General features: G+C 39.3%; 4 protein-coding genes and 2 pseudogenes across 4 annotated transcripts; 3 read left to right on the top strand and 3 right to left on the bottom strand.

Annotated features, from left to right (window-relative positions):
* LOC18785656 (TMV resistance protein N) lies at positions 1113–8583 on the top strand. The gene is made up of 5 exons (XM_020556559.1): positions 1113–2401; positions 4479–5574; positions 5717–5995; positions 6147–7975; positions 8179–8583. The coding sequence occupies exons 1-4, from the start codon at positions 1842–1844 to the stop codon at positions 7713–7715; spliced, it is 3504 nt and encodes a 1167-aa protein (XP_020412148.1). The 5' UTR covers positions 1113–1841; the 3' UTR covers positions 7716–7975; positions 8179–8583.
* LOC18786433 lies at positions 10012–12025 on the bottom strand (annotated as a pseudogene).
* LOC109947260 lies at positions 22309–24097 on the bottom strand (annotated as a pseudogene).
* On the top strand, positions 35857–36579 carry LOC109947259. Its single transcript, XM_020557189.1, has one exon. It carries the CDS (start codon positions 35857–35859, stop codon positions 36577–36579), a length of 723 nt encoding a protein of 240 aa, XP_020412778.1.
* LOC109947022 (protein FAR1-RELATED SEQUENCE 5-like) lies at positions 41975–44006 on the bottom strand. The gene is made up of 2 exons (XM_020556321.1): positions 42379–44006; positions 41975–42295 (listed from the first exon to the last, which is right to left on the bottom strand). Exons 1-2 carry the CDS (start codon positions 43995–43997, stop codon positions 42202–42204), a joined length of 1713 nt encoding a protein of 570 aa, XP_020411910.1. The 5' UTR covers positions 43998–44006; the 3' UTR covers positions 41975–42201.
* LOC109947258 lies at positions 56245–56967 on the top strand. The gene has a single exon (XM_020557188.1). It carries the CDS (start codon positions 56245–56247, stop codon positions 56965–56967), a length of 723 nt encoding a protein of 240 aa, XP_020412777.1.

Genomic DNA, 72089 nt, shown 5'->3' with positions numbered 1-72089 from the left:
GTAAGTACCAAAAAAAATAATCATTAAATTTTAAGCTAATAACTTTAGCTAGCCCACCCGTTGAAAAATTCCTGATTCCACCCTTGACGTCCATATGAAACTTTTTGAGAACAAGAGTTCAATCATAAAACCAAAAGGCATACAAAGACATTTGAAACTTATTTATTGAAGATATATGTGTAGACTTGATTTTCATCTCTGTTCGTTAAATGATTTACAAAAGGAGACAAACCATCAACGTTTGTGGAAAAAAAATGAGTGTTTTTTTTTTCAAATTAAGTCCACAAAATGTGATCAACTAGGTTTCAAGTGTTCCTCTCCTTTAGGCGTACGTCTTCAGTTCAACGATGTCCACAGAAATTCTTATCTCTCCCTCTCTTCCCCCACCACCCACTCTATCCTCAAGGGTCTATAAACTGGTTGAGGCGAAGCCACATTAAGTTCACTCAACAATCTTGTCTTCATCTAAATTGTGTTGTTAAGAAAAACATGGCATCATCCTCCAAGACTTTTCTTCTTCTTGGCTTTATGTTTGCTCTTGTGATCCTCATCTCCTCTGAGGTCTCAGCTCGTGAGCTAGTGGAAACTGCTAGTCAAGTTGCTAGTGAGTTTCTAATCTTTTAACTGATCACATGATTTTTAGCCTAAATCATTTTTAGCCATCACTTTTATATATTGATTTAGTGAAAATAGAAATTTCATATTACTCAGAATAAGTTATGATGCATTGACATATGGCCTATGAAGTATTATAAGAAGTTATGATGCGATTGTGGCTGCCATCTCTTTTCTTTTCTTCTCTTGCAAGGAGTTTAATACCCAAAAGAATCATTACATTTTCCTCTACTATTAGCTCAACCAGAGGAGAAGTTGCCTTGAAGGTTCCTTACCCTTCACTTCAACACGTTGTAGGTACCGTCGCATTACAAAGAAACTGCTTTGGCTGACTAGTCTACAACTACTTGCACTGAAAGACCATCATTTCAAAGAAAGCGGGTTCCTTACCCTTCACTTCAACTCGTTGTAGGTACCGTCGCATTACAAAGAAATTGCTTCGGCTGACTAGTCTACAACTACTTGCATTGAAAGACCATCAACACATTGTAGGTATTGTCGCATTACAAAGAAACTGCTTCGGCTGGCTAGACTACAACTACTTGCACTGAAAGATCATCATTTCAAAGAAAGCGGGTTCCTTACCCTTCACTTCAACACGTTGTAGGTACCGTCACATTACAAAGAAACTGCTTCGGCTCACTAGTCTACAACTACTTGCGCTGAAAGACCATCATTTCAAAGAAAACGGGTTCCTTACCCTTCACTTTAACACGTGGTAGGTACCGTCGCATTATAAAGAAACTGCTTCGGCTAACTAGTCTACAACTACTTGCACTAAAAGACCATCATTTCAAAGAAAACGGGTTCCTTACCCTTCACTTCAACACGTTGTCGGTACCGTCGCATTACAAAGAAACTACTTCGGCTGACTAGTCTTCAACTACTTGCACTAAAAGACCATCTCAACACGTTTTAGGTACCGTCGCATTACAAAGAAACTGCTTCGGCTGACTAGTCTACAACTACTTGCACTGAAAGACCTCATAAATCTAACTAGGGCTCCACTACCATACCCAATTTTTGAGCTTATGTTTAGTTTATCCTGATGAATGCACAAGTTAGTTGAGTTAGGCACATGGAGAGCACGTGATTTTGTTGAGTTTGTTTAAGCCTTAAGCTATTTGTCATGCATATAAGCTTAGTTCTTACTGTATCGTTTTATTAAGAAAGAAAATCAATACAAAATCAGATAAGATTCTCTCTGCTTCTTCTTCAATTCTTCGATGTTCTTCAAATCCTTATTCAGGTGTATAGGGAGTTGGGCTACTCAACCTCAACTTCCTTCAGATCTGCCCCCTATGACCACTCAACCAGTCTCTTCTTCTTCTTCTTTTTCATACGATGTGTTTTTGAGTTTCAGAGGTGGGGATACACGCTTCAATTTTACAGATCATTTGCACAAGGCTTTAGTCCGTAAGGGAATCTGGACCTTCATTGATCGAGAGCTTGTAAGAGGAGAAGAAATATCCCCAGCCCTTGTCAAAGCAATTGAAGAATCAAGAATTTCTCTCATTGTATTCTCTGAAAAGTATGCATCTTCGAGGTGGTGCTTGGATGAACTTGTCAAGATCCTTCAATGTAAACAATCAAAGCAACAAGTAGTTTTGCCCATTTTTTACAAGGTGGATCCATCTCATGTGCGAAACCAAAAAAGTAAATTTGGTGACGCATTTGAAGAACTTATTAAAAGGAAATTCAAGAATGACAAGGAGAAAGTGCTCATATGGAGGGAAGCTCTTACAGAAGCAGCAAATTTGTCCGGACATACTTTCAAGGATGGAGAGTACGTATATTTTCTATCTTTATCATTTTTATGTTTAATTTTTTTTCTCTCTTCTTTCTCATTACTATTTGTTACACATTTAATTGTTACTCATTATTAAATTGCAGGGAGAAGATCTTTATTTTAATTTTAATTTTTTTTTTATAAATATTTTCGATGTCATATTTTGAGGCGAAACTTATATTTTAATAAGCATATAAAATACACTAATAATATATAATTGAAAAAAAATTAGAAAAAGTAAAAAGACATCAAGTCTTATGTGCTGCCACACGTGGGTGGGTACAGGATAGCCACAGCAACTGCAGAATATTGGAAATAGAGAGTATTGTATGAGTCATCACATGATTCGCTAAACTTTAGTTGGTACAATACCGTACCGTGTCAAATCAGTAACGGTACGATATCGATACTAAAATGACAAAACTAAAAAATGCAAGACGGAATGAATGAGACAATAAAAATAGTTATTAAATTTCATAATTCATTCATATGATATGCCTTGAGAATCCAAAGCTTCAGACTGAAGCTTGAAGACAAAACACAACTTTTTTCATCATAATGTTGGCTACCCATATTAAATTACAACATTTTCTTATATGTGCAAGACATTAATTATGGGGGAAAAAACCCAACTCAATTGCAAAAATGGGGAAAACAAAAATTGAGGATGAAATTTACATTAATTAAGCCATGAAAATGAACTTATAGATATGATTATCCGAGAAAATTTGACAGAAGATGCAAAAAGAAAATTACAATTCATAGACATTGATCAAAGAAAGTAAACAACAGCTACCCAAATCCCCAGCAGCCTCAAGAATTCTTCTTTTTTATATGTACAAATTTGCAAAACGGGACTTTGGAAAATCTGCTTCCTACCTTCACAGTTCATCACAACAAATATATGTTTCTATTTGAACATGTTTATATTTCGGTATGGTACGGTATTGACCGGTACCAAATACTTGATACCGCTATCATACCATACTCTATTGATACGGTACCGATTATCTCCCCATCCCAAATGAAACGGTATGAAATCAGTATGGTACAGTATGGTTAGTGTACGATTTCGGTATTTCGATTTTAGATGCCCACCCCTAAGTTAAAGTAACATTTCCAGAAATATTACTTAAATTTAGTTTTGATGAAGATGCCCTCCACTTTTCTCAATAGAGTAATGTAATTATGTAACTCATAATATTGGAAATTGAATAAATATAAAATTACGAGTACTTTTGCATTGGAATTTCCTTTTAATTTTTCCAGCTCAAATTATAGACACAATTGGAATTGATCATTGGAACTTGATCTAGCGAGGATATGTTTGTACTGTGTTATACGATTTTGTTAATCCAACTCTTATGCCAATGGTGACGAAAATCTACCAAATTCATTTGCGAGTTATTCTGTCACTTATTGGGTACACCTTCTACGTACTTCTTTATATAATCATTTTTAATAATTTTAAGTGATTATGGAGAGAAACACTTCCCATGTACTTCTCCATAAAAGTGATTATTGACCTATCCGGAATCACTCACAAACGAGCCATCATAAAACTTCATCATTTGAAGTAGAACAAGGTAAGCCAAAGTCAACTCAGCTAGCGAACAAATAATTTCTCTGTAAGAAATCATTTTGCATATCGACTTTGAAAACCGATGATATCTACTTTTTAATGTTTGCTTTAGATTGCTTTGTAGGATTTTATGTTGCTTGCTAAGTATTATATGATAATTTCGTCTTGACAAAAAAACGTGAAACCGAATAGCGGCAAGTTGAGTAACTATTACGCAGTGAGAAGTATTCTGTTATAAAAATATACAACTGTAGTGAGAAGATTTATTTTCTTGGGTACTTTTGTATTTTTGATAGCTGTAAGTAGAAAGTTCAAAATCCATATATTAATCTCTTCAAAAGGCATACAAGTATAAATGATACATAACATAGGTTTGTGGTTAAACAACTATTACATCTTTTTTTCTTTTTTGGTCAGAACAACTATTACGTACTTGAGTATGTTGTGTTCTTTTGCGTGGTTGGATTTGTTTAAATTTGGTTCAACTGGCAGATATGAAACTACATTTATCAACAACATCGTTGATGGAATCTTAAGCCAAGTACTGAGCCGTACATATTGGAATGTGGCCAAGCACCCAGTTGGAATTCATTCTCGTGTCCAAGATGTGAAAAAGCTTTTAGATGTTGGTGGGAATGGTCGTCGCATGGTTGGGATATGGGGGACATCTGGAATAGGCAAGACAACAATTGCAAAAGCTATATGGAATGCCATTGCACATAAATTTGAAGGAAGCTGTTTCTTGTCAAATGTGAGAGAAAATTCAATGTCAGATGGAGACTTAATCAAGCTACAGGAGATTCTTCTTCATAAAATTCTTGGCGGGGAATGGAAAATTCATAGTGTTGATGAAGGAATTGGTGTCATAAAAGAACGATTGAGCCATAAAAAAATTCTCTTAATTCTTGATGATGTAAATCAATTGAAGCAATTAGACAATTTGGCTGGTGTTGGTTGGTTTGGTGAGGGAAGTAGAGTCATTACAACTACACAAGATAGCGGATTGCTAAAATGTCATGGAATTGATTTGATATACGAGGTCCAAAAGTTATATCGCAACCAAGCTCTTGAGCTTTTTAGTTTCTGTGCCTTCGGAACCAACAAACCTCCAAAGGATTATTTGGAACTCGCACAACGTGCACTAGAGTATGCTCAAGGCGTTCCACTAGCTCTAACAATTTTAGGTTCTCATCTTCGTAATAAAGACAAAGATCGTTGGCAAGATATATTAAATAGTTATGAAGGAGAACCATATACAGGTATTCAAAAAATACTTCAAAAAAGTTATGATGCCTTGGAAAATTCCATGCAACAATTTTTTCTAGACATCGCATGTTTCTTCAAGGGTAAAAAGAAGGACTATGTTCTACAAATAGTAAGCAATTCTAAGAACAAGGTCTCCCGAGATTGTATTGAAGTACTCATTCAGAAGGCAATGATAACTATTGACTATGGTACGATTCAGATGCATGACTTACTAGAAAAACTGGGCAAGGATATAGTTCACAAAGAATCCCCCAATGATCCCGGCAAGCGTAGTAGATTGTGGTTTTACGAGGATGTTGAACAAGTTCTAACGGAAAGTACAGTAAGTATCACATATGTTATTATATTCAATTTGACAAGAAAGAATACCTTATGTAACCTATATAATTTTCTTAACAAAATGTGGTTGCATTTTGGTTTGTAAAATGACTCCGTTTTTTGATCTTAATGCTTTTCTATCTTAGGGAACAAGAAATATTAAAGGCATCATTGTGAAGCTTCCAGAACCAGCAGAGATAACCTTGAATCCAGAATGCTTCTGTAATATGGTAAATCTTGAAATTTTCATAAACCGTAATGCATCTCTATGTGGGCACATTAACTATCTGCCCAACGCGTTAAGATTGATTGATTGGGATAGATGTCAGTTACAATCTTTGCCACCCAATTTTCAAGGAAATCGTCTTGTTGAGTTCAATATGCCACGCAGTCATATCAGACAATTGGATGGATTTAACTTTAAGGTATGCATTTGAAATTATTTTCATCCATTATATATAATTTCAAATACTGTTGTTAATTTCAGAAGGAAAAAAATGAAAAATTGTTTTCTAAGTTTTTGTCTTTTGAAGCGTGTGATTAATTATTTCCTGTTTTTGTGTTCTTGTCTCACAGCATTTGTCAAAGTTGACATCTATGAATTTGAGGGGTTGTCAATTCTTAGAAAAAATCCCTGATTTATCTGGAATCCCAAATATAAAGTACTTGAATCTACGCGAGTGCACACTTTTGTTTGAGGTCGATGGTTCTGTTGGATTCCTTGATAAACTTGTTGAATTGGATCTTGGTGGATGCTTCAATCTTACAAGGTTTGGAACAAGACTTAGATTGAAATCTCTTAAAAAACTTTATCTTAATAATTGCAAAAGGCTTGAGAGTTTCCCAGAAATAGAAGTCGAGATGGAATCACTACAGATATTGGATATGCAAGAAAGTGGCATAAGAGAATTGCCTCCATCAATTGCATATCTTACTGGCCTTCAAAAATTGAATCTTGGTGGATGCTTCAATCTTACAAGGTTTGCAACACTTGGATTGAAATCTCTTGAACTACTTGATCTTTGTGGTTGCAAAAGGCTTGAAAGTTTCCCAGAAATAGAAGTCGAGATGGAATCACTAAGGATTTTGTACATATCAGGAAGTGGCGTAAGAGAATTGCCTTCATCAATTGCATATCTTACTGGGCTTTCTCACTTGTTCGCTGCATATTGTGAGAACCTTACAATTACGTTCAACTCTCAAGTTTCATCCAGCAACTCCGAATTACAGCTGCTTCCCAACCTATTTCAATTTAGTCTCACAGGATGCAATCTATCAAAAATTGATTTACTCCTGCACCTTGATTGCTGGTCCACATTAACAGAACTTGATCTATCGGGAAACAATTTTGTCAATCTTCCGAGATGCTTTAGCAAATTTGTCAACTTGCGGACTCTTGACTTGAGTTATTGCAAGAGTCTTCTGGAAATTCCAGAACAAGTGCTTCCACCAGGAATAGAATCCGTATCGCTGTATAACTGCACATCATTGGAAAAAATTCCAAAACTGGCTTGGGTATTGCTAGATAACTGCACATCATTGGAGAAAATTCCAGAACTCCCACGGAAGGATGACAATATGTATCTGAGTTTGATCAATTGCGTTAGACTACGCGGCTACGACATCACAGAAAATATTTTTCTGAATCAGGTTTCTGTTTCTTCTTCGCGTTCTCATTTTGACATTCGTCTTCCAGGCGATGAAGTTCCAAAGTGGTTCAGCTGTCGTAAAGGTGCATCAATAGTTAGACCTTATTTGGTTACAGGTCCTGGAACAAAGAAATACAATTCTGGATGTGAAGTTATTTTTGAAATTCCTCCAAATTTAAAATGGGAGACGTTAAGATTGGTTCTATGTGTTGTTACTCAAGCTGATGTCAAGATTCTTCTCAATGGAAAACTCGTCAATGAGAAACATATTGCATCATGGGAAAGTCATGTGCAACTCACGTCTATTCCATTATTGGATAAGTACGCGTACGAGTTTGAAGAACCACTGACGAAGCAGGGTAATACGTGTCAAGTTATATTTGACTTGTTTGTCAAAGTGCCCACACCCGTCAAAATTCCCTGCGGGGTCCACCTACTAGGCCACCAGGTTGCTGATGTCAGTGAGACTGCTGTTGTTGATCATGGGCCAACGTAGTTGTTGTTACCTGATGCGATGGCAGTCGACGATGATATTGATGATGATCAACACCAAGACTGCGAATTGCTTTCCTTGTCTTTAGCATCAAAGACTAGTCTTGGCAAGAGGCCTCGCCAATCAGATTACATGGCACTTCACGATGATCATCGTGCTAACGTCGTCGACATTGGTGATCATGAAGCTCGATGGCTTACCTTGTTTACTGGACCAGCGGATCACCAAAAGAGGAGGTACACTGATCCTAATAAGGAGCCAAAGTATGTAAATCCATCAAATTTTGAATGATATCTTTGCATTTTCTGGTCATATATCTGCTTTTTGTGTTCAATTCAAATTTAGCAATATTTTGCTGTGCATCTCTAGGTATATGTTGTAGTTTTCAGGGTGTGAGTTTTTTTTTCATTTTGTTTTGGGTTAAATCCTTTTTCTTAGCGCTATATATTCGATATTAAATTTTCAGGCAATGAAGTTCCAAAGTGGTTTTATGCGAGCCCCATGTTTAGCTGTCGAAACGAACCCAATTTCCGGCAATGGTCTAGTAATCAAGAGGTGTGTTGAGGCGCCACCAATTTCTGAGATTCCATTTTAAGTTGCATAAGGCAATACCTTTCTTCTCAATTGATGCATCCAGCATTTATCCGTGGATGAACAATGCCGGATTTATCTAATACTTTCATTCCACACATATATTTTGTCTATGATTCTTCTATCTCATTAACTGGAATTGATGTGTGTTGGGGACAAAATGTAACAGATTTATCTATTTCATAATTTCCAATCAAGGTTTATTGAAAATCAGACATTAATTGTAAACAGGCATCCAAATATGTCCAACATCTTTCTGTTGAAAGATTATGTCTCATTATACTAGTGATGTTGCTGGTATTGGCAAGGTACAAGAATCCCAGCATGTCTAAATGATGTGAAGTTGTTGCAACTCAGCTGCAGGATTTTTGATAACGAAATGGGATTTGGAACAATTGAAACTGCAAGATGAAAAGTTTGACGGGCAATGATAGTGTCATCCATATTTTGTAGTTTTCAAACTCCTGTCTAGATTGCGAATTGATTTTGGTTCTTTGAATACCAGTTGCTGTTTGAACAGCCCTGGTAGAGCTAACATCTCCAATGGCTCCATTTACCCAAAAAGAAATTGGCTTTAGAAACTAGGAAAAAAAGGGCAGGAATTACAACTTTATTCTTTGTTCACGAAAGTGCATTATTATTGTCATTGCATGACCGAATAGCTACTACAGATGTCTAATGTTCAATTTTATGCACAAAAAAATTACAACGGGCTTCTCATAGTAAAAAAGATAACTAGAACTTACAACGTGAACTGACACCAAGTAAAGCTTTTGACAGGAATAAATGTCCCTACAACAAAAACAAAAATTCACTTCAGACAGAATTATTATAACAAGGGAACGGTACACAGCAGTGTAAATGCAGACAAACATGCCCAGCATCCATAGAGCGCTCCAAACTGCCCGCATTGCCGCAAATAAAAAGCTCCCCATTGAATTGGCTCAAAACAACATGTTCAAGCATCACTAACTTGGTTATATTCCTACATAAGCCACACTGTGCAACAAATACAAGCCTATACCTCATTTTTCAGCAGGAAGCTAAAAGAAAATAAAACCACCCGTAGAAAAACAACAGATTCAATTATGCAAAAATTAGGTCATACTGAACACACATGGAGCAATTTTTTATCACCCTAGACCAAAGTGAGGGTGAAACAGTAACTTCCATGACTTTACCAACCCCTATAGTAGCAAAGTTCTAGAAGATGGCACCTTGATAGCCAACTAGTGCAGCAAACTTCCATGTTCATTATATGCACCTTAGGTAGGATATCCACTTCTCTGAGCTGAAATTTCAAAGGCATATAATTTCAAAAGAAGAACAGGCGCACTTCAATTTGAACAAGTAAGATACAAATCTACACACAAATACAAATGGTGCTTTTTTTATGAATAGATAACCGAAAATAAAAAATGAGAGAAGAAAAGTTCAAACCGATGAAATACTCTTAAAATACGGAATATATGGTTGTTTGCTTCTTCTTTTTTTTTCTTCTTTTTTTTTCCAAAAGAAAGGCTGACTTTATTAGGAATAATTTTGCCATGAAACCGATGAAATACTCTTAAAATACGGAATTTGTTAAATAAACCGAACAATTCAAAAAATTACACAAGAAATCAGCTAAGAAGACAATTTCTTCTGGGAACAATTGATTTCTCTTGGAAGTGAATAGTTAAAAGCTTCGCCTTTTGAGGCCAAGTTTACAGAAGAAACATTTTGTAATTACAAAGATGAAATTTTCCCATTAGCACTGAGGTAGATAAATAAGAAGCATGCAGCCCTCTCTGATGCATAAACAGCAGATGGCAGCCCAAGGACAACATTGAATTATTTATATTAGTTCACCATCATATGATCAAACCCTCCTCCGGCCTGAAGTGCAGGAACCCGACTAACCGAAACATTGTGAAGCAACTGCTGCAGCCATCTCCTTGTAGTTGGATCTTCACGAAGGCAACCACTAAAGGTAGCATCTCTTAATGCCTCTGGAAGACAACTTCTTAAAGCATCACAAGCCCTTGCGTTATCTGACAATCGAAGATAACATCGGATAATATGTTTTAATAAGCGCGATCCGCAAGTGATGCTACCATAATTCCCAAGACTCGACCTACTGCAAAAAACCGCTCAGCTGTAGTACAAATATAATCCAAGCCCACATCATCTAACAAAATCTTTTGAACAATAAATGTGGCCACTGTTTTTGCGAGTTCACTACCCATTTCCATAGTGCGCAGGCACAGTGGAATTATTTCTGTTGACAGAAGAAAACTAATCACTTCTGTATCATCGACCTTCACTAAGGCACCAATGACACCTAAGCTAGTGAGCCTCAAGTACTCGAAAGGCCTTGACTGGCTTGTTGTATTAAGGAAAGGGTACAAATATAAAGGTATATGAGCATTGAGGAATAACATTCTTGTGTCTGGGTGAGAAGCCACACACTGAAGAAGAGCTAGAGCATTGCAAACTCGATTTGATTGAGCAGGAGTTAAATTTGGTGGTGACAGAACAGGGTAAATTGAAACTATCTCCTGTAGCAGAGCAGCAATAGTACCAAAAGAATTTCACAACAATGGAAACAAATCTTGAAATAATTCTCTCTTCTTCAAAAGTTCAAGGAGGGCATTTTTGTTGGCGAGTCCTTACTTAGTTAGGATTTTGGTTCCTTATTTCATTAGAATTTTCGTTACTTTCCAATTATTATTTAGTCCTATTGTAATAGAGATTTACTTCCTATTGTAATTTAGATATATTTCCTATTTTATTTAGGGTTAACACATCTTTGTATTTGTATAAATACCTCCATATTGGAGAAGAATAACAATATGAGCATATACTGAGCATAACTAAATATTTTTACCCTACTTTGTTTGACATGGTATCAGAGCCTGGTTGCTAACCTGTGATATCCTCTAACAAATTGAGAGTCGTTGGCGTTCCTTATTCCTAACCCATCATGGGTCTTCACCTTGCTGTAAATCCCCGTTTCTCCTTTCCTTAATAATCAACATATATTTCTTCTGCCTTAGCCATAACCGCATTTTTTTGCAATTTTACTCTTGTCTCTGTCCATGTCGTGTTTATGTTGAGTCATTACCTTTCTTTTTCTCTACCTATGCCTGCAGCTGCCTTTTTTTCTCTTACTTTTCATCTCTCTATGTGCTTGCTATATGTTAAAATCAGATTGAGCCCATGTTAGTTTTAGTCTCTTGCGCTCACCGCCGAGCCTCTCTTTTAAATGTGTACCATATGGGCAACACGCCCCTTGGCCATTGATGGCCTGATCTCTTTCATCCGTGAGCATCGTTACCGCTCATCGAGCCATCTCAAACCTCTGGAAGCCTCGTCACCGCTCGCCGAGCCTTCTCCTAGGTGGCCTTTGTCTCTCTGTTTATTTGGGTGTTACTTTCTCCAAATCTCGACTCTCATGCATTGTCGAATTTGAGAGGGAGTGACACTGCTGCTCATCTATTCCATTGCAATTCACATATCTATCTATCATGGCTGATTGTCCGTGCCTGTTTCTCAAGTATGGCTCTATCGACCCCGTCTCTTCAGGGGGAGAGGGAGAGTGCATAGAAGTTGTCTCTGTTGTTGCTGCTACCACAGTTGTTTGCCCTACCTTGTCTTACTGGTGCCAGTACCTTGTATTGCTGTTGTTTGGTACCAGTATTGTTGCTCCTGCCTACTATGGTGCCAGTATTGTTGTTCATGCCTTTGCTGGTGTGTTTCTGTTGTGGTCGATGTTGCCTTTGCTTGCTTCGCTTTCCGTTGATGTGGTCATTGTTGTTGTTGTTGTGGCCTTGCCCTTTGCCTGTGTTCTGCCTTACCTATTGTCGTGCTCACAGGGCTTCTGTGTTCTGCCTTATCTACTGTCGTGCTCATGGGTTTCTGTGTTCTGCCTTACCTACTGTCGTGCTCACAGGGTTTCTATGTTCTGCCTTATCTACTGCCGTGCTCACAGGGTTTCTGTGTTTTGCCTTACCTATTGCAGTGCTAGCAGGATTTCTGTGTTCTGCCTTATCTACAGCCGTGCTCACAGGGTTTCTGTGTTCTGCCTTATCTACAGCCGTGCTCACAAGGTTTTTGTATTCTGCTAAGTGCCCTATTTTTTAGGGTTTGCTCTTGTGTTTCCGCTGCGAACTTTACTTTAGTTTGTCACTTGTTTCACTCGTGGTTGACGAAAAGACCTTCTCTACAATTGGTGCTTCTCAGTAAAGTGTTCTGTGACTCGCTTGTCAAATTGGGCGTGCAAAATATCTTTGCCCAACTTGAGGGGGAGTGTTGGCGAGTCCTTACTTAGTTAGGATTTTGGTTCGTTATTTCATTAGAATTTTGTTTACTTACCAATTATTATTTAGTCCTATTGTAATAGAGATTTACTTCATATTGTAATTTAGATATATTTCCTATTTTATTTAGGGTTAACACATCTTTGTACTTGTATAAATACCTCCATATTGGAGAAGAACAACAATATGAGCATCTATTGAGCATAACTAAATATTTTTATGACAGGACCCGCCCCGGAATTTCCCCAAGACCGAGGCCGACCCCGTCTTGATCCCGACATCATCCCGATGCCGGGCCCACCTACTAAATAATTGAGACTTTCTACCAAAAATTTGGCAGAGTCTCCCCTGCAATTTAAGCAATCCCAACAAAATTTATTCAACCTGCAACACACAGTAATACTAATCCCAACCAGCAGCATGCTTTCATACATACATAATTCATACTAGAGTGCCCTCCGGCCTCACAAGTAAAATCTACCATGGCAATACAGAGCATCTACTGAATTTAGATTACAAGTACAATTGAGTAGAAGAATTTACACAGTTCCTAATTAGAAAGATGCACCGATTCCGCTTCGTACACCACTTGCACTTCCAAGAGCAACTACTGGCTGGGGGGGGGGGGCGCAAAACAGAAAACATGTGAGTGGACAAAAACCAGGTTTGCAGTTAAAAACAACATAATAACCCCACCATGTAAAAATAATGCTCGAGTCATGCAGGTTCACAATTCAATAAGAAATTTCTCAAAACATGCTTCAGTAAAACTCATCTAAAAACATCAGTTATCTCCTTTAAAAAGAACCACATTCTCTCAAACTCACCACTCCTGTCAACTATTAAACACACTCCAATTCCTTTCACCCTCAACTATACCTATTCAATAAATATACATAAAAATATATATATATATAATTAACTATAAATAACTATACGATATACTCGTCACACCACCTAGGTACCGGGGAAAACAATCCAACTGGGGGATCGTTTGACTAGTCCGCAGGATTTCCAGGTGCTATCCTGCGTCTAGGGATGAGCGGTCCAACCGGGGGACGAAACTCCAAAGCTCCCACACCGGAACATCCAACGCCATGTGTAGCTCTCAAACTATGTCCTACGCGCGCAGACTGGATCATCACACACCGGAACATCCAACGCCGCGGTGATGACCCTAAACTCTATACACAGTCTTTCCATACGCCGGAACATCCAACGCCGCATACGGAAAGTGTCTCACCCGCCGGAACATCCAACGCCGCGAGTGAGACTAGTAACTGGGGAAGGTACTTACGTAGTGTAATCCCACAACTCCTCTCTAAACACACTCTTCCATAACACCCTCCAACAACCCAAATATCTCATCTAAAAAGAATGTATCAAAATATACCTCCCCACAATCCACATATAAAATACACTCACAAAACCCAAAAATGCCAATCTCACAATATATTGCCAATTGCTATACACCCATCAGAATTTATCCATGCATAAAATATATAAAAATCCAGAAGCCATTAAAACATTATGCAAAATCTTTCATTAATTAAAACCAGGCATATGATTAAAACAAAGTCCACTCACAAGTATTCCCTCGCTGCCTGACCACGTGAAGGTCCTGCTTGCTGCGTGCGTGCAGTCGAAATACCTATTTCGAAATACGAACCGTTAATTAATATAAAAACCACGTCTAAGCGGAAATTACAAATTAAATGCTTAACTCCCTAAATTCCCATACGTGCACGTCGAAGATGGTACCATAAGGTCCGATTACAGGTTTAGAAAGCGTTCACGATTTTACGGTTATCGCTAACCCGCAAACTTTGCATTTTTGAATCGGAACATCCGGGGCTCCGATTCAGAATTCGTGAAGTCCCATACGGTCCTAGGAATACCTAGAACAACATATTTTAAATTGGGAAAGATCTAACGGTCGGAACCTATCGAACCCGGATAACGCATAATATGCGAAAATCCGTTCGATAGCCAAACGACATCCGAATAGGAATGCGCTCGTGACAACCTAAGGATCTCATCGGGTCAGTTTACATCCTCACCAGACTCGCCCACGCTCCACCACATGGGCCGGCAGCGCGTGGGTGTGTAGAGTAACTCCGGTGACGGAAAAACTCCACACCCGAGCTCACCCTTCCTACCCTAGCTTCTACTCGAGGTCAGGATCACTTCATTCAACTACGAGAAGCTCCAATTCGGCCGGCAACTGGCCGGAATTTCATGTTGAAATTCGGCCCAAAACCTAGATTTCTAATCGATTTTCTAAACTCGAAATCAATCAAAACCTATACCAACATCAGCTAGAACTCGGAAAATGGGAGAGAAACCATACCTCAATCACCGGGTTTGGGCGGCGGAGGCGGCGGCGCGACGGCTGGAATGCTTCGGTTTAAAACCGTCGAGCTCGCGATCGGAATCCCTGGTTTCCGACGGGGAAAATGGGCAGAGCTTGACCGGGGCGACGAGACAAGTCGAACGGGACCGATCTCGGGTCCTGCCGTGGCCGGAACTGAGCAAGCTGAGGAGAGAGAGAGTGAACGTCGGGGAGAGAGAGAGAGACTGAGGAGAGAGAGAGTGTCGCGCGCGAAGAGAGAGAGAGCTGAGGTGAAAATCTGATTTTTACCAAACTTTTTGAAATATTTACAAGTTTGCCACTGACACTATTTTGCCCGTAACTTTTTCGTTACAACCTCGATTCAAGCCTACCGCGTGTCTATGAATTTGTCTCAGTACCCTCTTCTCAGAAATGCCACTCGTGGTCCCAAAATCCTTCCGAAGAAGAAAGTGACCAATTTACCCCTATCCCAAGGGTAAATTCGTAATTTTATAAAAATTGATTAAAATAATCATTTAATTTGGAGTCGGGGTGTTACATTTTACCCTACTTTGTTTGACATGAAGGACTAGATAAATGGGTAAAGCAGAACACAGAAACCCTGTGAGCATGGCAGTAGATAAGGCAGAACACAGAAGCCCTGTGAGCACGGCAATAGGTAACGCAGAACACAGGGTTTGGGAGTAGATAAGGCAGAACACAGAAACCCTGTGAGCACAGCAATAGGTAAGGCAGAACACAGAAACCTTGTGAGCACAGCAGTAAATAAGGCAGAACACAAAAATCCTGTGAGCATGGCAATAGGTAAGGTAGAACACAGGCAAAAGGCAAGGCCACAACAACAACAACAATGACCACATCAACGGAAAGCGAAGGTAGACGGTGCACTAGAATTAGAAGCGATCGGGTCTCCAAACAGTGCGCTCATGTAAAGAAACCAGCGTAGATTCGGCATTTCATAGCAGAAGACTTTCAAAGCTTGAAAGTTTTACCATCAGTTTCTCAGAGTTTCCAATTTTCTACGAGTTTCCGTTGAGGGAGAGAAGGAGTGCGAGAGAGTGTGTAGAGAGAGAGTTTGCTTCTTAAGCAAATGGAAAAAACAAAATATTGTGCCCAACCCTCTCATATTTCTATAACTACACCACGACTGATTCCAATCGAGCAAAATTTGTACTTAAAATTATCTTTTAATCCCAATTCTTAAGAAACGAATTTTTAGAATTATGATTTGCGCTGAGCTAATATGCCCCTGTGCGGGGCTTCCTTCGGGGCCCACATGCATATGGGTCACATCTGGACGAATCCCTGGTTTCCGACGGGAAAAACGGGCAGAGCCTGACCGGGGCGACGAGACGAGTTGAACGGGACCGATCTCAGGTCCTGCCGTGGCCGGAACTGAGCAAGCCGAGGAGAGAGAGAGTGAACGTCAGGGAGAGAGAGAGACTGAGGAGAGAGAGAGTGTCGCGCGCGAAGAGAGAGAGAGAGCTGAGGTGAAAATCTGATTTTTACCAAACTTTTTGAAATATTTACAAGTTTGCCACTGACACTATTTTGCCCGTAACTTTTTCGTTACAACCCCGATTCAAGCCTACCGCGTGTCTATGAATTCGTCTCAGTACCATCTTCTCAGAAATGCCACTCGTGGTCCCAAAATCCTTCCGAAGAAGAAAGTGACCAATTTACCCCTATCCCAAGGGTAAATTCATAATTTTATAAAAATTGATTAAAATAATCATTTAATTTGGAGTCGGGGTGTTACAATCTACCCTCCTTAAAGAAAATTTCGTCCCCGAAATTTACGTACCTGTCAATGGAAAAGATGAGGGTACTTGACCCTCATTTGTGCCTCAGGCTCCCATGTAGCTTCTTCCACAGTTTGGCTTCTCCACAGAACCTTCACTACTGGAATGGATCTAGAGCGCAACTGTTGTTCTTTCCTATCTAGAATTTGCACAGGTTGCTCCTCAAATGATAAATCTTCTTCCAACTCCAAAGGTGGATATTCTAAAACGTGAGAAGGGTCTGGCATATACTTCCGAAGCATAGATACATGGAACACATCATGCACTCGAGATAGTTCTGCAGGTAATGCAAGTCTATAAGCAACCGGTCTGATGCGTTCAGTAATCTCATAGGGTCCAATATAACGAGGGCTTAATTTCCCACGTTTCCCGAATCTCATCACACCCTTCCAAGGAGATAACTTCAGGAACACCCAATCCCCAACTGCAAATTCGAGATCTTTGGACCTATTATCTGCATAACTCTTCTGTCGGTCTTGTGCGATCTTCAGCTTTTCTTTAATCATCTTCACTTTTTCGGTTGTTGCTCGGATACTTTCCACTTTTTCTAATTTCTTATCTCCCACTTCGTTCCAACAAATAGGAGTCCTACACTGTCTCCCATACAACGCCTCATAAGGAGCCATCTTTATACTCGCATGATAACTGTTATTGTATGCAAATTCCACCAAGGCAAGGTGAGTATCCCATGAATCTTTCATCTGCAGTACACAAGACCTCAACATATCCTCCAAAGTCTGAATAGTTCTTTCTGATTGTCCATCAGTCTGGGGGTGAAAAGCTGTGCTGAACCGCAACCTAGTACCCATAGCTTCCTGCAAACACTTCCAGAATCGAGAAGTAAATCGGGTATCTCTGTCCGATACAATGGACACAGGTGCTCTATGTAACCTCACAATCTCGTCCACAAAAAGTTTTGCCAACTTTGTCAAAGAATAAGTTTCCTTAACAGGTAGGAAATGGGCGGACTTGGTGAGTCTATCCACTATCACCCAAATTCCATCATGTCCCTTGGGAGTACGTGGAAGCTTGAAAACGAAATCCATGGTAATGTGCTCCCACTTCCATTCAGGAATTGGAAGCGGTTGCATAAGTCCGGAAGGTTTCTGTCGCTCCGCTTTCACTTGTTGACAAATCAAGCATCTACTCACATACTTGGCAATGTCTCCCTTCATATGCGGCCATGAGTAATACTCCCGTAGGGTTCGATACATCTTGGTGCTTCCTGGATGCATAGTGTAAGTGGAACAGTGAGCTTCCTCTAGGATTTCTCTTTTCAGGTAATCATTCTTAGGTACACAGAGGCGAGTTCCTGTTACCAACGCCCCATCTCCCCTTACTGCATAATCTTTCCGTGAACCACTTTCTACTTCTCCCCTTATTCTACAAAGTGTTGGGTCTCCCAACTGGGCTTCAATTATCCGTTCCACCAAAATGGGTCTCACATGCAAACTAGCAAGTAATCCTCCCTGTTGCGCCATTTCCAGTCCCACACCATCTTTCCGTAGTTCCACTAACAACGGAAGATATGCCGTTCTGAGATGAGCCAAACTTCCCGTAGTCTTCCTACTCAGTGCATCTGCTACCACATTAGCTCGGCCCGGATGATACTCAATCGTGCAGTCATAATCCTTTATCAATTCCAACCAACGCCGTTGTCTCATATTAAGCTCCTTTTGAGTGAAAAAGTACTTGAGACTTTTATGATCAGTGAAAATCTGACACGTCTCACCATACAAATAATGCCGCCAGATCTTAAGAGCGAACACTACAGCGGCAAGTTCCAGATCATGAACTGGATAATTCTGCTCATGCTTCTTGAGTTGGCTCGAGGCATAAGAAATCACCCGATCATGTTGCATCAGAACACATCCCAAGCCTCGCAAAGATGCATCACTGTAGATCACAAAATTTCCTGCATTATCCGGAAGAGCCAAAACAGGTGCAGTAGTTAATCGCTTCTTTAATTCTTTAAAACTTTGTTCACATTCTTCCGTCCACTCATATGCAACATCTTTCCTTGTCAACCGTGTGAGAGGCGCTGCTATCGAAGAAAACCCTTCCACAAATCGACGATAGTAGCCTGCCAATCCCAGAAAACTCCGTATTTCTGTCACACTGGTGGGTTGTACCCAGTTCACAATAGCTTCAACTTTCTGTGGATCCACATAAATCCCTTCAGCTGAAATTACATGTCCCAGAAATACCACTCTGTCCAGCCAGAACTGACATTTACTAAATTTAGCATAAAGCTGCTTCCTTCTCAAGGTTCTCAATACCAACCTCAAATGCTTCTTATGCCCTTCCAAAGTCTGGGAGTACACCAAGATATCGTCTATGAATACAATCACAAAGTGATCCAAGTATGGTCGGAACACTCTGTTCATGAGGTCCATAAACGCTGCTGGAGCATTCGTCAGTCCAAACGGCATCACCAGAAATTCATAATGTCCATACCGTGTTCTGAACGCGGTCTTAGGAATATCCTCTTCCCTGATCCTCAACTGGTGGTATCCTGATCTCAAATCGATCTTAGAAAAATACTTAGCACCCTTCAACTGATCAAACAGATCATCAATCCGAGGCAAAGGATAACGGTTACGTACCGTCACCTTATTCAGCTGCCTGGTAATCAATACATAACCTCATGGTTCCATCTTTCTTCCTCACAAACAACACAGGTGCACCCCACGGTGAAACACTGGGTCTGATGAACCCAAGATCTACTAACTCCTGTAATTGAATCTTCAACTCCCGAAGTTCAGCTGGTGCCATCCTATAGGGGGTTAGATAAATAGGGTTGGTGCCCGGAAGAAGTTCAATAGTGAACTCGATTTCCCTTTCAGGGGGTAAACCAGGGAGATTATCTGGAAAGACATCAGGAAAATCACAAACAACAGGAATATCTTCCCTCTCAAATCCCTTGTACCTACACACAATTTGAAATTCAAATTTGAAATTCAAAAAAAAAAACGAGGGGAACTTGAAATGACCTTGCCGAACGGCAAAGCCCGTGCAGAAACAAATGGAGGCCTCCAAAAAATTTCACCTCAACAAAGACCCAGCTACACTTCCCACATGAAAAGGCACAACCAAAGGCTTCTGAATCCACCTTCAAAGCCCAGCTCTTCCCAAAGGTCTGATGTCCCAGCCCGTGTGCAAGGTTGAACCCGACTCTAAGACCTGCCGAAGTTTAAACAACCACCACACAAAAACAAAGTCAGCATCATACGAATGAACAAGCTGGCCTTGTCAAACGGCAAGGCTTATGGAGGAAATTTTTTAGGCCACTTGGTTAAGCCCAATACACAGACCAGAAGGTGGAGGAAATCGAAGACCCACAACACTTTGCCTAAGGGGCTCACGAGACTACCTACTAGAACCTTGCTGAACGTTCAAGAACCCAGCTCCAAGTTACACCAATGCATCACTCGCCCAGCCTCCTTGCCAACTGTCAAGCGAAAATCGTCAGCAAGGCCTATGCAAAATCTTGCCCTAACCAAAGGTACCTTTTCAATTAGCCTACCGGGTCTCACAAAGAGTCCTTGGCACTGCAGCCTCCTTAAAGGCAGATCACGTCTAGTCCAACTCCAACCGAAGAAACCCAGCTCCTAAATTACTACTGAAACCTCAAGGCCTCCTTATGAAGCCCAAATGAGCTGGACCTGAATGGCAAGAGCCATGCCCGGGTCCAATCTTGTGCTCAAATCATGACCAAGTCAAGAGCTTCTGCTACATTCACCCTTGCAGAATGGCAAGGGCCATGCCCGAGTCCAATCTCGTGCTCAAATCATGACCAAGTCAAAGCAAAAGACACCTACCAAAGCTACGGATAAGCTCATGCTAAAGAAGCAACCCGCTACACCAATAATCCAAACTACATGTAGGAACAATTCAAGGACCCAAAAATATGATCAAGACACCTTTGCCGAATAGCAAGGGTTGAGCAAGAAGAAAATGGGTCCTTGCAAAAAAGCTCACTTCATTATCCCAGCTCACTTCGAATCCTTAGAAGCCAACCCCTTTGGTCTTCTCTTTCCAAGCACCTGCCGAAGGTAATCACTCGCCAAGTCCTCGAGCCTAGACCACTGCTGTGCTGCCCGGCCCAAAATCTCAAACAAAAACACGCGCATAACCCCCAGTTGCCCTTGCTGAACGGCAAGGGCTATGCAAAATGTTTAAGAGGCGCCTCCACAAGTCTTCTTGCCGAAGGCCCACCTACAAAGACTAAATCGTAGCCACACGAATAGTTCACACCTTTGGCTCACGACACCTTCAACAAAACTTAAGCCAACCCTGGCGTTCGGCAGGGACTACTGTGACATAGCTGCGGGAGTGCTAGTAGATCTTGCTGCGCAAGTCCTTGATCCCTTCTCCCCGAAGAGACTGGGTTGCCGAACGGTAGACTGGTGCTCAATCTAGGGGTCTCCTTCCCACCACGGTATCGAAAGGATATATGAGGACTCAGAGAGAGAATCTTTGAATGGTACCAATCGGCAACTAAGCTATAGAAAGAGATCTCCCAGCACGCCAGCCCTACCGCAGCTATCGAAAAAGAGGTTGGCTCTGTTGCCGAACGGCAAGAGCTACAAGGGGTTGTTTATACTTTCCTCACAAATCCTAACCCTAGCGCCTCATACCTGCTGAAGCCCACAAGCACAAGGCCCGGCCTTTTTGACCTTAGGTTTTTGCCAAGAGCCTAAAAACACCCCAAGGGCCCAGCCCCAATGGCCCACCTGATTGCCTTTCGAAATTTTTCTCCCAAAACACACCCTTGCCGAACGGCAAGGGCTATGTAACGGCTATGGGGTGCTCGCTCCTTTTCCAACCAACACCAGTCCAAATGGACAAAGCCTTGCCGAAGTCCATCTAGGGCCCAACCCTTGCTCCTTGCTAGCCCAAGCCCATATTGGTCCCTTGCCGAACAGTAAGGACCATGCCGACACAAGCCAGGACCCAAGCTGTTCAAGAAGAACCACAAGGTTCCCAAAAAATAAAAAACAAAAAAAGATAAAAAGAAAAAAGGAAAGGGTCCGTGCCGAACGGCAAGGGCCATGTGGAATGTACAACGGGCCTCACAGACAAGCCTGGCTCCCCTTGCCGAAGCTTAGACTCCACAAGGACAAGCCCGGCTCCCCTTACCGGAACAACAATGACTTTGCACAGCCTTCTTCACAAAGCAACATTGACCCTTGCCGAACGGATCCTGATGAAACCCAGCTTCAATTCAATGAGCCCACCACGGCACCCCTCCGTGCCACGAGCTAGGCTCTAATCAAAGGCCCAGCACCGAATACCCAAAAGGCCCAGCCCTTAACCCGTTCCTTGCTGAGTGCCCAGGTACCCACCTACCAATAGTTCTAGAGGCTCACACAGCTTCTACTATACCTCCCAAGTATTGACGCAACTTCTAGCTTGCCAACTTGGGGGACTATGGAATGCCCTACGACTCCCATTGAATCTGGAATGCTTGGTCATGATTACACAAAAATCTAACAAGTTCCCAACCTAGAAGTTACTTCTTGACCGCGAACTTGGGGGACTACTATTTACACCATAATCAACCGAGCATATCCAGCCTCAAAGCGACTAGCACCAAAGGCAAACACGCCTTCTTCCCCGTTGAAGGAATACATTCTTCCGAGGTGCCAAGCACCTGCTAAAGCTCCTGACTGTCGAAGGTCCCAATTGCTGAACCTAATCCCTAGGACACGTGTCACCACCACAGCAACTTGCACAAAGTCCCACATCGAAACTTTGTGCAAACCTCCTATTTTCACTCCCCTATAAATAGGGAGCAGTACCCAAGTAAAAAAGATAACTACTTTCTCACTTTTACTGTTACTCTGTCAAAGTTACTACTCTTAGCTAACTTAAGCATCGGAGAGCCTTTGGCCAACACCACACCGATGTCCGAAGCTTAACGATTGCTTATCCTACTTTGTCTTCTCCAGGCTCTTCTCTTACTGAATATCCCCACCTTCTCCACTGCTGAAGACAATCCACTTCTCTCTAAGTTGACCTCCCAAAAAGAGCATCAACACCCATGTATTTCAAATTATGACTGTCACTTTGTCCACCAAATATACAACAAGGAATTGGTGTTTAACTCTCCAAATAATCTACATGCAGACTATAATTTGCAGGAAATTACACTGAAAAATATAAAAACTTCAAAGCTTCAAAAATCTTGAGATGACTTGAGCAGCCTGTTCTAACAACTTAGGATTTGGATATATGGCAGAAACGCAACAAATACACCCATAAAGTACAATATTTCCCATATTACTAGTAGAATCGCACTTTCTAAAAATATCGATGACTACCATATACATCTTCTCACTCGATTGCTTATCACCACTTCCCAACAATGCCAAGATCTTCAACAATCTAATCTGCTTTATCAAACTAATTCCATTAGTACATTACATTACAACAAACAACAAACAAGGCTCATTATTTCAATTCATCTATCATGCCCAAAACTTCCCACATGAATAAGCTCAACTTCATTGAAAGTAAGTAAAACCTGAATAGATGGCCCCAACAACTGATGCTAATCGTAGGTCATGGGCAACCTAACCTCGGCGACCAGTTTAAGAATGCTGACAAAGCTGACCACCAAATCCTTATAAGAATTCTCATCGATGGTAATGGGATCAAACAAGGGGCAGACCGTAGCACCCATAACTCCCCGATCGTTATCACAAAGCCGCTTCTGGGAATTCGAGACCAGATGCGAAACCGAAGACTACTATTCTGATAAAAGCGGTGAAGTGCCATGGTGATCTTCTTCCTCACAGCCTCCTTGGGATGGGCAAGCAGATCCACGATCTGGGAAAAACGGTAGGCACAGTCTCGTCGTTGATGAGCGAGAAGCGCAAACGACAAGATAATTGTCCGACTTAAGATCCTTCTGGATGATGTTGACGATCAAGATGATCAAATCGTGATCGTCACTGAGGAAGAGCGAAACAGCGAGGTAACTGGTGCGTTTGAGCAAGAGATTGTCGTCAGGGGTCATCTTGATGGAGTGAATGTAGGCGAAGGAGCCGTCGTGGCCGAGCATTGCGACGTAGATGAGGCGGATGATGTACTCCTTCATCTTGTACTTGGGGATTTCGGGCTAGGGGAGACATCGTTTTAGGGTTTCGATCTCGAGGAGGAAGATGCGCTCTTCTTCGGCCTTGGATCAAGCTTCACCGATGGACTTGACGACATCCAGGAACTCCTTGAATTGGCGAAGCCGCCTTGAGAGCCCATCGCAAGCTCTCGGCCTATGGTCTTCACCTCCTCTATTGCCAATGCGATGGAGATTAGGGTCTGAATTGGGGGCATTAAATTGGGGGAGCTGCTAGAATGCAGAGGCTATTATGAGGAGGTTATGTGCGGAATGATAACAACCATCAATATTAAATGAACGGTTCAGATTTAAGTAGGAAGTTTTTTTTACAATCGGGTTAAAATTACCCATCACAAAATGAGCAACCCGGAACTTCTCTCTCATATCTCCTATTTTCTTTGAAACAGAGGTCCAAAGTCCTACGTCTGAAACTTCCTCTGGAGACAAACAAGAGCTGCCCCTTTCCAACTTCCAAAAGCCAAATTTGCTGCTCCAAGACACTCAGATGTGGAGGACGTTGCTGAAGAAGAAGGAACAAGGGTTGAAACCCACAACTCAATTCTTTCACTGGTATGTGATTTTTCAGCCCTATTGCAAACCCTTTTATTCAAAAAATATTCTGTTTTGTTAAACCCCTGTCATTAATGTTGCAGAAAATGGTTCATCATTACCTATTACAACAACTATAACCTAAGAGCTCTCTTATTCTGTCTTTGTGTCACAAAAATTATTTGCAAGATCTTCATAGTAGAGAGAAAAGAAGAAAAAGAGACACATGATATGTTGAAAGAGCCTCCAGTAGTCTCTCACTCGCCTAACTTTGCACTCCGTTTCTGAACAAGTAATACAAATGTAACCAAATCAATGATTTGGGGAGGAAATTGCTAACTTTGAGCTTAAATTCGGGTCTAAGAGGACATGTCTTGGAATGTTTCTTATACATATGAATTGTGTTAAAATTCTAGACCAAGAGGAGATGAAATTTTTTTGTTTTTTGCCACTTTCTTATGTATATCTTAAGATGTAATGAGATAACACTGTTAGTTCATCAATTTATGAAAGTCAAGTTAGAAGGAAATTTGTCAATCTCTAGTTTCCATGGTTTTATCATTCCCCTTGCAAAGAAGAAAAAAATACAAATGTAACCAAATCAATGATTTAATTGGCAAATGCCATGACTGATATGTATTGCATATGTATTGCACATGTATAGCTATTTATTGCTTGTGTATTGGCCCCGTATATCTTTTTTTAAAAGTATGTTGGAATAAATTTATAGGGGGAGTATGAAGTTTGTGTATTGCCATTGTATAGCCTTTTATTGCTTGTGTATTGCTACTGTATTGCCATCGTATAGCCTATTATTGCCTGTGTATTGCCCCCGTATATCTTTTTTTAAAGTCTTGGAATAAATTTATAGGGGGAGTATGAAGTTTGTGTATTGCCATTGTATAGCATTTTATTGCTTGTGTATTGCTACTGTATTACCATTGTATAGCCTTTTATTGCTTGTGTACTGCTATTGTATTGCCCCCATATATATATATATATATTTTTTTTCAAGTCTGTTGGAATAAATTTATAGGGGGGTATGGAGTTTGTGTATTGCCATTGTATAGCCCTTTATTGCTTGTGTATTGCTACTGTATTGACCTCATATATCCTTTTTTTTTTTTTTTCAAGTCTGTATTGCGGGTATGAATGTGGGGATGTGGGAAAAAAGCTTCACTGGGATGGGGATGGGAATGGCATACCCACCCCCGATTTGACCCATTGCCATCCTACAAAGGCAAGAAGAATGAGCTATATATACACATAATGTATATAATGTGCTCTCTTCAATTAATAATATAAATAAAAGTATTTTTCCATTGCATACACTTGCAAATATATACAAACAACATATTCAAGACTGAAATTTCTCAAGTAAATTAAACTCAATTTCATTCCATGAGGACTAAATAATTACATGGTCTGTCTGACACACAAATAGTTCCTTAATTACATGTTTTTTTTTCCTTATAACTATAGTACACTTCTTGCAACAGAATGGAATGTTGTCCCACCCCAAATTGATGAAGGTTCTCAATGACAACAATCTTCTAGAAGCCAACAATAATCTTGCTCCAACTGTTATGAAAAAAAAATGTCAATTATCTCAAGACTTAAGAGTTAGGGTTTCAAATCGCTAGAGACCAAGCTTGTGGGATATAGGCCGTGACATGATCACGTACTCTACCAATTGTTGCTTCACCTTCCCAAATTCATCCATCATCTTCCTCTACAACAGAAACAAAATAAAGCAATATCAATATGTACATATATAAATATGTATATACAGAGTAATACAAAAGACAATTTGGTACTAATGAGGTAGATCTTTGATATGCTCTATTGGAACCATCACTTTCCTTTTATTGCTATATATGCAGATGCGCAAAAGCACAAACAAGCCCAATTTAAAATCTCCTACTTACGTATCAGGAAAAGACTCAAAGCAGACTAAGTTTCTTATAAAAATAGAGTTCATTGTTTTTTGTCTGTGCTTCATTCGTAACTTATAACTCACATGGTATCCAAAATTTCACGCAGTGCATCAAAACTCAATCAAGTTAACTCTGGAACAATGAGAGAACAACAATATTAATCAATGAAAGAATTATGAAAGAGGCTATCATTGATCAACAACATTAACTCCAGAACATAGACACCACAGAGGTATGCAGTACAATTTACTTTCATTCAATTTCTACACAAAAATAATCTTTTAGATTGATATAGTCATTCATTGCAAACTGAAATTTCATAGCCATGAGAATAATGCCAAGAGGAAGAGTATCATATCACCTCAAAATTGGAAAACATCTAATGGACGAGGAAAAGCAAACCTACCAAGCACAAGACGAAAAGCCTTACTGCTCAAGCTTGATCAGTGCATATCTACATGGGCGTTAACCCCTGTATGATCATATTGCTTATTTTTTCTATTCTTGGCATTGGCTTTGCACCATTTATGTTTTAACAGTACATGAATTGTTCCAAATTAAAAACTTCAAACCGCAGGTCCTAATTATAGGCAGTAAATTATGACTTAATAAATAGTCATTGGAGTTGGATCTAGGAAGCTGAAAGCATCACATGGCTCAAAGAAACCAAATCAGGGGACCACGTACAACAGGGGCTGTTGTGCTAGCTAGTACTGCAGGGCAGGGTAGGGCAGGGCAAGGCAGGGCAGGGCAGGGCAAGGGACATTTGGATGCAAATGCTAGAGATATAGACCCTTTCTTTTAGGTAAATGAGGAAGACGAAGCAGCAGCAAAACCTGGCCATGTGAAGTAGCAGCATCAGACCCTTTCTATGTTTCTTTTGTTTGTTCACATACTTTTTTACCATATCATGGCCCTTAGAATTCCTGCAAAATAATAACATGAACTTTATTTCTCAATTTCACAATGACACAAAACAGTGTAGTATTAACTTGTTCACAGCACAAGTTAAATGGCGATGTCGAAATGAAAGAAACTCAAGGCATGACACAAAAGTTGAAAAATAAGAAAATAAATCTAATAGAATTCCAAATATCAAATGACACAACCAAGTATCCATTCACTATAAACTGACATAATATGGCACCTGTGTAAGTCTTCATGCAAAAACAGGGACATTTCTCAAGCATTGTTAAAAGGTAATTAAACTAATGTCAATGGCGATCTAACAAAACCATTATGCACTGTAAAGACATCTTCGTAAACAAATTATAATAAAACTCACATGTGCTTCCTTCCATTTAGATGGGTTCATTGGGTCCTCCTAGAAGTTCACCTTTAAGTATATACCATGAGAATTGTCCCAATTGGTTTGTATCTCAAAGAAAACCATAGTGCGCCTCATTAAGGTGATTCATCGAACACCTACAGGCCATTTTTTCATGCACTCATCAACTCAGCCTAACCAAACAAATAGAACCATATATTCAGAACAAGCAAATAAGCATGATAAATAAAACGATGTAGCAAGAATTTGGATTTTGAGCAACTTTCTAGACCACTATATGAAATTGAAACAATCAGAAGAAAACCCAAATAACATATGGGTATGAAAGTAAAGGCGAAAAGTTGAGCTGGGTACCTGGGACGTCATCTCTAGGTATATGGATTTCAGGAATGCTGAAGAAATTGAGAAATTTGTTGAACCGGAGGGGGAAGAACGGCGGTTGAAATAAGTGACAGAGAGTGAGAGATGGAGGTGGAGAACAGCGGCCGAAAGAGAGAGAGTGAGGTCGTCGTTGCTGATGTGGGTTCTGAGGAGGTGACAGTTGAGTACTTCGATTGTGAATAGCATTGCTCAACGGGTAATGCCAACCCGGTTGTAGCATAAAGAGGATACTAATGTTAGCCATTTGATCAATCTAATGGCCTAGTAAGTAATCCCCACAAATAACCTCCGCATAGAATCTCCGCATTATAGTCTCGCGCTTAAATTGGGGCCAAGACTATAATGAGTGGAAAGTTATAAGGGGTAAGTTATAAGGGGTTCACTTTATAGCCATCAGATTAATCCAAGGGCTGGGGAGAATTGAGATAAAGTTTCACAATTGGGTAGGTGAGGAACCCAAACCCGAATTGAATATCCAGCACGTCCAAAAAGAAGAAGAAGAGGGAAACACGTCCGAAAAAGAAGAAGAAGAGGCAAGTTCGAAGTTTGAACAGAAAGAACTCATCTCTCTAAAACACAGAGGTCTGAGATACCCAATGAAGGCAACGGCTAACGACAGTTGAAGGCAACGATTCGCCACTCCGTTCTCCAGACCCCGAAAAAGTATTTATTTGGAGTAGAAGGGGCAAAGGTGTGGATTCCAAATCAGTGAAGGGGCGAAGCAGTGGAAGGGGAAGGGGAGAAGCTGTATTCGTTGGAAGTGGTAGGTTCCATTTGTGGAGCAAAGAAACAGAAAGACCCCACACAGACACCTTGCAATAACCAGGTTTTGGTGAGTAATTTATGGAATTTGAGTTTAGGGTTAGATTAATGGTTTTCCCCAATTTGTACCATAAATTTTGTTGGATTTGGCATCTCTTCGTTGTGCTTCAGTTGCATGTTAATTTTTGCTTAGGTATATGTTAAAAAAAGAATGAAAATCAAGTCAATAAGAAGTGAATAACATGTCAATAATGATATGAATAAGATAATGGTGTTGAATTGGAGGAGGCCCTCAAAACCTTCCACATTTGAAGCAGTGCATAGTGCAGATTAAGAAGAGGCGGTAGAATATATATATATATATATATTATGAAGTAAATATGATTTCCTTTGTTACTAAATTTGCCTGACAAACATTTGAACAGATAATAATAAACTCACGAATAGAAGTGCAAAGCAATTGATGAGTAATTTAAGGAATTTGAGTTTAGGGTTAGAGTAATGGTTTTCCCCAATTTGTACCATCAATGTTGTTGGATTTGGCATCTCTTATTTGTGCTTCAATTGCATGTTAATTTTTGCTTGGGTATATGTTAAAAAACGAATGAAAATAGAGTCAATCACATGTCAATAACATCTCAATAACATGTCAATAACATGTTAGTAATGATATGAATAAGATAATGGTGTTAAATTGGAGGAGGCGCTCAAAACCTTCCACATTTGAAGCAGTGCAGAGTGAAGAGTACCTCTCTGGCACTAGAATTTATATATTTTGTGAAATAAATATGATTTCATTTGTTACTAAATTTGCCTATGAGAAATGAGAACAGATAATAATAAACTCATGAATAAAAGTGCAAAGCATTTGAAATGAAGGTTGATCTATGACGATTGTGGGTGACTGAAGAAAAAGCTAGAAAGAAAGAAGGATGTGGCAATTGCTTAGCAAGCAGATAGCAGAGTAGATGCTTTGCTTTGCTTCCTTCCACTATATTTCTAATTTATTTATTTTGTGTTGTGTATGAGATGACAATAATTGTCATGTGTGTGAAGTGCAGAACTTGCCTACATTGCACTCACACGAGTATGGATCCATAAATAAAACACGTGAAATTGTTTGTAATTCACATAATCATTGCATTAACAGGTATTTGCACAAATTTTATCATATTGCTTTGATGATGTTAAAGCCTGTGATCAGTAATCCGTATGCTCATGTACTTTGTAAAATTTGTAATGTGCCTGGTTGACTAGTTGTGATTGTGCAAATACGTGGTAGTATATGTGTTCATGTTATTTCACATTGTATTTGAGGAAATGGGATCCAACGTGGAGCTGGTATGGCCAGAGGCAGAGGCATATTCGTCACGGGTGAACAACTGCTCACATGCAAATTCATCTCTAGCTGCAATTCGAGTGAAGTTGAGTGCGGAACAATTAGAACAATTCAAGACATCATGCTTTGGCCATCTTCTGAATATATATAAGATTCAGTTTAGCGGGCAGATTGTGCATGGGGCTGTGTTGCGTAGAGTAGCGGGGCAGGGTGTGAAAGACTTGGATGGACTGAGTTTCTTATTAGGGTGTGACGTTGCTCAGTTCAGTCGTCAGGATTTCTGTTTGATCACAGGGCTTCGTTTTGGGGAAGTGCCTGAAGTTTCCAGTGGAGGGAGTGATGTAAGCAGACTTCAGAAAAGATATTTTATAGACGAAGGAATTACATGCAATGCTTTAGAAGAAGCATTTATGAGGTGCACAGAGGAAGTTGACATCTACAAGCTAGCTCTTGTTTACTTTGCTGAGTTAGTGGTTTTGGGAAGGGACAAACATTTGAACATCAATCTAAATTACCTGACCCTTGTAGAGGACTTGGATGCGTTCAACAGGTATCCGTGGGGTTCGGTGTCCTTTGACAAAACCCAAGACAGTCTATTTTCTGCACCAACAAAGTATGTGAAAAGCTTGCAAAATGAAGAGGGAAGAGGGAAGGGGAAAAGTAAGGTAACGGGAACAAGCCGGATAAATGAGAAGGGCAGGAAGGATAAGCATGGTGAAGCGCAAAGGAGTGGCTGGAGTTTTAAAGGTTTCACGTATGCTTTCCAGGTACATGGTAATAATGTTCATGTGAGTTATGTTTTGTTTTTATTTAAAACATAAATAATGACTTTTGTCCTGTGAATTGTGTAGATTTGGATATATGAATTAATTCCTAGAATGGTGGACCTGAATTACTGCAAGGTTGTTGATCCGACCGCTGTCCCGCGTATTTTGCGATGGAGAACTACTACGTCTGTTCCAGAGATGAGAAAGTTGAACAATTATTTTTTCCAGAGCAAACAGGTTTGTTTTGCAGCCCTTGGAACTATTGATAAGATTGAATGAAATTTTGAAGTTGAATGATTTAATATGACTGTGGTTTGTATTCTGAAACAGTCAGTTCAGTTGCGGGCGCAATGTCCGAGTGAAGAGGAAATGAGACAGCCATATTGGAGTTGGCCACAGGATCGCCCTGCTGTTGTCTCGGCAGAGTCAATTCCTTCTTCATGTGGTGATCTTGATCAGTTGAACAAGGTGGTAAGCTTGTTGAGGTCTGAGTTGTTTCAAGTAAAGCGGGAAAAAGACGTGCTTCACTTAAAGGTCATACGGATGGAAAAACTGTTGGACCAATGTTTAGGTCCTCAGTTTGAGCAGGAAGTAAGGAGGGACCTAGCTTTACTGAAACAGAGGACGAAGGGCTGTTGTCTCGGCAGAGTCAATTCTTTCTTCATGTGGTGATCTTGATCAGTTGAACAAGGTGGTAAGCTTGTTGAGGTCCGAGTTGTTTCAAGTAAAGCGGGAAAAAGACGTGCTTCACTTAAAGGTCATACGGATGGAAAAACTGTTGGACCAATGTTTAGGTCCTCAGTTTGAGCAGGAAGTAAGGAGGGACCTAGCTTTACTGAAACAGAGGACGAAGCGTTGTGTCGTCTCACATCTATTTAGGGGATATCGGGAATTGGATGACATTCAATGGGATGAAGGGCCAAGTAACAGAAATAAGGGAGAGGAAAAGGAAGATGAAGGGATTGAAGGGGGTGAAGGGCCAAGTAATAGAAATGAGGGAGATGAAAAGGAAGAGGAGGGGATTGAAGGGGGTGAAGGGGGTGAAGGGCCAAGTAATAGAAATGAGGGAGAGGAAAAGGAAGAGGAGGGGATTGAAGGGGGTGAAGGGCCAAGCAATAGAAATGAGGGAGAGGAAAAGGAAGAGGAGGGGATTGAAGGCGGTGAAGTGCAACGAATACCAAGTGAGGTAGAGGAAGGGCAAAGGAAAAGAAGTGAAGGAGAGCAAGTGCAAGTAAAAAGTAGCAAAGGAGAGGAAGGCCAAAGACAGAGCAGTGAGGGAGAGGAAGTGAAAAGAAAAAGCAGTAAGGGAGAGAAACTGCAAAGGAAAAAAAGGGATGGCAAGGAAGTGAAAACACAAAGAAGTGAGGAAAAGGAAGTGCAAAGAAACCAATGTGAGAAAGAAGATAATGATGTTATGTTGCTTGGGGATGACATTGGCGAGAGCACGGAGGGGACACTGCTTGAGTTTACTGTCGGGGACATTGATCTGGATCAACCTACAGCTGTGTTATCTCAGTTGAACGTGTGGTTGAATGATCAAGGTAAAGCTGTGGCACAAGGGGTCCAATTACGGAAAAGGAAGAGGATCATTCGTATGTGGGAGATCATTGAATGCATTGAATTGGTTCCACAAACTGGGGCACAGACAACCGGACTGAAGATGTTAGACCCAATGAAGGCGATTCCGCATGATGATCTGGTGAATTTGCTGAAACTTTGTTGGGAATGGCGCCAGGACCCAAAGTAAGTCCCTTGCAATTATAAGATAGAAGCATGACTGTATATTTATCGTAATATACAGTGTTCTAAAACTGTTTTATATTCATAGTTTGGTGATGCAATTTGGCAACGTGGAAGCTGAGATTGAATTCTTCGCTTCCCTCGTGAAAGTTGATGGTTGGCTGAAAGGAGATGTAAGTGTAATTGATTATGCATTTGTTTTAATGTACATAGATTATGAGATTGACAAGAACAACATGTTGCAGCACATTGATTTGGGGTTGTATCTCATCCGGAAGCGACAACAACAGTTTGAGGAAGTAGAAATAGCGGACTGGACAACGACAGATGTTTTTTTTATGGTATGTCATCGGCCTTGACCAAGTGCCGTTAATAATTACACATTTTCCATACAGACAATAGTGGAGGTGTCTAACCATTGATTGTTTTATATTTCACAGAATCACATTCGAACTTGCTTTACGGATAATAAACGAAAAAAACAGCAGGTTCGGTGGAAAATCAGAAATAGTTTACTAAACGTTGTAAATGGGAAGGTTCCTCCGTGTGGGATGGAATGGCAGAACGTCTATACGGTGTATACCCCAGTTATGTTGACGAAGTACAAGCATTGGGTGGCTGTAATGATTGATCTGGTATTGTGTGAAATAAAAGTGTACGATTCAAAGGTTTCACTAATTCCAGATGACATCGTAAAGGAAGAACTCGCCCCGCTATCAATTACGCTTCCAAATCTTCTCAACACCATCGACTTTTATGAAGCAGGTGTTTATGCAAACAATTGCAGGCGAGATTGGTGGTGTCCATGGCCAATAGAGCGTGTGGATGTTCCACAACAGTGTAATGAGTAAGCACAACTTGCAATTTAATTTTATTACTTTGAATTGTGAATTACGTTAGAATGTCATTAGTTGAGTTGATCGAGTTCTTGTTTTGCTTCAGAGGCGATTGTGGCATGTTTGTGTTAAAGTACATTGAGCTTATCAGCGCTCAGCTTTCATTAGCTACTTGCACCTCGCACAACATGCCTTTTTTTTCGGTTGAAATTGGCTGCGGAGATAACAAGGGGAGATGCTTACTTCCCATGATATTGGTTGAAGATGACAAATGGTACATGAGAAGGTTTTGGGAATGTCCATTCTCAAACTAATGTAAATACACAATAGAGACGTACGGGTCCTTTTCGAATTCTACCGCTAACTCCTTCATGACATTTACATGTTTGTTAACCAAACTGCATTGAATTGGAATTTTAAGACTGCATATGTTAATTGGGATTTGAAGATGGCTTTTTAAGTGTATTACACCATTGCAAAGTGATGTCATTGTTGATGCAAGCCACCATTATTCGCAATGAGTTGCATCATAATAGGTGTCTAAACATGCGAAAGGTTTTCGGCAGCTCAGTAGCATAAAAGTAGAAACAATTACAATATACAAAAAATGAACAACAATTCACTTGCGTTTGGCCAAGCAATACAGACACAACAGCCAAACAATATACACAAAATTGGCCTGCCATATACAGACATACACACAGTAGACATGCAATATACAGACAGTAGATATGCAATATACACACAATACACATGCAATATACACACAATACTCCCTTAACACACACAATAGACCCCACAATAATGATGCAATATACTTCACTCCCCAAGTACACCAACCATAAGGAAGTCGTATTGAATAGGATATTAAACTTAACAGTTGTTCTTCCTACTAAAAGAAAGAATAACGTCCGTTTCCCCCATTCATTCTTACTTCAGTGATACTTGTGGCCCCAATAAACATCCAATATTGGGCCAAGGATATTCCATATACATGCAGCAAACTATCAATAACCTTCAATAAACATTCAATATCGGTTCTATAACAGGCGAAATACATGCAGTTAACAAATATTACAAAATGGGTTTAGGGTCTCATTGGTGGTGCGTGCAACATGTCTTGTGCGGGAGAACTTTCACAATCTTTGAAACCGTGCAGTTAAATGATCCTTAAAAGAACAAATAAAATGACAATTGATACAACTAATAAAACTAATACCAAGTCCTTAATGGACTTCAGCATGTTCAGCACTCTAGCATCATACGTGTCATCTTGATGTTCTGCTTCAGCGGAGTTTACATCAACCCATTCGAATCCATTGCAACTGGTGGCTCCCTAATTGCAGGCATCATATATGGAATATAATTCTGTCAGAGTTAGACATGGGTTTATTTTGACCCACATACATATTATTCAAATTAAAACTTACATAGGAGGTTAGACACTTCCAGAATGGCTTCCCTCGATTTTTGTCAGATTTTGAAACCCGAAGCACCATTGTAGCTCCACAATACTGACACCTCTTTGTTTGAGCGGGAGATGAAGACGAAGACATGTTGAATCTTCTCAGTTGTACCTCTTCTCACTCAGATCTTCTCACTGAAACCTCTTCGGACTCATACCTTCTCACTCATAGTTGTCATTCATACCCCTTCACTCATAACCCTAAACTTGTCACTCAGCTCTCTCTCATCTCTGCCCAAATCGAGTTATATTTCTTTTTCTTGGGATCATTTGGTGGGTTGGTCACGATGTCGACACCTGTACCGTCGGCATTGCGGCATCTTTTAGCCCGAAAAGCAATATAAACTACTTCACTACCAAATATATTTTCGGAAAAATGAGGGGACACTGCTTCAAATTTATTATTTTATATATATTTCATTAAGGCAACTAGTTGGATAAGAATCCGTCATTATTGGTTCCATTTCAATAACATTAGTAGGGGTAGTTGGGTGTGGGAAAATGAAAAAGTATATGATGGGACCTTCTGTCACTACTCAGTAATCCATCACATTTGTATCAATGAATTTGATACTGGGATAATCCCACAAATGGCTATGCAGATAGCCATTTAATGAACTTTTTGACTGTCTGACTCTGTATGCACCGTTATGACGTTTTCCCTTCTTTTGTGTTCAGTTTTAATTCACTTCGGTTCAGTTTCTTGAAAAAGGGTCAACTTGGAAAAACCCCAACTGCAAACACCTTTTCAAAACACTATAAACAGAGGCTAAAACAAAACGTGTACCCCAAATATTCTCATTTATCCCCTCTGCCACTCCTCAAATCGTTCCATTCCAAAAACTTTTCAATGAATTCGAAACACTTCACTATAGTCGGAGGAAAGAGAAGGAAGCATCTCCATTTCGATATGCCCCAAGCCTTCATCCCGGAGTCCGCTTGGTTTCAAGTGATGTTATACGTGGCAACCGAATCATCGGAAGATCTCTTCCGTATGGCATCTGTGTGCCGATTGTTCCAAACTTTGGCAAACAGTCCACAAGTGTGGAACACCATTTCAATGGCAAAGTACCCAGACCATCCTAGCTGGTACCGTGCCAGACCTGCGGTCCAGCATTTCTTGCAACAATGCAGGGCTTGCGATAACCCTGAGTCGATATTTAGAGAAGCATTCGGTATTTTTTTCACGGCCGGTAAGGTGGAAGCGTTGTATGGGATGCGCATTGCAGCCACGGCAGGCCATATGGAAGCGGCATATGTAGTTGGACTACTTGGTATGTCCGGAATTGGTCAGTCAAAAGAGGATGCATTACAATTCTTGTGTTCTTTGAATCAACGTAACAACATTGATATGAAAGGAACCAGGGATGCTTTGACACGAAGATTAACCACATCAAGAGTTGCAAGACATATCGTAGATATGTTTGACTATGGGAAGATTCAGTTCAATCGCTGCAGCGCTTGTAACAACAATGAATGGTATTTTGTTATTCCAGGCTGGCCTAGTGAAGACAAGCTAAATCCTGCGTTGTGGACTTGTTGCAATCGATGCAAATGGCACCGTGAGAGTATTTTTTGGTGCAAACTGATGCGTGAGTATGTTGTGCGAGGGAATCACGTATTTTTGCATTAGTTGTAGTACGAATTGACGGTTTTGATGCATTGTGGACTTGCTTCTCTTTACTTATAGGTTGGCTGGCTACGTTGTACGAATGTTGTTTAAATGTTGGTATTTTGTCATAAACCGTTTTATATATAAATGTATAATATTTATTATATAGCGGAATTATTACTTACATCATAGACGGCTACGAATGACATTTTACTGACACAGATATTTTGCTCACCCACCCCAATATTCATATGTGGTAAACCAAAAGTCATGCATGGAGTAAATAGGTGTCTTTTCGCCAATGCTTGGGAATGACATTTTCCCACTTAGCATATCCGACAGGATTTGGTTACACGTTTCTTAAGCAAAATTTGAACAGTGAATGACGTTGAATAATTTGTTTGTGTGGAAGGAGTACAATGGATGACTTGTATATTTCCATATTATGTTTGAAAACATCCCTTCAACCTAAAAAATAAAAAATTTAACAAATTGAAGAACAGAGAAACCGATGAGCACTACAAATGGGCTATTCGCACGGAAAATAAAATTGTTTTAAACAAGTTGGACTAAATATAATTAACAAATGGACAGCCTAAAAAGTAATATCATAATAATTATAATAATTGTGGATTAATAATAATAAAATACTAATGTAGCATAACCATGAAACAGGGATTTAAGTAGGAAGATGAAATCTCAATAAGTTCGTTGAAATGTTAGGATCTTTTTTATAATTTTTGTGTATTTAGTTGTGAATTTTCCAACAAAAAAAGTAATAAAATAATAATTTAGGGTAAAATGGGAGGATGTGGCCATGTTGACTGACGTACACTTGTGGAAGTGGTGAAAGGTGACGGCCCGAGATCGCGGCAGGTGTCTTCTTGCAATTAGGGTTGGCTATTTTAGTGGAAAAATCCTTGAAATTAGGTAAAAAATAGTAGGAAATTCCTATTATAGGTTGGGAAAATGACCCGGGCCTCCTTGTGACGTCATAAAACGAGGAGAACCTATAAATCATCCGTCTCGCAATGAAATAATCCAAATTGTGTTACATAACTCACTTTCCTCTTAACCCTAAGTATTGATGTTTGTTAACTTCAACTTGAATAACCTACTTCAACAAGCATCTCCCGTTAATGTTCGGAATTAATTTTAAAAATGCGTAACAATGAATCGGAGAATTCAGCAACGGAGATGGTGTGTCAATGAGTTCGTAGCAATTTTCGGATAATTTTTTTATTTTGTGTGTAATTAGTTATGATTTTTGTAAGGAAAAGTAATAAAATAATAATTTAGGGTAAAATGGGAGGGTGTGGCCATGTTGACTGACGTACACTTGTGCAAGTAGTCATCAGTGACGGGCTGAGATCGCGCCAGGTGTCATCTTCTTATAAATTTTGGATTGTTTTGTTCAAAAATCTTTGAAACTAGGTAATAAATAGTAGGAAAATCCTAAAAATGCCCCCAAAATTACTCCAGCCTACTTGTGACGTCATAAAACTAGGAGAACCTATAAATCATTCGTCTCGCAATGAAAAAATCCAAATTGTGTTACATAACTCACTTTCCTCTTAACCATAAGTATTGATGTTTGTTAACTTCAACTTGAATAACCTACTTCAACAAGCATCCCCCGTTAATGTTCGGAATTAATTTTAAAAATGCGTAACAATGAATCGGAGAATTCAGCAACGGAGATGGAGTGTCAATGAGTTCGTAGCAATTTTCGGATAATTTATTTTTTTTTTGTGTAATTATTTCTGATTTTTGTAAGGAAAAGTAATAAATTAATAATTTAGGGTAAAATGGGAGGGTGTGGCCATGTTGACTGACGTACACTTGTGCAAGTAGTCATCAGTGACGGGCTGAGATCGCGCCAGGTGTCGTCTTGCAATTATTTTGGCTTTTTTAGTGCAACAATCTGTGGACATAGGTAATAAATTCTACGAAAATCCAAAAAATGCTGGGAAAATGAGAAAATGAAAATTATTTGTACATAACTCACTTTCCTCTTAACCCAAATTCACGTTAACACGTATATTTCGGATAATATTCGATATATAATTTGTAATAATACAATATTTAGTTTCACTATATACAATAATATGTTTTGTTATAATAATGTACATAAATAATAATTGCACATGCTTTGAAGCCATCATTGCAACTACGCCTATAGCTTTCAAGACGTCAGTTCGTATTCAATAAGTTGTCCACATGCAACTGCACCTACAGTTTTCAACACGTCAGAGGTATTCAATAAGTTGTCCACATGCAACTGCACCTAGAGTTATTAACACGTTACAGGTATTCAATAAGTTGTCCATATGACGCCTTATTGGGAATCAGTAATATCTTTTCAATCATGTCAATCATATAAATAATGCCATACTTTTTCTCAATAACCTCACACAAGTGAAGCAATTTTAAAACCCTTAGTGAATATTTGTCCTAGTCTATATGAGTGATTATATAATCAGTTGCATAATATTTTTTTCACAGTATATGTTAACTTTGAGAGGGATTCCACAAACATAAAATATAAAGAAAGCAAGAAATAGTAGGAAATGAACCAGTACAAAAAATAATATATAAAGTGTACATAATAATTCCATAACCTTGTCACAAACGCACTCACAAAAGCTTTTCCATAAACCTTGTCCTAACATATAATAAATAAAGGCAACATTGCATATGTTGCAACCATGTCCAAATCTGAAACGTGATCAAAAACAAATGGACATGGCAGCAACATATGACTTAAGTAGATGGGCTCTTTGCATCTTCTGTTTTCGTAATTAAAGACATCAAAATATTAAGGTTTAAATCTTCCATAGTAGTTAGCATCAAAATAGCTTTGAAGCAGAGTGTAACGAACATTTCAATTCCACTGATTTGCCTCTGCTCAAACACGAGAACCAAAATGGTTACTTCCCTTGCTGAGTATATTTGGTGACGTCGGAAACGGTAATAGATGACCAATCAAACCCGGGTACGACGAGTTTTGCATAGGATCGGAAGTAGTCGAATCCAGCTTGCATCACACGCTTCTTTGACTCCACTGCATTAGATGAGTTCTTGTATTTTTGAAGAGCTACACTCCGAAGTCGTTTGTGTCTACGCTTCATGCGCTGCAACTTCGCCCTATCCAGATTGGCCTGCCTTTTGTCATCTTCAATTTGGCCTTCCACAAATTCCAACCGTGCCCTTGCCCTTTGGATTTCATCACCAAGTTGAAGATGCCTCTCCTTCCAAAAAGCAACAACTCTTTCAGACTCAAAACTTCCAACAAAATGGTCATTCTGTCTAGGAATGTGACATTGCTTGTCTGGTGACTCACTTGCGTGTCGAAGCCGGTCTTTGTTTGGAGGGGTGTTTATTATGCTCACATCAAACTTGGTTGTGCTTATGCTCATTCTTTGGGGGGAATGAGTTTGTTTGCTTGAGAGAGTATCAGTAGATGGAGACAGATTCGGTGGAGGAGTGAGTTTTGTGTGGAACGAGAATTTATATGAAAGGGGTGATAGTAATACCAAGAAAAGGGTTCCCGCCAAAAAATATTTGGTTGAGAATGTATAAATTAATTTTTGGTCTGATACAATCTAAGTTGAATCCTAACTAGTTTGGTTGAGTTAACTAAGTAGATGTCACTTCCATTGAGTTTGTTTCAACCACTATCAGTGGTGTCAGGAGAGTGTGAGGTTGACATGCTTGAAAAGCAAAACCTGACACCTATTTTTAAAAAATTCCCGCCAAAAAGTACATATGTTGACTACACACAAGCTTTGGTATGTTGGTCTATAAACCTATGTTCCCTTTCTCAAACGAAATTGCATATGCAATCCTCATCCTCCCAAAACAAAGAGGATTATTCAAGCATGTCAACCTCTTCAGGCGCCAACAACACAATCGAAGATGACAAATTGGAGTGGCAGGTTCTATTTCCACATTGTACTCGCCGACCCCTTCCTTTTTCAACATCATTTGGGAGTGAGGGGGACTCCGATGATCCATTACAGGCAATACATGCAGTCAGTGGCAAGCTGGATTATAATTCCAGACTGATCAATTCATGGCACGAGAAATGTGTTGAAGACGAGGCAATTTTGGCTGATCTTAACATTAGGGTGAACAAAGCGTTATCCCAAAAGAACAAGTACTTGAAGCTGAGTCATAGCAGGAAGCTGAAAGCTGAGGAGTTGGATACAGTAATGAATGATGAAATCAAAGGTTGTTTGATGAACCATATGCGATGCGAAGAGCACCATACTGAACTGGAGTTGGCATTCAACGAAGGATTCGACAAATTCCGAGCATTTGCGGCAACTACTCATACAAGTTATGATTGGAACTATGTGTCCCCTGATGCTGTGAGAGAGATACTAGACGATGGGGGTGACATGAATGAGCATAAGCACGTCAAAGCTGCTCGGAAGAAGCCGACCGATACGACTAAGTGATTGCGGCTACCGCTGTTTAGTTGGTTGAGGGTGACCGTGGTATTGCACATATACTCCCTTAATGTCATTATCTAACTTAAAATAACACAAATATCAGTTTCATTTGCTTCATATATAATTATTGGGACTATGTATTGCAAGTCATCATGTGTTATAATGTCTAACATTATATTTTGCAAATATGGAAATATTATTCAAGAAGCAGTCAATATCACAGAAAGCCGGGAATCAATAAATGCTCCTTATCATGTCCATTTACATTAAAGAGCTGGAGTACTAATGTGTTAAAAAAAAAACTGACACGTGAGTCATAAGTTACATAACATGTGCTATACATTGTTTACTGAATGGTTTATGGTTTATTTATATATAATAAAATTCCAAATATTGCTGAAGATTTATTTCGTGTATATCACTAGGGATATGAGTGGCCATAAGCGTGTGAGACCTGCTAAGAAGAAGCTGACGAGTACGACCCAGTGATTGTGGCTACCGTTGTTCAGTTGGTTGGGGAGATCGTGGTATTGCTATGAGGAAGCACATAATATGTTTTGCAATCAAATGTTCTTTTGTGTGTGGAATTATGAGTATTTATGTAAGTTAGTGTACCCTTTAATATTTTTCACCTATGTATCGAAATGTAATTAGCTGCAATGTTATGTTTTTTTTTTACCCGCTGGTTTCTATTTGCTCTGTTCCAACAAAGTGCTTCGAGTATCCTTCGCTTACAAAAGTGTACAAAATCGTACCCCTAATAACCAGTCGGAAAAAGTGGCTGCTGCTGGAAATGATTACTGGTAATGGAAACAACAGCTGGCTGCTGTAATTGCTGCATTACCCTGAGGAATTGAAAAATGAATCTCTGTTAAAACAAATTTCACCCTAAACTGCCCATTTTACATGGTAAGAGTCATTGCTTCTTCACATAACTACAAATTTCAAACTTGATCAAATGTCTATGAAAATTTATAAATAGGGAGAAGACGTAAAATTAACATGTCTCCAAATGTCTTGGAAGAATGAAACCAAGCAAATTTTCATTTCAATTACCAGTGGACATAGTAAGAGCTCATCGGTGGACATGAACAAAAACACAATAACATTCAAAAACTGAATCTATCAAACTTCACTTGATCATTAATCTTCATAACAACCACATTTCGTCTAATACAAATATCAATCATTCAGTTGGTCTGTGCATCCTGTCAAAATCGTCGAATAATGGGTCACTACGATGTATTGGAGTTGATTCGTCATTGTTCGACGGTGATGTCCTGCATAAACATCAAACACAAGCACATAAAAATTTTACCTTTTCATATTTTAGATATTATTACAAATAGTGGTAGCATCTTACGGTGTGTTCAAGGCTGGGCATTGTCTTCTATCATGACCAATGTGTCCACACTCCCGACAGTGTCTAATCCCTCGCTTCATTGCCTTTTCCTTTGCTCCCGTTATTCCTTTCGACCTTCCTTTGCACCTCACTCTCTTAGGGTCTTTCATATATTGTGTTTGAGAGCTGGACCCTCCAACTTCGTTATTACTTGGTCCATCCTTCAGCAACTTCAACTTCACCTGCAAACTTTTTAGAGTCTCTGACAGTAGCTCACATCCTTCTTCACTCATTAATGCATCCTCAACCACATCTGAAGCAAGTCGAGACATTGTACTCCGCTTTATTAGAAGGCCAGGATCTGCACAGTCTTTAATTTCGTTGCCATTTGCATCTGACACCAATCCACATTTCGCAGTTTTCTTCCACCTCTTCAAAATATATTTATCGGGCATATATTCAATCTGGTCCCTTCTGAACAATGCTAGGATGTGCTTGCAAATAATTCCAACAAATTCAAATCTTTTGCAGCTACACGATGCGTGGTCAGAATCTTTGACATATACGACTTCTGCCACTCTTGTTTCCCAATTTTTCCTTTCGCTCACGTTGAACACAACTTTACACGCATCCTCTGTTTTGAGCTCTAGGAAACATGCTGTACTTTGTATTAGTTCTTGCTCAAACTTTTGAAACATTGTCCTTGTGTACAAGGTAGCCATTTGTTTGTTCATTGGCATCGGTAGAAGACATTGAGCCACTTCAAATGCATCTACGTGATCAGCAACTAACTCTTTTTCACGTTGATGAGAAAGTGCCTTCTCAAATCGTATTATGAAATCCATCAACGAATTTCTCCTTGATATGTATTGCTTGAAAAAACCATGAGAACCTTCCGCTCTTTGGCTGCTTGACATTCCAGCGGCAAAAAATTGTCGTGCGTAGGCTGGAACCCAAGATTCCCTTAAATCAAACATTGAACTTAGCCATGGATGGTCAGTCAAACCAGCCTTTGTAACCACAATATTCCATTTTGCATCAAACTCATCCTTATTGTCAGTATCCCATATGGCTTTCTGAAATTCAGGCCAATACTCCTTATAAGCGTCACGTGGTAACTTAACAGAGAACTTTGATGTGATGTGCCATATGCAAAGTCGATGAAATGTACTCGGGAAGGCTATTGAAATCGCTATGGCCATTGCCGCATCTTGATCTGTAATGATCGTTTTAGGTTCCCCACCTGGCATGGCTTTCTTAAACTCCTCAAACATCCAAACAAACGACTCAGTCGTTTCCTTGCTCAAAAATGCGCATGCTAAGACAATTGTCTGACCATGGTTATTAACTCCCAACATTGGTGCAAATGTCAAGTCGTATCGATTCGTGTTGAATGTGGTATCGAATACAACAACATCTCCATAAAACCCATACGCCCGTCTAGAAGTTGCATCTGCCCAAAAACATCGACTAAACCTGTCATGCCCATCTCCCTCAATCTTGAAATAAAAAGCCTCATTTTTTTTCTGTTCAGCCATAAAATACTCGGTCACTAGTTCAACATCGTGGTTCCTCAGCTTCCCATTCACACTACATTCAAGATTGTAGATATCTTTTTTGATAAAACCGATTTTATCCATTCCTCCGGATTGCACCTCGAATATACTTACCTTCTGATGAATGGGAATATTAACTAAACCCAACTGTTTTGTGAGTACTTTTGTAGAATCTGAAATATGACGGTGTGATCTCAATAAATGCATTCTTTCTGAGGGTGTCATCTTATGATTGTGTCCCTCTGCAAAAAGAGAAATGGTATACTTCTTGCTCCCATTTGTCTTCACAACCACAATCTTTGCTTTGCAATTGCATCTACTTATTCCCCGTTGTCTTTTTCTCTCCCGAGTTTCATCCTTCCTGTATGCACCTTGTTTGCAACATACAAATTCTTTCCTCAAAATATCTTTCTTATTTTTCCCCCAAAAGCTAGAATGAAGTCGAATACCAAAGCCAGCCAAGAATGCATATCTATTATAGAAATTGTAAACGAGGTCAAGCGAGTCAAACTTCATCCCAACTGCTGGTGTTTCCTCATTTCTTACTTCAGGAATATAAACCCTCCCATTAGCTGTTGCACATTCATCACTCTCTGAGCCCCCAGACATTTTATCTACGTATATTATTGATCCACTTCTATATTACTGCATAGCAATTATTCATTCATTAATCAGTCATTACTGCATCACAACATATCAATGCATTCCACTTACACAAAACATTGCCCAAATTGACAAAAAATACGCATAGCCTAACTTCCGATTACACAAAACACAAGCAAAATTTCATAAAAGTTACGTCATCTCTTGGGAAATAATCTGGTCAAAATAACATTAGAACCAACATGTTCAACTAAGAACACAAATGTAATTCAAACCACCAATTACAGAACTTCACCCAATATCCTCTCCAACTGCTTACTCCTAACGTCATTAAGCCTAAGTTTAGGTTCTTTTACCTACATTTCATAATTTTCCACCCCGACCAACAACAATGAACTAAGTATATTGAATATTCATAAGAAAATGACACATTATTGATGCCACAAATGACGAATTTCCCACCCTCACAAAAAATAAACCTAACCCAATAAAATCAATCCAGCAAGTGAACTTACCTCTCAAAATCAATCGGGAGCTCTGAAGTCAGTCAGCTTGAAAGACTGTGGTGGACATTAGAGAAGACTCTTTGGTATTTGAGACTCCATCTCTACCAAAATCGAGGAACAACTGCTGCTGCGGCTTCTAGCTACAAAAACAGATATGCTACTTTGCTTTCATCTGGAATCTTGTCAGCTGAATGAAAAGAGAAGGGGTTTTCACTTGAGCCATAGAATCAAAACAGGGCAACAGCTAGGTAAGAGCCATTCTTCGTAATACCCAGGATACTATAGATCGCAGGCCTCCCAACGAGCTAATGACAGTCGAGTGACTATAAGGTTTGGGAGATTTGGATCCTTCTAATTGTGGGTTTGCTTTACATTCAAAAAGAAAGGCTTCAGTTTTTCACAGAGAGGGAAAGAGGGGAACAACTGAAGTTGGGTTTCTAACGGGTTAGATTTCAACCCGATTCTACATGCACCCTCTTTTAAAAACTCACCGTTGGATGAAATCCAACGGCTCTTACATACCCCTCAAAAACACCCCTTATAACTTCCCACTCACTATAGAAGCTCCCTTAAATTGGTGAGTAATTTGGACTCAGTTCAAAAGGCGAGAGAGAAGCAGAATGGGCATTTAGTTGTGGGCTTTATTTTTATTTTTATTTTTTGGTACAGATGGGCTAGAGGCCTATCAACAAAGCAAACTACAGAGAGATAATTCGAGTCCTAGCCAAATTGCTAGGATCAACATAAAGGGTGTCATAGACATTAGGAAGGGGAACATCAAAACAATGATAACCAGGGTCCAACTCATGGCTCATTTTAGCAAGAACGTCAGCAACATGGTTTTGTTCACGAAAGACATGCCTCAGGGAACAAATCCAGTTTTCTTGCATCTTCAGCTTGCAGCAATTAATAAGACTAAGGAGGGGATGAGTGAGAGATGTTGGGCAAGAGAGGAGGGAAACCACATCACTAGCATCACATTCACCGCAATGTTTCGGCACCCATAATACCAAGCCAAACGGAGGCCCCAAAAGACACCCCGTAATTCAGCCTCAATTGTAAATCCCACACCAAGATTCACAGAGAAGCCTTTAATCCAAACACCAATAGAGTCTCTAATAATTCGTCCAGCACCTATGAGGCCAGACTCAGACTTTCGACTCCCATCAGTGTTAAGCTTAAAAATACCAGGCATAGGATGTTGCCAGCATAGCTGCATCACACAAATTGCAATAGAAGTTGTCATAGCCTTACGAGCAGTGAACCACTCAACAGGATACTGCAAAACTTGTTGAGGCTTAATGGCATCACAAATCCTTCCTCAAAAATAAGTTTACAGCGCCATTTCCAAATATACCAAAGACAGACAGCAAAAACCATGTACCAAGGCATATCATCTCATACAAATTTTCGGGACTTAAGGTTGTGAAACAGCCAAGCATCAAAATCTGCCACAAAGCAGATAGGAAGGGTAGAGTTAGACCCAAACTTACTCCAAATAACTGCAGCGAGGACAATTAGCAGAAGAGGCAAGTCCTCTTTTGACACGTTGGCATTAGTCAAGAGCTTGTTATGACACATAACCCACAAAAAGGTTTTAATCTTTGGGGGGATGTGGAGCTTCCAGATAAATTCCCATTTCTAGGGGGGAAGGTCTTGCCCAAGGACAATAGAGTAATTGGCAATTTTAACAGAGAACTCACCATTAGAGGAGAGCTTCCATACGCAAGTATCAATCCTACCTCCATAGAAGCCGGCATGAGTACTTCAAATCGGAGGAACAATGTTGGGAGGCAGGCAATCCTGTAAGCAGTTGACATTCCAATATCCATGCTCCATGAAGTCACTCACAGTAAGAAGAAGCTTAAAACGGTGGCAAAATTCTGTAAAGGGCCACAACTCACCCACGTGTCCGTCCAAACCAAGATGGTTATCACCAGCTCCAACTCTCCAATTGAGACCAGGAGGAAGAAGCTTAGCACAAAATAAAACACCCCTCCACACACTGGAAACACAACTAGTGTTGGGATTCATAGCAGCAATAAGATCACGTTGTCTCAAATACTTAGAATTCAAGACCTTGGCCCAAAGGCCCTGATCTTTCTGAATTAACAAGATGGGTCTTACACGAATTATTAGTGTGGAAGCAAAGAAAATTCATGTTCAGCTGGTCAAGTTTGTCACTAACGGAAACAAGTAACTTAACAGTTTGCATAGAATAAATGGGAATGGCAGCAATAACAGATTGTAGGAGAGTAAGCCTACCAGCCATGGAAAGGAAATGACTCTTCCAGGCAGACAACCTTTTCTGGACCTTCTCGACAATCTCCATATAAGTGGTCTTAGTGACTTTTTTATGAATTAAAGGGACTCCAAGGTATTTACCAAGACAGGCAGTGAGGGGAGATCCACTAACATTAGCAATGGATTGAGCAAGTGCATGGCTTGTATTTGGAGAAACAGAAATAACTGATTTCTCAAAGCTTACCTTCTGACCAGAGACGTTGCAAAACTCATCCAAACATTGTTTCATCACCATAGCCTGGTTCATGGAAGCTTTACTGAAAAGAATTAAGTCATCAGTAAAGAATAAGCGAGACACAAAAGGACCACCTTGACAAATCTGCACCGATGTCCAAAAATTATCATGGACCCTTTATGAATAAGGTGAGAGAGCTTTTCCATACACAAAACAAATATATAAGGGGACAACGGGTCACCTTGCCTAGGCGTAAAAGCCTCAGTTAACTAACCACTGAGGATAGCTTTATATTGAACACAACTAATGCACTTCATGATAACATCAAGAATCATGCCTCTGAGACCAATCTCCCAAAGCACTTCCTTAATGAAATTCCAGTTCAGTCTGCCATAAGCCTTAGATAAGTCAATTTTCAAAGCAATGAAGCCTTTTTTCCCTTTTGAAACTGTAAATTTGTGTAACATCTCCTGAGCCACAATGATGTTATTTCCCTCTTTTCGTCCGGGTAGGCCGATTGAAGGAGTTTTGGTCCTTATTTTAGATTGCGTAGGAGTGCCACCACTAAGCCACTGATTGGCTTGAATGGAAAAAGTTGGATCAATGTGTTCATGCTTCTGACTTCTAACCAGCAGATTGATCGGCCAAGCAAGGAACCTCCTCTTAACCTAGGTTCTTTCACTTCCTCGGGGTTGAGGATGGTTAGGTTTCGTATGGGTGTTTTAGTATTTTTGAGATTTTTAATGATAATAATGCAAATTAAATTAAAAGATGCAATTAAACTTAAAGATGAGAGTTAAAGTGCGACAAAGTAAATCAAAGCGATAGATAAACTTAAATTAAACGAAGAACGAAATAAGAATGATATAAATGATAAAGGCAATAAAATAAAGCAATTTGAAATTAAATTAAGCTTAAAGAAAATTCGATAAAAATTAAAAATACAGCGGCAAAATTGAATCTTAAAACAACATAATGGAAAATACAAGAAATTAAACTTACACTAATGAAAGTGAAGAACAAATCTAGTCTGCTTGCTTGGAAAATAAAAAAACTAGTCTAGGGATAGAAAATTGAAAGACAAAAAGTAGGTTTTGTGCCTGATATCGGGGTCCTTTGCTCTTTGTCTGATGTATTTCATAGAGGGGCATTCGTCAGCCCATGGGCTGGCCACTAAATGGCCGAAGGTCAACTTTGTTCAAAATCTTTCCTTGTGTGGCTTCCTAAATTCACGGAATTGATTCGAATGAGATGATCAGATTACAAATCTGATCACTTGATTCTCTCCTTCTTAGGGATGTTCCAGATTGACATCACTCTCTTTTGATTGCTTTCCTTGGATGGATCTCGTCATGTCCATGAAAACATCCGGTGGTTTTTGGGCCTACTTTCGCAGGTAGAGCTTGGGCCTCTGAGGACTTGGGCCTAACATCTGGTGAGACAATGTGGCCTCCGGAGTCTCTAATTTTGATTGAGCATAATCCATCGATGTTGGGTGACTTGAAATTTCAATAAGTCCATTCAAGAAACTTGGCCAAGGTATATATATATCGCGCAGACTATAATGAGTGGAAAGTTATAAGGGGTAAGTTAGAAGGGGTTCACTTTATAGCCATCAGATCAATCCAAGGGCTGGGGAGAATTGAGATAAAGTTTCACAATTGGGTAGGTGAGGAACCCAAACCCGAATTGAATATCCAGCACGTCCAAAAAGAAGAAGAAGAGGGAAACACGTCCGAAAAAGAAGAAGAAGAGGCAAGTTCGAAGTTTGAACAGAAAGAACTCATCTCTCTAAAACCCAGAGGTCTGAGATACCCAATGAAGGCAACGGCTAACGACAGTTGAAGGCAACGATTCGCCACTCCGTTCTCCAGACCCTGAAAAAGTATTTATTTGGAGTAGAAGGGGCAAAGGTGTGGATTCCAAATCAGTGAAGGGGCAAAGCAGTGGAAGGGGAAGGGGAGAAGCTGTATTCGTTGGAAGTGGTAGGTTCCATTTGTGGAGCAAAGAAATAGAAAGACCCCACACAAACACCTTGCAATAACCCATTTGGTGAGTAATTTATGGAATTTGAGTTTAGGGTTAGAGTAATGGTTTTCCCCAATTTGTACCATAAATTTTGTTGGATTTGGCATCTCTTCGTTGTACTTCAGTTGCATGTTAATTTTTTCTTAGGTATATGTTAAAAAAAGAATGAAAATCAAGTCAATCACAAGTGAATAACATGTCAATAATGATATGAATAAGATAAATGGTGTTGAATTGGAGGAGGCCCTCAAAACCTTCCACATTTGAAGCAATGCATAGTGCAGATTAAGAAGAGGCGGTAGAATATATATATATTTTATGAAGTAAATATGATTTCCTTTGTTACTAAATTTGCCTGAGAAACATTTGAACAGATAATAATAAACTCATGAATAGAACTGCAAAGCATTTGATGAGTAATGTAAGGAATTTGAGTTTAGGGTTAGAGTAATGGTTTTCCCCAATTTGTACCATCAATGTTGTTGGATTTGACATCTCTTATTTGTGCTTCAATTGCATGTTAATTTTTGCTTGGGTATATGTTAAAAAACGAATGAAAATAAAGTCAATCACATGTCAATAACGTCTGAATAACATGTCAATAACATGTTAGTAATGATATGAATAAGATAATGGTGTTAAATTGGAGGAGGCGCTCAAAACCTTCCACATTTGAAGCAGTGCAGAGTGAAGAGTACCTCTCTGGCACTAGAATTTATATATTTTATGAAATAAATATTATTTCATTTGTTACTAAATTTGCCTATGAGAAATGAGAACAGATAATAATAAACTCATGAATAAAAGTGCAAAGCATTTGAAATGAAGGTTGATCTATGACGATTGTGGGTGACTGAAGAAAAAGCTAGAAAGAAAGAAGGATGTGGCAATTGCTTAGCAAGCAGATAGCAGAGTAGATGCTTTGCTTTGCTTCCTTCCACTATATTTCTTATTTATTTATTTTGTGTTGTGTATGAGATGACAATAATTGTCATGTGTGTGAAGTGCAGAACTTGCCTACATTGCACTCACACGAGTATAGATCCATAAATAAAACCGGTGAAATTGTTTGTAATTCACATAATCATTGCATTAACAGGTATTTGCACAAAATTTGCCATATTGCTTTGATGATGTTAAAGCCTGTGATCAGTAATCCCTATGCTCATGTACTTTGTAAAATTTGTAATGTGCCTGGTTGACTAGTTGTGATTGTGCAAATACGTGGTAGTATATGTGTTCACGTTATTTCACATTGTATTTGAGGAAATGGGATCCAACGTGGAGCTGGTATGGCCAGAGGCAGAGGTATATTCGTCACGGGTGAACAACTGCTCACATGCAAATTCATCTCTAGCTGCAATTCGAGCGAAGTTGAGTGCGGAACAATTAGAACAATTCAAGACATCATGCTTTGGCCATCTTCTGAATATAGATAAGATTCAGTTTAGCGGGCAGATTGTGCATGGGGTTGTGTTGCGTAGAGTAGCGGGGCAGGGTGTGAAAGACTTGGATGGACTGAGTTTCTTATTAGGGTGTGACGTTGCTCAGTTCACTCGTCAAGATTTCTGTTTGATCACAGGGCTTCATTTTGGGGAAGTGCCTGAAGTTTCCAGTGGAGAGAGTGATGAAATCAGACTTCAGAAAAGATATTTTATAGACGAAGGAATTACATGCAATGCTTTAGAAGAAGCATTTCTGAGGTGCACAGAGGAAGATGACATCTACAAGCTAGCTCTTGTGTACTTTGCTGAGTTAGTGGTTTTGAGAAGGGACAAACATTTGAACATGAATCTAAATTACCTGACCCTTGTAGAGGACTTGGATGCGTTCAACAGGTATCCGTGGGGTTCGGTGTCCTTTGACAAAACCCAAGACAGTCTATTTTATGCACCAACAAAGTATGTGAAAAGCTTGGAAAATGAAGAGGGAAGAGGGAAGGGGAAAAGTAAGGTAACGGGAACAACCCGGAGAAATGAGAAGGGCAAGAAGGATAAGCATGGTGAAGCGCAAAGGAGTGGCTGGAGTTTTAAAGGTTTCACGTATGCTTTCCAGGTACATGGTAATAATGTTCATGTCAGTTATGTTTTGTTTTTCTTTAAACCATAAATAATGACTTTTGTCCTGTGAATTGTGTAGATTTGGGTATATGAATTAATTCCTAGAATGGTGGACCTGAATTACTGCAAGGTTGTTGATCCGACCGCTGTCCCGCGTATTTTGCGATGGAGAACTACTACGCCTGTTCCAGAGATGAGAAAGTTGAACAATTATTTTTTCCAGAGCAAAGAGGTTTGGTTTGCAGCCCTTGGAACTATTGATAAGATTGAATGAAATTATGAAGTAGAATGATTTAATATGACTCTTGTCTGTATTCTGAAACAGTCAGTTCAATTGCGGGCGCTATGTTCGAGTGAAGAGGAAATGAGACAGCCATATTGGAGTTGGCCACAGGATCGCCCTGCTGTTGTCTCGGCAAAGTCAATTCCTTCTTCATGTGGTGATCTTGATGAGTTGAACAAGGTGGTAGGCTTGTTGAGGTCCAAGTTGTTTCAAGTAAAGCGGGAAAAAGACGTCCTTCACTTAAAGGTCATACGGATGGAAAAACTGTTGGACCAATGTTTAGGTCCTCAGTTTGAGCAGGAAGTAAGGAGGGACCTAGCTTTACTGAAACAGAGGACGAATCGTTGTGTCGTCTCACATCTATTTAAGGGATATGGGGAAATGGATGACATTCAATGGGATGAAGGGCCAAGTAACAGAAATGAGGGAGAGGAAAAGGAAGATGAAGGGATTGAAGGGGGTGAAGGGCCAAGTAATAGAAATGAGGGAGAGGAAAAGGAAGAGGAGGGGATTGAAGGAGAGGAAAAGGAAGAGGAGGGGATTGAAGGGGGTGAAGTGCAAGGAAAACCAAGTGAGGTAGAGGAAGGGCAAAGGAAAAGAAGTGAAGGAGAGCAAGTGCAAGTAAAAAGTAGCAAGGGAGAGGAAGCCCAAAGACAGAGCAGTGAGGGAGAGGAAGTGAAAAGAAAAAGCAGTAAGGGAGAGAAACTACAAAGGAAAAAAAAAGGGAGGGCAAGGAAGTGAAAACACAAAGAAGTGAGGAAAAGGAAGTGCAAAAAAACCAATGTGAGAAAGAAGATAATGAAGTTATGTTGCTTGGGGGTGACATTGGCGAGAGCACGGAGGGGACACTGCTTGAGTTTACTGTCCGGGACATTGATTTGGATGAACCTACAGCTGTGCTATCTCAATTGAACGTGTGGTTGAATGATAAAGGTAAAGCTGTGGCACAAAGGGTCCAATTACGGAAAATGAAGAGGATCATTCCTATGTGGAAGATCATTGAAGGCAGTGAATTGGTTCCAAAAACTGGGGCACAGACAACCGGACTGAAGATGTTAGACCCAATGAAGGCGATTCTGCATGATGATCTGGTGAATTTGCTGAAACTTTGTCGGGAATGGCGCCACGACCCAAAGTAAGTCCCTTGCAATTATAAGATAGAAGCATGACTGTATATAATTTTTAATATACAGTGTTCTAAAACTGTTTTATATTCATAGTTTGGTGATGCAATTTGGCAACGTGGAAGCTGAGATTGAATTCTTCGCTTCCCTCGTGAAAGCTGATGGTTGGCTGAAAAGAGATGTAAGTGTAATTGATTACGCATTTGTTTTAATGTACATAGATTGTGAGATTGACAAGAAAAACATGTTGCAGCACATTGATTTGGGGTTGTATCTCATCCGGAAGCGACAACAACAGTTGGAGGAAGTAGAAATAGCGGACTAGACAACGACCGATGTTTTTTTTATGGTATGTCATCGGCCTTGACCAAGTGCCGTTAATAATTCCACATTTTCCATACACACACTAGTGGAGGTGTTTAACCATTGATTGTTTTGTATTTCACAGAATCACATTCGTACTTGCTTTGCGGATAATAAAAGAAAAAAACAGCAGCTTGGGTGGAAAATCAGAAAAAGTTTACTAAACGTTGTAAATGGGAAGGTTCCTCCGTGTGGGATGGATTGGCAGAACGTCTATAAGGTGTATACCCCATTTATGTTGACGAAGTACAAGCATTGGGTGGCTGTAATGATTGATCTGGTATTGTGTGAAATCAAAGTTTACGATTCAAAGGTTTCACTAATTCCAGATGACATCGTAAAGGAAGAACTCGCCCCGCTATCAATTACGCTTCCAAATCTTCTCAACACCATCGACTTTTATGAAGAAGGTGTTTATGCAAACAATTGCAGCCGAGATTGGTGGTGTCCGTGGCCAATAGAGCGTGTGGATGTTCCACAACAGTCTAATGAGTAAGCACAACTTGCAATTTAACTTTATTACTTTGAATTGTCAATTACGTTAGAATGTCATTAGTTGAATTGATCGAGTTCTTGTTTTGCTTCAGAGGCGATTGTGGCATGTTTGCGTTAAAGTACATTGAGCTTTTCAGTGCTCAGCTTCCGTTAGCTACTTGCACCTAGCACAACATGCCTTTTTTTCGGTTGAAATTGGCTGCGGAGATAACAAGGGGAGATGCTTACTTCCCATGATATTGGTTGAAGATGACAAATGGTACATGAGAAGGTTTTGGGAATGTCCATTCTCAAACTAATGTAAATACACAATAGAGACGTACGGGTCCTTATCGAATTCTACCGCTAAGTCCTTCATGACATTTACATGTTTGTTAACCAAACTGCATTGAATTGGAATTTTAAGACTGCATATGTGAATTGGAATTTTAAGACTGCATATGTGAATTGGGATTTGAAGATGGCTTTTTAAGTGTATTACATCATTGCAAAGTGATATGTCATTGTTGATGCAAGCCACCATTAATCGCAATGTGTTGCATCATAATAGGTGTCTAAACCGATGAGCACGGTTTTCGGCAGCTTAGTAGCATAAAAGTAGAAACAAAGACAATATACACAAAATGAACAACAATTCACTTGCGTTTCGACAAGCAATATACACACAACAGACAAACAATATACACAAAATTGGCCTGCCATATACAGACAATAGACATGCAATATACACATAATAGACATGCAATATACACACAATAGACATGCAATGTACACGCAATACTCCCTTAACATACACAATAGACATGCCCTTGCCCACAATAATGATGCAATATACTTCAGTCCCCAAATACACCAACCATAAGGAAGTCGTATTGAATAGGATATTAAACTTAACAGTTGCTCTTCCTACTAAAAGAAAGAATAAGGTCCGTTTCCCCCCTTCATTCTTACTTGAGTGATACTTGTGGCCCCAATAAACATCCAATATTGGGGTAATGATATTCCATATACATGCAGCAAACTATCAATAAACCTTCAATAAACATTCAATATCGGTTTTATAACTTGCGAAATGCATGCAGTTAACAAATATTACAAAATGGGTTTAGGGTCTCATTGGTGGTGCGTGCAACATGTCTTGTGCGGGAGAACTTTCACAATCTTTGAAACCGTGCAGTTAAATGATCATTAAAAGAACAAATAAAATGACAATTGATACAACTAATAAAACTAATACCAAGTCCTTAATGGACTTCAGCATGTTCAGCACTCTAGCATCATACGTGTCATCTTGATGTTTTGCTTCAGCGGAGGTTACATCAACCCATTCGAATCCATTGCAACTGGTGGCTCCCTAATTGCAGGCATCATATATGGAATATAATTCTGTCAGAGTTAGACATAGGTTTTTTTTTCACCCACATACATATTCTTTAAATTAAAACTTACATAGGAGGTTAGACACTTCCAGAATGGCTTCCCTCGATTTTTGTCAGATTTTGAAACCCGAAGCACCATTGTAGCTCCACAATACTGACACCTCTTTGTTTGAGCGGGAGATGAAGACGAAGACATGTTGAATCTTCTCAGTTGTACCTCTTCTCACTCAAATCTTCTCACTGAAACCTCTTCGGACTCATACCTTCTCACTCATAGTTGTCATTCATACCCCTTCACTCATAACCCTAAACTTGTCACTCAGCTCTCTCTCATCTCTGCCCAAATCGAGTTATATTTATTTTTTTTGGGATCATTTGGTGGGTTGGTCACGATGTCGACACCTGTACCGTCAGCATTGTGACATCTTTTAGCCCGAAAAGCAATATAAACTACTTCACTACCAAATATATTTTCTGAAAAATGAGGGGACACTGCTTCAGTTTTTTTAATTTATTTATATTTCATTAAGGCAACTAGTTGGATAAGAATCCGTCATTATTGGTTCCATTTTAATAACATTACTAGGGGTAGTTGGGTGTGGGAAAATGAAAAAGTATATGATGGGACCTTCTGTCACTAGTCAGTAATCCATCACATTTGTATCAATGAATTTGATAGTGGGATAAACCCAAAAATGGCTATGCAAATAGCCATTTAATTAACTTTCTGTCTGACTCTGTATGCACCGTTATGACGTTTTCCCTTCTTTTGTCTTAAGTTTTAATTCACTTGGGTTCAGTTTCTTTCAAAAGGGTCAACTTGGAAAAACCCCAACTGGAAACACCTTTTCAAAACACTATAAACAGAGGCTAAAACAAAACGTGTACCCCAAATATTATCATTTATCCCCTCTGCCACTCCTCAAATTGTTCCATTCCAAAAACTTTTCAATGAATTCGAAACACTTCACTACATTCGGAGGAAAGAGAAGGAAGCATCTCCATTTCGATATGCCCGAAGCCTTCATCCCGGAGTCCGCTTGGTTTCAAGTGATGTTATACGTGGCAACCGAATCATCGGAAGATCTCTTCCTTATGGCATCTGTGTGCCGATTGTTCCAAACTTTGGCAAACAGTCCACAAGTGTGGAACACCATTTCAATGGCAAAGTACCCAGACCATCCTAGCTGGTACCGTGCCAGACCTGCGGTCCAGCATTTCTTGCAACAATGCAGGGCTTGCGATAACCCTGAGTCCATATTTAGAGAAGCATTCGAAGGTTTTTTCAGGCACGGTAAGGTGGAAGCGTTGTATGGGATGTGCATTGCAGCCACGGCAGGCCATATGGAAGCGGCATATGTAGTTGGACTACTTGGTATGTCCGGAATTGGTCAGTCAAAAGAGGATGCATTACAATTCTTGTGTTCTTTGAATCAACGTAACAACATTGATATGAAAGGAACCAGGGATGCTTTGACACGAAGATTAACCACATCAAGAGTTGCAAGACATATCGTAGATATGTTTGACTATGGGAAGATTCAGTTCAGTCGCTGCAGCGCTTGTAACAACAATGAATGGTATTTTGTTATTCCAGGCTGGCCTAGTGAAGACAAGATAAATCCTGCGTTGTGGACTTGTTGCAATCGATGCAAATGGCACCGTGAGAGTATTTTTTGGTTCAAACTGATGCGTGAGTATGTTGTGCGAGGGAATCACGTATTTTTGCATTAGTTTTAGTACGAATTTACGGTTTTGATGCATTGTGGACTTGCTTCTCTTCACTTCTAGGTTGGCTGGCTACGTTGTACAAATGTTGTTTAAATGTTGTTCAAATGTTGGTATTTTGTCATAAACCGTTTTATATATAAATGTATAATATTTATTATATAGCGGAATTATTACTTACATCATAGACGGCTAGGAATGACATTTTACTGACACAGATATTTTGCTCACCGACCCCAATCTTCATATTTGGTAAACGAAAAGTCATGCATGGAGTAAATAGGTGTCTTTTCACCAGTGCTTGGGAATGACATTTTCCCACTTAGCATATCCGAAGGGATTTGGTTACACGTTTCTTAAGCAAAACAACAACAGTGAATGACGTAGAATAATTTTTTTGTGTGGAAGGAGTACAATGGATGACTTGTATATTTTCATATTATGTTTCAAAACATCCCTTCAACCTAAAAAATAAAAAAATTAACAAATAGAAGAACAGAGAAACCGATGAGCACTACAAATGGCCTATTCGCACGGAAAATAAAATTGTTTTCAACAAGTTGGACTAAATATAATTAACAAATGGACAGTGTAAAAAGTAATATCATAATAATTATAATAATTGTGGATAAATAATAATAAAATACTAATGTAGCATAACCATGAAACAGGGAATTCAGTAGGAAGATGAAGTCTCAATAACTTCGTAGAAATTTCGGATCGTTTTTCTAATTTTTGTGTATTTAGTTCTGAATTTTCCAAGAAAAAAGGTAATAACATAATAACTTAGGGTAAAATGGGAGGATGTGGCCATGTTGACTGACGTACACTTGTGCAAGTAGTCAAAAGTGACGGGCTGAGATCGCGCCAGGTGTCATCTTCTTTTCAATTTTGGATTCTTTTGTTAAAAAGTCTTTGAAACTAGGTAATAAATAGTAGAAAAATCCTAAAAATGCCCCAAAAATTACTCCGGCCTCCTTGTGACGTCATAAAACTAGGAGAAACTATAAATCATTCGTCTCGCAATGAAATAATCCAAATTGTTTTACATAACTCACTTTCCTCTTAACCCTAAGTATTGATGTTTGTTAACTTAAACTTCAATAACCTACTTCAACAAGCATCTCCCGTTAATGTTGGGAATAATTGTCTAAAATGCGTAACAATGAATCGGAGAATTCAGCAAGGGAGATGGAGTGTCAATGAGTTTGTAGCAATTTTCGGAAATAATTTTGAATTTTTGTGTATTTAGTTCTGAATTTTCAAAGAAAAAAGGTAATAAAATAATAATTTAGGGTAAAATGGGAGGATGTGGCTATGTTGACTGACGTACACTTGTGCAAGTAGTCAAAAGTGACGGGCTGAGATCGCGCCAGGTGTCATCTTCTTTTCAATTTTGGATTCTCTTGTTAAAAAGTCTTTGAAACTAGGTAATAAATAGTAGAAAAATCCTAAAAATGCCCCAAAAATTACTCCGGCCTCCTTGTGATGTCATAAAACTAGGAGAACCTATAAATCATTCGTCTCGCAATGAAATAATCCAAATTGTTTTACATAACTCACTTTCCTCTTAACCCTAAGTATTGATGTTTGTTAACTTAAACTTCAATAACCTACTTCAACAAGCATCTCCCGTTAATGTTGGGAATAATTGTCTAAAATGCGTAACAATGAATCGGAGAATTCAGCAAGGGAGATGGAGTGTCAATGAGTTCGTAGCAATTTTTGGAAATAATTTTGAATTTTTGTGTATTTAGTTCTGAATTTTCTAAGACAAAGTAATAAAATAATAATTTAGGATAAAATGGGAGGCTGTGGCCATGTTGACTAACGTACACTTGTGCAAGTAGTCAAAAGTGACGGGCTGAGATCACGCCAGGTGTCCTCTTGCTATTATTTTGGCTTTTTTAGTGCAACAATCTGTGGAAATAGGTAAAAAATTCTACGAAAATCCAAAAAATACCCGGAAAATGAGAAAATCAAAATTATTTGTACATAACTCACTTTCCTCTTAACCCTAATTCACGTTAACACGTATATTTCGGATAATATTCAATATATAATTTGTAATAATACAATATTTAGTTTGACTATATACAATAATATGTTTTGTTATAATAATGTACATCCATAATAATTGCACATGCTTTGAAGCCATCATTGCAACTAGGCCTAGGGCTTTCAAGACGTCAGTTCGTATTCAATAAGTTGTCCACATGCAACTGCACCTAGAGTTTTCAACACGTCAGAGGTATTCAATAAGTTGTCCACATGCAACTGCACCTCGAGGAAACTTAACACGTCAGAAGTATTCAATAAGTTGTCCATATGACGCAGCATTGGGAATCAGTAATATATTTTCAATCATGTCCAATCACATAAAATAATGCCATACTTTTTGTCAATAACCTCACACAAGTGAAGCAATTTTAAAACCCTTAGTTAATATTTGTCCTAGTCTATATGAGTGATTATATAATCAGTCTGCATTTTTTTGCACAGTATATGTTAACTTTGAGAGGGATTCCACAAACATAAAATATAAAGAAAGCAAGAAATAGTAGGAGATGAACCAGTACAAAAAACAATATATAAATGGTACATAATAATTCCATAACCTTGTCACAAACACACTCACAAAAGCTTTTCCATAAACCTTGTCCTAACATATAATAAATAAAGGCAACATTGCATATGATGCAACCATGTCCAAATCTGATACGTGATCAACAAAAAATGGACATGGCAGCAACATATGACTGAAGTAGATGGGCTCTTTGCATCTTGTGTTTTCGTAATTAAAGACATCAAAATATTAAGGTTTAAATCTTCCATAGTAGTTAGCATCAAAATAGCTTTGAAGCAGAGTGTAACGAAAATTCCAATTCCAGTGATTTGCCTTTGCTCAAACACGAGAACCAAAATGGTTACTTCCCTTGCTGAGTATATTTGGTGACGTCGAAAACGGTAATAGATGACCAATCAAACCCGGGTACGACGAGTTTTGCATAGGATCGGAAGTAGTCGAATCCAGCTTGCATCACACGCTTCTTTGACTCCACTGCATTAGATGAGTTCTTGTATTTTTTAACAGCTACACTCCGAAGTCGTTTGTGTCTACGCTTCATGCACTGCAACTTCGCCCTATCCAGATTGGCCTGCCTTTTGTCATCTTCAATTTGGCCTTCAACAAATTCCAAACGTGCCCTTGCCCTTTGGATTTCATCACCAAGTTGAAGATGCCTCTCCTTCCAAAAAGCAACAACTCTTTCAGACTCAAAACTTCCAACAAAATGGTCATTCTGTCTAGGAATGTGACATTGCTTGTCTGGTGACTCACTTGCGTGTCGAAGGCGGTCTTTGTTTGGAGGGGTGTTTATTATGCTCACATCAAACTTGGTTAGTAAATCTATTGTTTGGGGGCAATGAGTTTGTTTGCTTGAGAGAGTATCAGTAGATGGAGACAGATTCGGTGGAGGAGTGAGTTTTGTGTGGAAGGGGAATTTATATGAAAGGGGTGATAGTAATACCAAGAAAAGGGTTCCCGCCAAAAAATATTTGGTTGACAATGTAGAAATTAATTTTTGGTCTGATACAATCTAAGTTTAATCCTAACTAGTTTGGTTGAGTTAACTAAGTAGATGTCACTTCCATTGAGTTTCTTTCAACCACTATCAGTGGTGTAAGGAGAGTGTGAGGTTGACATGCTTGAAAAGCAAAAGCTGACACCTATTTTTAAAAAATTCCCTCCAAAAAGTACATATGTTGACTACACACAAGCTTTGGTATGTTGGTCTATAAACCTATGTTCCCTTTCTCAAACGAAATTGCATATGCAATCCTCATCCTCCCAAAACAAAGAGGATTATTGAAGCATGTCAACCTCTTCAGGCGCCAACAACACAATCGAAGATGACAAATTGGAGTCGCAGGTTCTATTTCCACATTGTACTCGCCGACCCCTTCCTTTTTCAACATCATTTGGGAGTGAGGGGGACTCCGATGATCCATTAGAGGCAATACATGCAGTCAGTGGCAAGCTGGATTATAATTCCAGACTGATCAATTCATGGCAAGAGAAATGTGTTGAAGACGAGGCAATTTTGGCTGATCTTAACATTAGAGTGAACAAAGCGTTCTCCCAAAAGAACAAGTACTTGAAGCTGAGTCATAAAAGGAAGCTGAAAGCTGAGGAGTTGGATACAGTAATGAATGATGAAATGAAAGGTTGTTTGATGAACCATATGCGATGCAAAGAGCACCATAGTGAACTGGAGTTGGCATTCAACGAAGGATTCGACAAATTCCGAGCATTTGCGGCAACTACTCATACAAGTTATGATTGGAACTATGTGTCCCCTGATGCTGTGAGAGAGATACTAGACGATGGGGGTGACATGAATGAGCATAAGCACGTCAAAGCTGCTCGGAAGAAGCCGATCGATACGACTAAGTGATTGCGGCTACCGCTGTTCAGTTGGTTGAGGGTGACCGTGGTATTGCACATATACTCCCTTAATATCATTATCTAATTTAAAATAACACAAATATCAGTTTCATTTACTTCATATATAATTATTGGGACTATGTATTGCAAGTCATCATGTGTTATAATGTCTAACATTATATTTTGCAAATATGGAAATATTATTCAACAAGCAGTCAATATCACAGCAAGCCGGGATCAGTAAATGTTCCTTATCATGTCCATTTACATTAAAGAGCTGGCGTACTAATGTGTTCAAAAAAAACTGACACGTGAGTCGTAAGTAACATAACATGTGCTATACATTGTTTAGTGAATGGTTTTTGGTTTATTTATATATAATAAAATTCCAAATATTGCTGAAGATTTATTTCGTCTATATCACTAGGGATATGAGTGGCCATAAGCATGTGACACCTGCTAAGAAGAAGCTGACCAGTACGACCGAGTGATTGTGGCTACCGTTGTTCAGTTGGTTGGGGAGATTGTGGTATTGCTAAGAGGGAGCACATAATATTTTTGCAATCAAATGTTCTTTTGTGTGTGGAATTATGAGTATTTATGTAAGTTAGTGTACCCTTTAATATTTTTCACCTAAGTATCGAAATGTAATTAGCTGCAATGTTATGTTTCTTTTTTACACGCTACTTTCTATTTGCTCTGTTCCAACAAAGTGCTTCAAGTATCCTTCAGTTACAAAAGTGTACAAAATCGTGCCCCTAATAACCAGTCGGAAAAAGTGGCTACTGCTGGAAATGATTACTGGTAATGGAAACAACAGCTGGCTGCTGGAAATGCTGCATTAGCCTGAGGATTTGAAAAATGAATCTCTGTTAAAACATAATTCACCCTAAACTGCCCATTTTACATGGTAAAAGTCATTGCTTCTTCACATAACTACAAATTTCATACTTGATCAAATGTCTATGAAAAATTTATAAATAGGGAGAAGACGTAAAATTAACATGTCTCCAAATTTCATGGAAGAATGAAACCAAGCAAATTTTCATTTCAATTACCAGTGGACATAGTAAGAGCTCATCGGTGGACATGAACAAAAACACAATAATATTTAAAAACTGAATCTATAAAACTTCACCTGATCATTAATCTTCATAACAACCATATTTCGTCTAATACAAATATAAATCATTCAGTTGGTCCGTGCATCCTGTCAAAATCGTCGAATAATGGGTCACTACGATGTATTGGAGTTGATTCGTCATTGTTCGACGGTGATGTCCTGCATAAACATCAAACACAAGCACATAAAAATTTTACCTATTCAAAATTTAGATGTTATTACAAATAGTGTTAGCATCTTACAGTGTGTTCAAGGCTGGGCATTGTCTTCTATCATGACCAATGCGTCCACACTCCCGACAGTGTCTAATCCCTCACTTCATTGCCTTTTCCTTTGCACCCGTTACTCCTTTCGACCTTCCTTTGCACCTCACTCTCTTAGGGTCTTTCATATATTGTGTTTGAGAGCTGGACCCTCCAACTTCGTTATTACTTGGTCCATCCTTCAGCAACTTCAACTTCACCTGCAAACTTTTTAGAGTCTCTGACAGTAGCTCACATCCTTCTTCACTCATTAATGCATCCTCAACCACATCTGAAGCAAGTCGAGACATTGTACTCCGCTTTATTAGAAGGCCAGGATCTGCACAGTCTTTAATTTTGTTGCCATTTGCATCTGACACCAATCCAGATTTCGCAGTTTTCTTCCACCTCTTCAAAATATATTTATCGGGCATATATTCAATCTGGTCCCTTCTGAACAATGCTAGGATGTGCTTGCAAATAATTCCAACAAATTCAAATCTTTTGCAGCTACACGATGCGTGGTCAGAATCTTTGACATATACGACTTCTGCCACTCTTGTTTCCCAATTTTTCCTTTCGCTCACGTTAAAGACAACTTTACAAGCATCCTCTGTTTTGAGCTCTAGGAAACATGCTGTACTTTGTATTAGTTCTTGCTCAAACTTTTGAAACATTGTCCTTGTGTACAAGGTAGCCATTTGTTTGTTCATTGGCATCGGTAGAATACATTGAGCCACTTCAAATGCATCTACTTGATCAGCAACTAACTCTTTTTCACGTTGATGAGAAAGTGCCCTCTCAATCGTATTATGAAATCTATCAACGAATTTCTCCTTGATATGTATTGCTTGAAAAAACCATGAGAACCTTCCGCTCTTTGGCTGCTTGACATTCTAGCGGCAAAAAATTATCGTGCGTAGGCTGGAACCCAAGATTCCCTTAAATCAAACATTGAACTTAGCCATGGATGGTCAGTCAAACCAGCCTTTGTAACCACAATATTCCATTTTGCATCAAACTCATCCTTATTGTCAGTATCCCATATGGCTTTCTGAAATTCACGCCAATACTCCTTATAAGCGTCACATGGTAACTTGACAGAGAACTTTGATGTGATGTGCCATATGCAAAGTCGATGAAATGTGGTCGGGAAGGCTATTGAAATCGCTATGGCCATTGCCGCATCTTGATCTGTAATGATCGTTTTAGGTTCCCCACCTGGCATGGCTTTCTTAAACTCCTCAAACATCTAAACAAACGACTCAGTCGTTTCCTTGCTCAAAAATGCGCATGCTAAGACAATTGTCTGACCATGGTTATTAACTCCCAGCATTGGTGCAAATGTCAAGTCGTATCGATTCGTGTTGAATGTGGTATCGAATACAACAACATCTCCATAAAACCCATACGCCCGTCTAGAAGTTGCATCTGCCCAAAAACATCGACTAAACCTATCATGCCCATCTCCCTCAATCTTGAAATAAAAAGCCTCATGTTTTTTCTGTTCAGCCATAAAATACTCGGTCACTAGTTCAACATCGTGGTTCCTCAGCTTCCCATTCACACTACATTCAAGATTGTAGATATCTTTTTTGATAAAACCGATTTTATCCATTCCTCCGGATTGCACCTCCAAAATACTTACCTTCTGATGAATGGGAATATTAACTGAACCCAACTGTTTTGTGAGTACTTTTGTAGAATCTGAAATATGACGGTGTGATCTCAATAAATGCATTCTTTCTGAGGGTGTCATCTAATGATTGTGTCCCTCTGCAAAAAGAGATATGATATACTTCTTGCGCCCATTTGTCTTCACAACCACAATCTTAGCTTTGCAATTGCATCTACTTATTCCCCGTTGTCTTTTTCTCTCCCGAGTTTCATCCTTCCTGTATGCACCTTGTTTGCAACATACAAATTCTTTCCTCAAAATCTCTTTCTTATTTTCCCCCAAAAGCTAGAATGAAGTCGAATACCAAAGCCAGCAAAGAATGCATATCTATTATAGAAATTGTAAACGAGGTCAAGCGAGTCAAACTTCATCCAACTGCTGGTGTTTCCTCATTTCTTACTTCAGGAATATAAACCCTCCCATTAGCTGTTGCACATTCATCACTCTCTGAGCCCTCAGACATTTTATCTACGTATATTATTGATCCACTTCTATATTACTGCATAGCAATTATTCATTCATTAATCAGTCATTACTGCATCACAACATATCAATGCATTCCACTTACACAAAACATTGCCCAAATTGACACAAAATACGCATACCCTAACTTCCGATTACACAAAACGCAAGCAAAATTTCATAAAAGTTACGTCATCTCTTGTGAAATAATCTGGTAAAAATAACATTAGAACCAACATGTTCAACTAAGAACACAAATGTAATTCAAACCACCAATTACAGAACTTCACCCAATATCCTCTCCAACTGCTTACTCCTATTGTCATTAAGCCTAAGTTTAGGTTCTTTTACCTACATTTCATAATTTTCCACCCCGACCAACAACAATGAACTAAGTATATTGAATATTCATAAGGAAATGACACATTATTGATTCCAAAAATGACGCATTATTGATGCCACAAATGACGAATTTCCCACCCTCACAAAAAATAAACCTAACCCAACAAAATCAATCCAGCAAGTGAACTTACCTCTCAAAATCAATCGGGAGCTCTGCAGTCAGTCAGCTTGAAAGAATGTGGTGGACATTAGAGAAGACTCTTTGGTATTTGAGACTCCATCTCTACCAAAATCGAGGAACAACTGCTGCTGCGGCTTATAGCTACAAAAAGAGATATGCTACTTTGCTTTCATCTGGAATCTTGTCAGCTGAATGAAAAAGAGAAGGGGTTTTCACTTGAGCCATAGAATCAAAACAGGGCAACAGCTAGGTAAGAGCCATTCTTCGTAATATCCAGGATACCATAGATCGCAGGCCTCCCAACGAGCTAATGACAATCGAGTGACTATAAGGTTTGGGAGATTTGGATCCTTCTAATTGTGGGTTTGCTTTACATTCAAAAAGAGAGGATTGTGTTCTTCAGTTTTTCACAGAGAGGGAAAGAGGGGAACAACTGAAGTTGGGTTTCTAATGGGTTAGATTTCAACCCGATTCTACATGCACCCTCTTTTAAAAACTCACCGTTGGATGAAATCCAACGGCTCTTACATACCCCTCAAAAACACCCCTTATAACTTCCCACTCACTATAGAAGCCCTCTATATATATTGCATATTAAATTTATGTATGTATAAGGCCTATGGCCTGGGAAGTTGGAGACAAGAATTAAAGGCGAACTAAGTGGCCTACGAACTCACAGCCATTTTAAAAACCCATGCCAATTTGACCCAAGTTTGAGAATACCAAGGTAAACCCATGTGGGTTCTCTCATGCCAAAAAACCAACTCTTTAGCCAAAACTTCCATTTCCAGCCAACTCACCAACATGGGAAGCCAAGATCTTGACTTGGTTTCAGCCAACTATTTGGCCATCCTCACAACTACCTTTTTAAAAGCCACTCCCTCAACCAAGTCAAAAACGTCAATTGGTTTATAATATATAGATATAATATTATATATATATAATATTAATTATATTTCTATAAGTTAAACTATCAAAATCGATATGGCCTCGATCATTACTTAAAACTATTTGTATTTTGTTTGCAAAAAAATTGGGAAGACCATTAATGAATTTTTCTTTCCAAAATGGTTGATTACTACATCTCTTAGCATGACTCTGGAGATAAAAACATCTTTGTACCATCTGAAGTCACTTAACTTAGGGCATCTAAGATTGCCAAGGTGATCATGAATTATGGCTGTAGTGTTAACTCGGTGTTCCTACGAAATGTTCAATTATTGTGTATAATAATGTATTGACTCCATCCTCAATTCCAATATTGATATTTTCATCGAATATAGGGAATCCATCTTCATTTAATTTACTGCATGTATTATTTGTCGTTTTGACTCTTCTATAAGGTGTTTATCCCACCAAGAACGTAAGGTTCCTATGAATCCTGTTTCTAGGAGAGGTACTATTTCTAACTGTTTTAGGTTATGGTTAGTAATGTAACTATTGGCGACCATAGACATATGTTGTAATTTATTCATAATTTCTTGTTCAGACAGGCCATCAATATTCCATTCATAAAGTTTATCAGAAGAGACTGAGAATTGACTTTGAAAATTTCTTTCTTCAAATTGGATATCTGGGGGAGTTGGTGCGTCAACAATAAACTTGTTTATCTAGTCGAAGCTGAAGGCCAACGTATAAATCCCTAATCCCAGAATTCTTGAGGCAAAAACATAAGATTTGGACTCGGCAAATCAATCAACTCTTTGGATTGTTCTACGTGCACAGGATCTTCATTGAGAATGGCACTCGAAAATGCTCTTGGCAACCATCTTGTATAGTTTGAAACCAAACAAAACAAGCAATCGATTTCTCCATTTTGTTCAATCTGTTTGGTGTTTATGATTTAGTTGAAATACGCAAAAACTGTTAGAAAAATCATCTTTCTATTTCATGTTAAATAGATATGACCAAAGAGATGCAAAGCTTTTTCATTCAAATACGTGAAGAAAGAGAACTCAGATTTTATGTATTCACAATCCCACATCGATCAAATAGAGAAAAGTTAAGAACCTAACATACCCAAGTCTTGGTTTAAGAAGTGCTGAGCTCAGTCATGTGATCTTGTGACCCAATGTGGGGGCATTAAGGATGGTTAGGAAGGGGTAGGAGCCTGCGAACGGCATGTGCGCGCACATCAGGGGCACAGTGGGCCGTTGTCGGCGTGCCAATCTGGATGCAAAGGAGTTACAGGCTACATCATGCACCTGGGTAGTAAGAGAAAGAGGTCGCCCTGAAGTGTAGGCCGTTTCGGTTAGGCCAGCCCTGAAGGGCAAGCTAGAGTTACTTCCTCCTTGATGAAGATGGGAGACGTCTTTACAGCTGTGGGTTTTCCTAATATAAGTTAATTGTGAGAAAATACACTTGATAGGAAAGTTAATAATTAGAGGTTTAATAAACGAACATAAAAAAAAAACCCCCCATATTTCAAAAATTAAGTTACCAAGCAATTCTATCCTTAAGCCGTTAGGTATGTTATTTATCCATGCTCTTTCAATTTTAATAATATAGTACCCCACATTGGAAATTTATTGCTATATGGTTCCGTCATTACCTTGATCGTCGTAAAATCAGTTAAGTGATGATATGCCATTCGTAGGGTCCACATTATGTGTAATAAAATATTAACAACTAATTGAAAAAATAATAAAATTGGTGTGATGATCTTATAGGGTTTTAGTTATATATAATGGTTTTTCTTTTCTTGGGATTTTTTTTTTTTTGAATGTGCTGTAATTTTTAATTTTCCAAATGAATTTTGTTTGGTTTGAACTCTGAAGGATTAATTGCGAGAGAATTTAAAAACTTGATGTGTACTTTCTTGATGTGAGATCACTACTACGTTTTATTATTTGCGCGACAAATACAAGTTCGTCATGCAAAATGCATTCCAGCGACGGAAAAAAAGTTTCGTCGCGCAAAAAATTGAAAACTTGTGTGACCAAAGTTTTCGAAGCGCAGAACCTCTTAGCACGACAGACATTTACCTTCGTCGCGCAAAGTGAGCGAAAAAAAACCAGGGTTTTTTGTTGGCGCCAAACACTTGCGCAGCGAGAGCAATCGTCGCATAAGAAAACCTAGCGCGATGATGGGACACTTCGTTTCGTAAAGGTGAACACAAAACAGGGATCGATCCCGTCAATTGGCTGCGAAAACTTGTGCGACGACAGGTTTCGTCGCAAAAGACAACTTAGCGCGACGAAACCATTTATCGTCGCGTAAGAAAACGAGGGATATTTTTTTTTGGCGCCAAAATAATTTAGGAGGGATTTTTTTTTTTGCGCGACGGAATTAGTTTTCGTCGCGTAAAGTTGATGTCGGTACATTCTTGCGCGACGGAATTTTTTTTTTTTGCGCAACGAAAGTTTGTGCGACGAAAATGTCATGCGTGGCACAAAAGTTTTTTGTCGACAATTTTTTGCCCAACGAAAAAAGTCGTTTTGTGCGATGGAAAAATAATTTTTCGCGACGGAATTTGTGGTTCGTCGCGCAAAGTCCTTCTTCTTCATATCTGAATTCTGCCATTGCAAAGGCAGAATGCAAAAAATATAGCATTCTGCCTCTCTCTCAACCTCTCTGCCGCTGCCTTTGCTGAAAATTCAGTACGTTCATTGGGTAAGTAGTTTTTGTCGTTAGTTTAAAAGTATTAATGTAAATTCGTACTAACGCTATTAATTTTGTTCTCGTTAGGGATATTTGTAATTAGCGATTGGTGGAGAACGACTGAGAAGGTATTTTATTCGTTTTATATATTAAAAATGTTAAAGTTAGTTTGTTATGTTTATATTTTTTTTGTGAAGTATTATATTATGTTAAATTGTGCGTGACGTAGCACAATGTGTTGTGATGTACGAAGTTAATTGAAATTAACTTCGTACTTTTATTTGTATGTTTAGTAACACTTAGTTTTCCGTTCGAGATTAGTTGGATTTCGTACATGGATACGTAAAGCATGACTGCAGTCCAATTAATTCTTGAATTGTCCCACTATTTGGACAGTTTGGTAATGCATAGTGTTGTCACGTAATCTACGGCTACAAGATTAGGTTTCGATTGTGGAGATTTCGGTGTCATCTTGGTACGTTCTTTGGGTGGTACGTAGGTATTTATACCTATGCCCACCTCAAGAACTGTATCGAGATGCTGCCGAAATTCATCCATGTCGAAATCTAATCTCATGTAGCCGTAGGTTACGTGACAGGATAATGCATTCCCGAATGGGATAGGGCCCTTACTGGAGGCGTAAGGTGACATTATAACTTCGTATGAAGTTGTTGTAATTGTTGTGTTGTGATTGTGGTTTCAGGAATTATGAGCAGAAGGTGGATACAGAACCCGAATAGATGCGCAGGCGAATACTTGGATGGAATCGAGGATTTTATTGAGTTTGCACGTAGACACAACCCGGGTGCAACTAGAATCCGTTGTCCTTGTAGGAGGTGTAATAACACGTTGTGGGAGACAATTGAAAATGTTGGATTTCATTTAGTAAGGATTGGAATGATTGAGACATATAGCATTTGGAACCTTCATGGGGAACAATTAGACCATGCTTCGTCTTCAAATGCCACAAGAATGGACAATGTTGAACCTATTGTGGATCCTAATGATCAAGTCACGGATATTATACAGGATGCTTTTCCATTTGCATCGACCAACATCAATCATGAAATGAAAGATGACGTGCCTGCACCAATAGACAGCGCGGAGTTTGAACAATATGAAAAACTGTTAAAAAATGCCAACCAAGAGTTATACCCGGGGTGCGAGAGCTTTTCCATTCTCACGGCCATTGTAGAGCTAATGCACGGAAAAATAAAGTATCGTATGTCGAACTTGTGTTTCGATTACTTTTTCGGGGTTTTCAAGAGAATGCTTCCGACGGACAATTGTTTGCCGAAAGACCATAAACACGCGCAGAAGGTGTTGAATGGTCTTAGATTGGGTTATGAAGAAATTCATGCTTGCAAAAATAATTGCATGTTATTCTACAAGGAGCATGAAACGTTGGATACATGCCCTATATGCAATGAGTCGAGGTTCAAAATGACATCTCAGAATAGAACGACTAAGATCCCACAAAAAGTCATGCGTTATCTGCCCCTGAAACCTAGGTTGCAGCGATCGTATATGTCGACGCATACTGCCACAGACATGAGATGACATAAGGAAAAATGGGTAGACGATGATGTGATGCGGCATCCTGCAGATGGGGAGGCCCTAAGTTTGCTGCTGATCCCCGAAATGTGAGATTGGGACTTGCCACTGACGGATTCAATCTGTATGGGGTTCTAAACTAACACCACAGCACTTGGCCGATTTTCGTATTCCCATATAATTTGCCGCCTTGGAAATGCATGAAAAAAGAATACATGATGATGACTGTTTTGATAACTGAGGATCCTGGGAGGTCAATCGATGTTTACTTAAGGCCACTGGTTGATGAGCTGAACGATTTATGGACAAACGGTGTTCGCACGTACGATAAATCAACTGGGAAGATGTTCACTTTGCGGGCAGCAGTTATGTGGACTGTGAATGATTTTCCAGCATATGCAATGGTTTCTGGGTTGAGCACAAATGGTTATATGGCATGTCCTGTATGCAAGGAAGATGTAACTTCTGGTTGGCAAGCGGGAAACATTTATTACCTTGGTCATCGAAGATGGTTGCCATGGGACCATGAGTGGCGAAAAAAAGATAAAGAGTTCGACGGGAACACAAAGCGTCGCCTCAGACCTAGAGAATGGTCCGGTGATGAAATCTTGGAACAGCTTAACCTTTTGGATTTTGCTCCGTTCGGAAAAACAGTTAGTCGGACCAGACCTTCTACACATATGAACTGGACTCACAAGCCTATGTTTTTTGAGCTCCCATATTAGTCGAAACTCAAATTGAGGCACAATCTAGATGTGATGCATGTTGAGAAAAATGTATTTAACACATTGGTGGGCACGATTCTAGATATCGAGGGCAAGACAAAGGACACAATCAAAGCCCGTCTTGATTTGGAAAGAATGGGTATACGAAGGGGTTTATGGATGAACAGGGACAGTGATAAAGCTAGAAGGGATCTTGCATTCTTTTCTATGAAACCGAATGACAAAAAAGAGTTTCTAAAGTTTGTATCGTCTGTAAAGTTTCCTGATGCGTATGCTTCAAATATCGCACGTTGCGTGAATGTTGACGGGGGTAAATTTACTGGACTGAAGATTCATGACTGCCATGTGTTTATGCAAAGCCTACTTCCTGTGGGTATTCGACATCTATTGCCGGAAGATGTTGTGAAGCCAATCATGTTGTTGTCCATATTTTTTTCCCAACTGACGGCAAAAACATTGCGAAAGACAAACATGTTTCAGTTGCGCCATGACATTTTCCAAGTCCTATGCAAGTTTGAGATGATATTTCCTCTAGCTTTCTTCACAAGTATGATGCACGTGATGGTTCAGTTGCCAGAAGAGGCATTGCTTGCTGGTCCTGTCAATTATCGCTGAATGTATCCAATAGAAAGGTATATAATCCTTATCGTTTGTGTATGCATCATTATCACAGGCTTGCTAATTTGTATCATATCGCTTTATTTTGACAGGCTTCTCGGAGAGCTGAAAAAAAAGTGTAGGCAACAGGGCGAAGCCCGAAGGATCAATTATAGA

This window comes from Prunus persica, chromosome G2 (genome assembly GCF_000346465.2).
Source record: "Prunus persica cultivar Lovell chromosome G2, Prunus_persica_NCBIv2, whole genome shotgun sequence".
NCBI lineage: Eukaryota > Viridiplantae > Streptophyta > Magnoliopsida > Rosales > Rosaceae > Prunus > Prunus persica.
This window is presented reverse-complemented; position numbering and strand designations above follow the sequence as displayed.

Bases quoted from the DNA above. Each gene is read 5' to 3' on its own strand.
- LOC18785656 (XM_020556559.1), top strand. From the start codon at position 1,842: ATGTTCTTCAAATCCTTATTCAGGTGTATAGGGAGTTGGGCTACTCAA. The intron at 2,402-4,478 runs GTACGTATATTT...TTCAACTGGCAG, and splicing joins CATACTTTCAAGGATGGAGA to ATATGAAACTACATTTATCA. The intron at 5,575-5,716 runs GTAAGTATCACA...TTTCTATCTTAG, and splicing joins AAGTTCTAACGGAAAGTACA to GGAACAAGAAATATTAAAGG.
- LOC109947259 (XM_020557189.1), top strand. From the start codon at position 35,857: ATGCCCCAAGCCTTCATCCCGGAGTCCGCTTGGTTTCAAGTGATGTTA.
- LOC109947022 (XM_020556321.1), bottom strand. From the start codon at position 43,997: ATGGATAAAATCGGTTTTATCAAAAAAGATATCTACAATCTTGAATGT. The intron at 42,296-42,378 runs GTAAGATGCTAC...ATGTTTATGCAG, and splicing joins TGCCCAGCCTTGAACACACC to GACATCACCGTCGAACAATG.
- LOC109947258 (XM_020557188.1), top strand. From the start codon at position 56,245: ATGCCCGAAGCCTTCATCCCGGAGTCCGCTTGGTTTCAAGTGATGTTA.